Source organism: Lolium perenne, chromosome 3, assembly GCF_019359855.2.
Source record: "Lolium perenne isolate Kyuss_39 chromosome 3, Kyuss_2.0, whole genome shotgun sequence".
In the NCBI taxonomy this organism is placed as follows: domain Eukaryota; kingdom Viridiplantae; phylum Streptophyta; class Magnoliopsida; order Poales; family Poaceae; genus Lolium; species Lolium perenne.
The window spans coordinates 28,596,900-28,668,988 of NC_067246.2; positions in this window are offsets into that span (position 1 = coordinate 28,596,900).

The following is a 72,089-nucleotide window of genomic DNA, read 5'->3' on the forward strand; positions in this document are numbered from 1 at the left end:
ACTTGAATGGCAACCTTGGCTGCCAATTTGTGAAGTGTGAGAGCAAGCCAGAGCGGTGGAAGGTGAGATTTGAGTTCTTCTGGCTCCAATTTCGTGTTTTCGTTCAAAATGTGGGATTCGATTTGGGATTTGAGATTCGATTTGGGATTTTGTATCTGAGTTTGAATTGGGTTCTGTGCTCTCTGCCATATCAGATTCTGCCAAAATGTTGGCATTTCGAGTGGCATGATGAGTACATCGAGATGATTCAGCCTGATGTCGCCCCAATTCAGGAGCTCGATTTGCCGCAGCCGGTGGAGCCGCAGGGCAGGGCTGCTTCCGATGGAATTCATGGCCGGAATGTTCTATTGTTGTGTAATTGCTCTCGGATTTGTTTATCTCATGATAATTAGTCGTTAGACAACGCAATCAGTGTTGGTGTAACATTTGGCATGCTTTGTAATCGTACTGAAATGGATGTTGAGTAAAATGTAGCATGATTTTGGCCAAATTTTGTCAGTTTTGTGCAAAGTTCAGTGTTAACAAAAGAAAAAAAAAATTATGTTTCAAGACGAGTAGTAGAAAAAGCCAGGCCTAAATAGAAATGAGCCAGGCTACGTAGCCAGGCCCATTAAGATATACATACAAATCTGAAAAAAAAAAAGCTAGTAGGCAGGAAGCAATTGTAGGAAGACCCGTTAAAAAATACTTACAAATTCGAAAAAAATGCTAGTAGGCAGGCAACACTTGTAGCAAGGCCGAGTTTCACTCATTTTGAGCTTTTTGCACAATGCTTATTTAGGGTATCATTTTAAAATTTCCTAGTTCCATTTATAGTGCCTTATTCTCGTTGCTTTATGCACTTATGTAGTTTCACTGAGAATGTTTTCGAGCTTTTGCACTAGGCCGCTTTCGGAATTGTGGCACATCCCTTTTCTTGTGGGCATACCCATGGTTTTGGGTACCGTAGAAAATAGAATGGGTCAACCTAAAATTGTGCTTTAAATTTCTTGGTCATTGCACCTATAATTACCTTTGTTTTCTTATGCACAAAATTGATAAAGGGTCATTGCGGCTTGAATTTTTGATAGAATCTGACACGTATTATAATAAGAAGATGAATTCGGCGCGTATTATTTTAGGGAAAATTAAAAGGAAACTTATGGAACGTGCACAAAATATAGACTTAGATTTTTGCACGAACTAAAACCACATAGATTAATAAGATACGATATTAGCAACCTTACATGTCTCGATAACACACATAGATAAAATACCATAGGAACCCAGTCCACTGACACGACACAAAACGATAAACACGACACCATTACATAGATAAAAACTAGATAAACATAAAGACAACGCCGTCTTGACTCTGGGCGCCCCTTGACTCCGGCCGGCCGCTCCTTGGCCCAACCCTCCTTGGCTCCTCACTCGTCGTCCTCCGGCAGCTGGTAGGGGAGGGAGTGCATGTCGTTGGCGCGGGGGAAGATGTAGTGGAAGTTCGTGAACACGTTGTAGGTCGTGAATGTGATGAACCCGCATCCACACCAGAACACTTGGCTGAGGAGAAAGGCCGCATCTCTGGGGTTTCTGAAAGTGACAACGAGGCCGGTGGGTGAGTTGGTGGTGTCGTTGTAGTGGTGGTCGAGGTGGAACATGCGCGGCCTGGTGATGCGTGTAGTTGACACGTCCGTTGGGAATCCCAAGAGGAAGGTGTGATGCGCACAGTAGCAAGTTTCCCTCAGTAAGAAACCAAGGTTTAATCGAACCAGTAGGAGTCAATAAGCACGTTGAAGGTTGATGGCGGAGGAGTGTAGTGCGGTGATACGTCCCCGACGTATCCATAATTTCTGTAATTCCATGCTTGTTTTATGACAATACTTACATGTTTTGCTTGCACTTTATGATGATTTCATGCGTTTTCTGGAACTAACCTATTAACAAGATGCCACAGTGCCAGTTCCTGTTTTCTGCTGTTTTTGGTTCCAGAAAGGATGTTCGGGCAATATTCTCGGAATTGGACGAAATCAACGCCAAACCTCCTATTTTTCCCGGAAGGCTCCAGAACACCGAAGAAGAGTCGGAGAGGGGCCAGAGGGCCACCACACCCTAAGGCGACGCGGCCAAGCCTGGGCCCGCGCTAGCCTAGGGTGAGGCGCCCCCAGGTGCCCCCCTGCGCCGCCTCTTCGCCTATAAAACCCCTTTCGACCTAAAAACACCGTACCAATTGACGAAACTCCAGAAAGACTCCAGGGGCGCCGCCACCGTCGCGAAACTCCAATTCGGGGGACAGAACTCTCTGTTCCGGCACCCTGCCGGGACGGGGAAGTGCCCCCGGAAGCCAACTCCATCGACGTCACCGCCTCCATCATGCTCCGTGAGTAGTTCCCCCATGGACTACGGGTTCTAGCTGTAGCTAGTTGGTATCATCTCTCCCATGTACTTCAATACAATGATCTCATGAGCTGCCTTACATGATTGAGATTCATCTGATGTAATCGGTGTTGTGTTTGTTGGGATCCGATGGATTGTTACGTTATGATTGTCTATCTACAAAGTTTATGAAGTTATTGTTGCTGCAATCTTGTTATGCTTAATGCTTGTCACTAGAGCCCGAGTGGCATGATCTTAGATTTGAGCTCTATACTTATTGCTTAGATTGTATCTACAAGTTGTATGCACATGTCACTGTCCGGAACCAAAGGCCCCGAAGTGACAGAAATCGGGACAACCGGAGGGGATGGCTGTGATGTGAGGGACACATGTTTTCACGGAGTGTTAATGCTTTGCTCCGGTGCTCTATTAAAAGGAGTACCTTAATATCCAGTAGTTTCCCTTGAGGCTCGGCTGCCACCGGCTGGTAGGACAAAAGATGTTGTGCAAGTTTCTCATTGCGAGCACGTACGACTATAATTGGAAAACATACCTACATAATTAATAATCTTGATATTCTTTCTTAATGCTTTGATTCCTATCAATTGCCCAACTGTAATTTGTTCACCCAACACTTGTCACTTGTTATTGGAGAGTTACCACTAGTGTAGATAGCTGGGAACCCCGGTCCATCTCTCATCATCATATACTTGTTCTACATGACATTGGAAGTAGTATCAACTATTTTCTGGTGCCATTGCTCTCATATTACTGCTACTGCTGCTATGTTACTGTTACTACTGCTCTCATATTACTGTTGCTTTCACATCACCCCTGTTACTAGTGCTTTTCCAGGTGCAGCTGAATTGACAACTCAGTTGTTAAGGCTTATAAGTATTCTTTACCTCCCCTTGTGTCGAATCAATAAATTTGGGTTTTACTTCCCTCGAAGACTGTTGCGATCCCCTATACTTGTGGGTTATCAAGACTATTTTCTGGCGCCGTTGCCGGGGAGGCATAGCTCTACTCATAAGTTCACCTGGGGAGTACACTCTACCTCTCTCTCTGTTTTATTTTATTTTGTTTTGCTTAGTTTACTTTTGTCTAGTTTATTTGTGCTTAGTTTATTTCTGTCTAGTGTTACTTTGCTTAGTTTATTTTTGTCTTGTTTTATTTGTCTCATATACCCAAAAATCCATAAAAATTTGATAAACCGAAAAATTAAAAACTGCTGTTATGGGAGAACCTACAACCTATTTGGAGCTCATAGAATGTTATAATAATTATAGAGAATCAAGAACTGGTAAAATAATGAGTGCTATGATAGAAAAATTGAATACAATGGCTAGAATCTTGCTTAGACGCCATGATATAAACTGTTGCTCTCAACAGGATAAGCATTTTAAATTTCAATGTGGCTCTAGTGAGGAATTTTTAATTAAGAGCTATAATCGGAATTGCTATATTCATTATGGGTTCGAAGAGGTAGAACAATTTGTCTTATTTATGGGAGCCTCCGAGATAGAATCCTTCATGGTTGAGAATTATGAAACTTGTGCTATTTGTAAGGACCTTAAAGATTATGTCTCTACTATCCTTAATTCTTGCATAGAATGCTACAGTAGGAATCCTTATATCCTTGATTATAAAGAGAGACACATTAATGCACAAGAATGCACTCACAATTTGCAGGAACCGGTGGAAGAAGAAATTGATGAACCTGAAAGCTCATTGGATGAAAAAGAGGAGGAAATTGATGAACCTGAAAGCTCATTGGATGAAAAAGAAGAGGAGAGTGACGAACAAAAGGAGGAAGAATGGATTAGCTACCCATGCCAACCTTCTAATGAGAGTAACTCTTTATCTCTTACACTATTTGATTGTCCTCCATGCTTACCGAAAGAGGTTGAATGTTATGTTCCTGTGGATTCTCTTGAAATATTCCCTATGAGTAAAACTTGTGAGAATAATTATGCTACTGTTATTTATGATAATCCGTGCTACTTTGATAAATCTTATGATAATGCTTTGTTTGAGCCTGATGTTGAAATGCATGGTACAAAAGAATTTTGCTTGGCAAATGTTTATGATAAAGCTCTAGATGATGGTCCTATGTTACTTGATAATATTAATTGTGCTACTAATGAAAATGGGATTGGAGAGTTCTTGACTTATTCTATGAGTCCCATATCTCTTGAGATTGATCAACTACCTTGTTATATTATTAATAAAAGTAAGTTTGAAAGTTTTAATTCCACTATTCTCGAACTTGATAAAAATTATGTGTTTGGAAATCATGAAAAGTATGCTGCATGTGATAGCTATATTGTTGAGTTTACTGAAAATTATTATGAGAGAGGAAAATATGGTAGTAGAAATTTGCATGGCACTAAAACACATCTCTATATGCTTAAAATTTTGAAGCTACACTTGTTTTATCTTTCTATGCTTGTTACATTATGCTTCTTGAATTTGTTTATTTACAAGATTCCTATGCATAGGAAGCATGTTAGGCTTAAATTTGTTTTGGATTTGCCTCTTGATGCTCTCTTTTGCTTCAAATACTATTTCTTGCGAGTGCATCATTAAAACTGCTGAGCCCATCTTAATGGCTATAAAGAAAGCAACTTCTTGGGAGATAACCCATGTGTTATTTTGCTACAGTACTTTGTTTTATATTTGTGTCTTGGAAGTTGTTTACTACTGTAACAACCTCTCCTTATCTTAGTTTTGTGTATTGTTGTGCCAAGTGAAGCCTCTAATCGAAGGTTGATACTAGATTTGGATTTCTGCGCAGAAACAGATTTCTATCTGTCACGAATCTGGGCTGTTTTCTCTGTAGGTAACTCAGAAAAATATGCCAATTTACGTGCGTGTTCCTCAGATATGTACGCAACTTTCATTAGTTTTGAGTTTTCTGATTTGAGCAACGGAAGTATTTCTTTAAAATTCGTCTTTACTGGCTGTTCTGTTTTGGCAGATTCTGTCTCTGTTTTTTGCATTGTCTCTTGTGGACTTTAAGCGAGGTTTTCTAGACGTGGAGAGCTGTAGCTAATGTTTTATTGAGTTCTTGCAATGTGCCACTACAGGGCCAAGGTGGATTCAAATTTTTTGAGTACTAACCCCTCTAATGAAGTTTATGAGAAGTTTGGTGTGAAGGAAGTTTTCAAGGGTCAAGAGAGGAGGATGATATATGATCAAGAAGAGTGAAAAGTCTAAGCTTGGGGATGCCCCCGTGGTTCATCCCTGCATATTTCAAGAAGACTCAAGCGTCTAAGCTTGGGGATGCCCAAGGCATCCCCTTCTTCATCAACTTATTAGGTTTCTTCTATTGAAACTATATTTTTATTCGGTCACATCTTATGTGTTTTACTTGGAGCGTCTGTGTGCTTTTATTTTCGTTTGTTTGTGTTTGAATAAATTCGGATCCTAGCAATCCTTGTGTGGGAGAGATACACGCTCCGCTTTTTCATATGAACACTTGTTCTTCGTTTTACTTTTAATGTTCAATGATAAAAGTTGGAAGCTACAATAATTATTTTTATTTGGTTGGAAACAGAAAATGCCTCATAATGTTGTGGATAATTTGACACTTGGCAATTGTTTTGAGCTCTCAAGTAGATCATGATTAAGTTTTTTTTTTCATGTAGTTTAAACCTATTAGTGGAAAACTACTGTAGAGCTTGTTAAAATTGGTTTGCATGATTGGTCTCTCTTAAGGTCTAGATATTTTCTGGTAAAAGTGTTTGAGCAACAAGGAAGACAGTGTAGAGTATTATAATGCTTGCAATATGTTCTTATGTAAGTTTTGCTGTACCGGTTCATACTTGTGTTTGCTTCAAATAACCTTGCTAGCCTAAGCCTTGTACTGAGAGGGAATGCTTCTCGTGCATCCAAAACCTTGAGCCAAAACCTATGCCATGTGTGTCCACCATACCTACCTACTATGTGGTATTTCCTGCCATTCCAAAGTAAATTGCTTGAGTGCTACCTTTAAACAATTCAAAATGCTTCTCAATTTGTGTCAATGTTTTATAGCTCATGAGGAAGTATGTGGTGTTTATCTTTCAATCTTGTTGGGCAACTTTCACCAATGGACTAGTGGCTTCATCCGCTTATCCAATAATTTTGCAAAAAGAGCTGGCAATGGGATTCCCAGTCCCAAATTAATTAACCAAAATAGACACTCCTCCATGGTATGTGATTGTTGGATGGCACCCGAAGGATTCGGTTAGCCATGGCTTGTGTAAGCAAAGGTTGGGAGGAGTGTCATCATAATAAAACTAAAATAAAAAGGCACTCCTTCATGGTATGAGATTGTTGGCAGGCACCCGAGGATTCGGTTAGCCATGGTTTGTGAAAGAAAGGTTGGAAGGAGTGCCACCCAAAAATAAAATAAAATGGGAGCCGCTCTTTGAAGGTTTGTCTGGCAAGGGGGTTAGAGTGCCCACTACCATTCGTTGACAACAACAAACACCTCTCAAAACTTTACTTTTATGCTCTCTTTATGTTTTCAAAACCAAAGCTCTAGCACAAATATAGCAATCGATGCTTTCCTCTTTGAAGGACCATTCTTTTACTTTATGTTGAGTTAGTTTACCTACTTCCTTCCATCTTAGAAGCAAACACTTGTGTTAACTGTGCATTGATTCTTACATACTTGCTTATTTGCATTCATCATATTACTTTATGCTGACAATTATCCATGAGATATACATGTTGAAAGTTGAAAGCAACTGCTGAAACTTATATCTTCCTTTGTGTTGCTTCGATGCCTTTACTTTGAATTTATTGCTTTATGAGTTAACTCTTGTGCAAGACTTTTGATGCTTGCCTTGAAAGTTCTCTTCATGAAAAGTTTTGCTATATGTTATCTATTTGTTAGCAACTATAGATCATTGCCTTGAGTCACTTCATTCATTTCATATGCTTTGTAACAGTATGATCAAGGTTATGTAAGTAGCATGTCACTACAGAAATTATTCTTTTTATCGTTTACCTGCTCGGGACGAGCAGGAACTAAGCTTGGGGATACTGATACGTCCCCGACGTATCCATAATTTCTGTCATTCCATGCTTGTTTTATGACAATACTTTCATGTTTTGCTTGCACTTTATGATGATTTCATGCGTTTTCCGGAACTAACCTATTAACAAGATGCCACAGTGCCAGTTCCTGTTTTCTGCTGTTTTTGGTTCCAGAAAGGCTGTTCGGTCAATATTCTCGGAATTGGACGAAATCAACGCCAAACCTCCTATTTTTCCCGGAAGGCTCCAGAACACCGAAGAAGAGTCGGAGAGGGGCCAGAGGGCCACCACACCCTAAGGCGGCGCGGCCAAGCCTGGGCCCGCGCCAGCCTAGGGTGAGGCGCCCCCAGGTGCCCCCCTGCGCCGCCTCTTCGCCTATAAAACCCCTTTCGACCTAAAAACACCGTACCAATTGACGAAACTCCAGAAAGACTCCAGGGGCGCCGCCACCGTCGCGAAACTCCAATTCGGGGGACAGAACTCTCTGTTCCGGCACCCTGCCGGGACGGGTAAGTGCCCCCGGAAGTCATCTCCATCGACGCCACCGCCTCCATCATGCTCCGTGAGTAGTTCCCCCATGGACTACGGGTTCTAGCTGTAGCTAGTTGGTATCATCTCTCCCATGTACTTCAATACAATGATCTCATGAGCTGCCTTTCATGATTGAGATCCATCTGATGTAATCGGTGTTGTGTTTGTTGGGATCCGATGGATTGTTACGTTATGATTGTCTATCTACAAAGTTTATGAAGTTATTGTTGCTGCAATCTTGTTATGCTTAATGCTTGTCACTAGGGCCCGAGTGGCATGATCTTAGATTTGAGCTCTATACTTATTGCTTAGATTGTATCTACAAGTTGTATGCACATGTCACTGTCCGGAACCAAAGGCCCCGAAGTGACAGAAATCGGGACAACCGGAGGGGATGGCGGTGATGTGAGGGACACATGTTTTCACGGAGTGTTAATGCTTTGCTCCGGTGCTCTATTAAAAGGAGTACCTTAATATCCAGTAGTTTCCCTTGAGGCCCGGCTGCCACCGGCTGGTAGGACAAAAGATGTTGTGCAAGTTTCTCATTGCGAGCACGTACGACTATAATTGGAAAACATGCCTACATAATTAATAATCTTGATATTCTTTCTTAATGCTTTGATTCCTATCAATTGCCCAACAGTAATTTGTTCACCCAACACTTGTCACTTGTTATTGGAGAGTTACCACTAGTGTAGATAGCTGGGAACCCCGGTCCATCTCTCATCATCATATACTTGTTCTACATGACATTGGAAGTAGTATCAACTATTTTCTGGTGCCATTGCTCTCATATTACTGCTACTGCTACTATGTTACTGTTACTACTGCTCTCATATTACTGTTGCTTTCACATCACCCCTGTTACTAGTGCTTTTCCAGGTGCAGCTGAATTGACAACTCAGTTGTTAAGGCTTATAAGTATTCTTTACCTCCCCTTGTGTCGAATCAATAAATTTGGGTTTTACTTCCCTCGAAGACTGTTGCGATCCCCTATACTTGTGGGTTATCATGCGGTGCAACACCAGAGATTCCGGCGCCAACGTGGAACCTGCACAACACAACCAAAGTACTTTGCCCCAACGTAACAGTGAGGTTGTCAATCTCACCGGCTTGCTGTGAACAAAGGATTAACCGTATTGTGTGGAAGATGATTGTTTGTGAAGAACAGTAAAGAACAAGTATTGCAGTAGATTGTATTTCAGATGTAAAGAATAGGACCAGGGTCCACAGTTCACTAGTGGCATCTCTCCCATAAGATAACAGATGTTGGGTGAACAAATTACAGTTGGGCAATTGACAAATAAAGAAGGCATAACAATGCACATACAAATATCATGATGAGTACTATGAGATTTAATCAGGGCATTACGACAAAGTACATAGACCGCCATCCAGCATGCATCTATGCCAAAAAAGTCCACCTTCAGGTTGTCATCCGAACCCCTTCCGGTATTAAGTTGTAAACAACAGACAATTGCATTAAGTATGGTGCGTAATGTAATCAACACAAATATCCTTAGACAAAGCATCGATGTTTTACTCTAGTGGCAACAGCACATCCACAACCTTAGAACTTTCTGTCACTGTCCCAGATTTAATGGAGGCATGAACCCACTATCGAGCATAAATACTCCCTCTTGGAGTCACAAGTATCAACTTGGCCAGAGCCTCTACTAGCAACGGAGAGCATGCAAGAACATAAACAACATATATGATAGATTGATAATCAACTTAACATAGTATTCAATATTCATCGGATCCCAACAAACACAACATGTAGGATTACAAATAGATGATCTTGATCATGATAGGCAGCTCCCAAGATCTAACATGATAGCACAATGAGGAGAAGACAACCTTCTAGCTACTGCTATGGACCCATGGTCCAGGGGTGGACTACTCACACATCGATCCGGAGGCGATCATGGCGATGAAGAGACCTCCGGGAGATGATTCCCCTCTCCGGCAGGGTGTCAGAGGCGATCTCCTGAATCCCCCGAGATGGGATTGGTGGCGGCTGCGTCTCTGGAAGGTTTTCCGTATCGTGGCTCTCGGTACTGGGGGTTTCGCGACAGAGGCTTTAAGTAGGCGGAAGGGCAGGTCAGGGGGCCACACGAGGGCCCCACACGCCAGGCCGGCGCGGCCAGCACCTGGGCCGCGCCGCCCTGTTGTGGCGGCGCCTCGTGGCCCCACTTCGTCTCTCCCTCGGACTTCTGGAAGCTTCGTGCAAAATAGGCCCCTGGGCGTTGATTTCGTCCAATTCCGAGAATATTTCCTTACTAGGATTTCTGAAACCAAAAATAGCAGAAAACATCAACTGGCTCTTCAGCATCTCGTCAATAGGTTAGTGCCGGAAAATGCATAATAATGACATATAATGTGTATAAAACATGTGAGTATCATCATAAAAGTAGCATGGAACATAAGAAATTATAGATACGTTTGGGACGTATCAAGCATCCCCAAGCTTAGTTCCTACTCGCCCTCGAGTAGGTAAACGATAACAAAGATAATTTCTGAAGTGATATGCTATCATAATCTTGATCAATACTATTGTAAAGCACATGAGATGAATGCAGCGATTCGAAGCAATGATGAAGATAATGAGTAAACAAATGAATCATATAGCAAAGACTTTTCATGAATAATACTTTCAAGACAAGCATCAATAAGACTTGCATAACAGTTAACTCATAAGCAATAAGTTCTTAGTAGAAAGCTTTGAAACAACACAAAGGAAGATATAAGTTTCAGCAGTTGCTTTCAACTTCAACATGTATATCTCATGGATAATTGTCAACACAAAGTAATATAACAAGTGCAATAGGTAAACATGTAAGAATCAATACACACAGTTGATACAAGTGTTTGCTTCTAAGATAGAAAGAATAGGTAAACTGACTCAACAATAAAGTAGAAGATAGGCCCTTCGCAGAGGGAAGCATTGATTACTATATTTGTGCTAGAGCTTTCATTTTGAAAACAAGAAACAATTTTATCAACGGTAGTAATAAATCATATGAGTTATGTATAAGATATCTTATAAGTTGCAAGCCTCATGCATAGTATACTAATAGTGCCCGCACCTTGTCCTAATTAGCTTGGGTTAACACGGATTATCATTGCATAACATATGTTTCAACCAAGTGTCACAAAGGGGTACCTCTATGCCGCCTGTACAAGGGTCTAAGGAGAAGGTTCGCATTGGATTTCTTGCTTTTGATCATTCTCAACTTAGACACCCATACCGGGACAACATAGACAACAGATAATGGACTCCTCTTTTAATGCTTAAGCATTCAACAACAGGTAATATTTCTCATAAGAGATTGAGGTTTTATGTCCAAACTGAAACTTCCACCATGATTCATGGCTTTAGTTAGCGGCCCAATGTTCTTCTCTAACAATATGCATACTCAAACCATTTGATCATGAAAATCTCCCTTACTTCAGATAAGACGAACATGCATAGCAACTCACATGATATTCAACAAAGGTAAAAGTTGATGGCGTCCCCAGAAAATGTGGTTACCGCTCAACAAGCAACTTACTAAGAAATAAGACACATAAGTACATACTCTTCACCACGATAGTTTTTAAGCTATTTTGTCCCATGAGCTATATATTGTAAAGGTAAAGAATAGAAATTTTAAAGGTAGCACTCAAGTAATGTACTTTGGAATGGCGGGGAAATACCATGTGGTAGGTAGGTATGGTGGACACACATGGCATGGTTATTGGCTCAAAGATTTGGATGCACGAGAAGAATCCCTCTCAATACAAGGCTAGGCTAGCAAGGTTGTTTGAAGCAAACTCAAGTATGAAATGGTGCAGCAAGACTCACATATAAACATATTGTAAGCATTATAAGACTTTACATCGTCTCCTTGTTGTTCAAACACCTCAACCAGAAAATATCTAGACTTAGAGAGAACAATCATGCAAACCAAATTTTAACATGCTCTATGTAGTTATTCATTAATGGGTACAAGGTACATGATGCAAGAGCTTAAACAAGATCTATATGAGCACAACAATTGCCAAGTATCACATTATTCAAGACATTATACCATTTACCACATGCGGCATTTTCCGTTTCCAACCATATATCAATGAATGAGGTAGTTCAACTTTCGCAATGAACATTAAAGATAAAACTAAGAACACATGTGTTCATACGAAACAGCGGAGCTTAATATCTCCAATATAAAGAATGCTAGGATCCGACTTTATTCAAACAAAACAAAAACTAAAGCAAACAGACGCTCCAAGCAAAGCACATAAGATGTGACTGAATAAAAATATAGTTTCATTAGAGGAACATGATAATGTTGTCGATGAAGAAGGGGATGCCTTGGGCATCCCCAAGCTTAGATGCTTGAGTCTTCTTCAAATATGCAGGGATGAACCACGGGGGCATCCCCAAGCTTAGACTTTTCACTCTTCTTGATCATATTGTATCATCCTCCTCTCTTGATCCTTGAAAACTCCCTCCACACCAAACTCGAAACAAACTCATTAGAGGGTCAGTGCATAATTCATATATTCAGAGGTGACATAATCATTCTTAATACTTCTGGACATTGCTGAAAGCTACTGAAAGTTAATGGAACAAACAAATCCATCAAACATAGCAAAACATGCAATGCGAAATAAAAGGCAGAATCTATCAAAACAGAACAGTCCGTAAAGACGAATTTTAAAATGGCACCAGACTTTCTCAGATGAAAATGCCCAAATTGAATGAAAGTTGCGTACATATCTGAGGATCACGCACGTAAATTAGCAGGTTTTTCTGAGTTACCTACAGAGAATTCTGCCCATATTCGTGACAGCAAGAAATCTGTTCCTGCGCAGTAATCCAAATCTAGTATTGGCTTTACTATCAAAGACTTTACTTGCCACAACAATGCAATAAAATAAAGATAAGGAGAGGTTGCTACAGTAGTAACAACTTCCAAGACTCAAATATAAAATAAAGTACTGTAGTAAAAACATGGGTTGTCTCCCATAAGCGCTTTTCTTTAACGCCTTTCAGCTAGGCGCAGAAAGTGTGAATCAAGTGTTATCAAGAGATGAAGCATCAACATCATTACCAGGGGTGTTGGGAGTTGCCTCAACAATGCATGTTATCTTATCTATGTAAGTTTCAGAGGCTCCTTTTTCATTTCTCTTAGGCTTGCTATTCTCATCAAACAAATTTTCAGGAACAATCCAATCATAATTCTTTTCTAGTGCCTCGAACATTTCTGCGAGCTTGCAAGGTATTGATGTCTTAATATCCCCTACATCATTAACATCATTAGTGTACTTTATCCTATCAATGTCCATATTTTTAAGGGTACTAGCAAAGTTGGTGTAAGAACCAAGCATATTGTATTTAATAAAGACCTTTCTGGCCTCTCTTGCTACACCACCAAATTCTTTAAGAAGGGTTTCTAAGACAAAATCTTTCTTTTCTCCTTCCTCCATATCAGAGAGTGTAAGAAACATATGTTGTATTATGGGGTTGAGATTAACAAATTTAGTTTCCAACATGTGCACTAAAGAAGCAGCAGCAATTTCATAAGTAGGAGCAAGTTCTACCAAGTGTCTATCTACAAAATCTTCAGCGGTACTAACATGAGTGAAAAAATCTTCTATATTATCTCTTCCAATTATAGACCCTTGGCCTACCGGTATGTCTTTTAGAGTGTACTTAGGAGGAAACATGATGAAATAAACAAGAGGTAAATAAAGTAAATGCAAGTAACTAATTTTTTTGTGTTTTTGATATGGAGAACAAGACAGTAAATAAAGTAAAGCTAGCAACTAATTTTTTTGTGTTTTGTTTTAGTGCAGCAAACAAAGTAGTAAATAAAATAAAGCAAGACAAAAATAAAGTAAAGAGATTGGAAGTGGAGATTCCCCTTGCAGCGTGTCTTGATCTCCCTGGCAACGGCGCCAGAAATTTAGCTGCTGGCGTGCAGTTGACGTGGGAGATAGAAATCTTTGTGGTGTAACTTTTCTTCAGGTCCCCGGCAACGGCGCAAGAAATTTGCTTGATGCGTGTAGTTGACACGTCCGTTGGGAACCCCAAGAGGAAGGTGTGATGCGCACAGTAGCAAGTTTCCCTCAGTAAGAAACCAAGGTTTAATCGAACCAGTAGGAGTCAAGAAGCACGTTGAAGGTTGATGGTGGCGGAATGTAGTGCGGCGCAACACCAGGGATTCCGGCGCCAACGTGGAACCTGCACAACACAACCAAAGTACTTTGCCCCAACGTAACAGCGAGGTTGTCAATCTCACCGGCTTGCTGTGAACAAAGGATTAACCGTATTGTGTGGAAGATGATTGTTTGCGAAGAACAGTAAAGAACAAGTATTGCAGTAGATTGTATTTCAGATGTAAAGAATAGACCGGGGTCCACAGTTTACTAGCGGTGTCTCTCCCATAAGATAAATAGCATGTTGGGTGAACGAATTACAGTTGGGCAATTGACAAATAAAGAAGGCATAACAATGCACATACATATATCATGATGAGTACTATGAGATTTAATCAGGGCATTACGACAAAGTACATAGACCGCCATCCAGCATGCATCTATGCCTAAAAAGTCCACTTTCAGGTTATCATCCGAACCCCTTCCGGTATTAAGTTGCAAGCAACAGACAATTGCATTAAGTATGGTGCGTAATGTAATCAACACAAATATCCTTAGACAAAGCATCGATGTTTTATCCCTAGTGGCAACAGCACATCCACAACCTTAGAACTTTCTGTCACTGTCCCAGATTTAATGGAGGCATGAACCCACTATCGAGCATAAATACTCCCTCTTGGAGTCACAAGTATCAACTTGGCCAGAGCCTCTACTAGCAACGGAGAGCATGCAAGAACATAAACAACTCATATATGATAGATTGATAATCAACTTGACATAGTATTCAATATCCATCGGATCCCAACAAACACAACATGTAGGATTACAAAGAAACGATCTTGATCATGATAGGCAGCTCACAAGATCGAGCATGATAGCACAATTAGGAGAAGACGACCATCTAGCTACTGCTATGGACCCATGGTCCAGGGGTGAACTACTCACACATCAATCCGGAGGCGATCATGGCGATGAAGAGTCCTCCGGGAGATGATTCCCCTCTCCGGCAGGGTGCCGGAGGCGATCTCCTGAATCCCCCGAGATGGGATTGGCGGCGGTGGCATCTCTGTAAGGTTTTCCGTATCGTGGCTCTCGGTACTGGGGGTTTCGCGATGGAGGCTTTAAGTAGGCGGAAGGGCAGGTCAGGGGGCCACACGAGGGCCCCACACAACAGGCCGGCGCGGCCAAGGCCCAGGCCGCGCCGCCCTAGCGTGTGGCCGCCTCGTGGCCCCACTTCGTATCCTCTTCGGTCTTCTGGAAGCTTCATGTGAAAATAGGACCCTGGGCGTTGATTTCGTCCAATTCCGAGAATATTTCCTTACTAGGATTTCTGAAACCAAAAACAGCAGAAAACAACAACTGGCTCTTCGGCATCTCGTCAATAGGTTAGTGCCGAAAAATGCGTAATAACGACATATAATGTGTATAAAACATGTGAGTATCATCATAAAAGTAGCATGGAACATAAGAAATTATAGATACGTTTGGGACGTATCACCGTATCAAAGATATAGTTTGGAATATTGTTTTCTACAAACTAATACATAGTTTGAACCATGGTTGACACAAATATAAAACATTGCAAAAAAATAAACCTAACTAGGCCGGTCATCGCAGGTTTCGTGTGTTCGCTGCCAAAAAAGAACACTCGAGGGCACACTCAGTCACCCAAATTAGAAAATCCAGCTGGCGAGGGTGCCCCTGTTGGTTCTTTCGAGGAAGAACATCCAAAAACATGCGTGCCGATATTCGCTGCGAAGAAATAACACTCAGTCGTCGTCCTCCTCGGCACTGTCGCCGTGGTAGTGGCAGCGGCAGCGCGTCTCGTTGAACATCTTGATGCTCATGTCCCTCTCACCAAAGTAGGAGAACATGAGCACGAAGCCGTCTTCGAGGCGGTGGTAGCGCGCGAACTTCTCCCAGCCGATGTGGAGGTACATCTTGCCGCGCGCATCGTAGATCACGTCGACGATCCACCGACAGCAGCCATAGGCAGCCTCCCGCAGATGCAGCGAGCCCGAGCGCCCGTCGCCAGCGACAAAGTCGGCGAAGGTGTCTGGCAGCCTCTGGATGGCGTGTGCGTCGCCCTTGAGGACGACGACGAACTCGAACAACATGGTCCTCTCCTCGTCCTGCATGTCCGATGATGAAGACGACAGCGTCGCAGGTGACGGCGAGCGTGCAGCTCTGCCGCGGCCACGACCACGACCTCGGCCTCGACCAGACATGGCGTCGTCTCTTCAGATGGTGGCGGCTAGGGTTGGGGAGAGAGGCGCTAGGGTTTGTGTGTGAGAGGGACAATGAGAGGCGGCCCTTTTTATAGGCCGGAGAGAGGCGGGGGAGCGGTGGCGCTCATTAACGCCGGCACAAAGAGCAAGGCACGATGGGATGGTTCGTTGCGCGTCTGGGGAAACTGCACCGCCACTACGCCCCAATAACTCCCATCGCGAGGTAGGCGATGGTTAGGTTAAAATTGAATGAGTCGCTGATGCGTCGGCCCCGCCACTCCCCACTGGCGTCGACTTTTGGGATGTGTGGCTGACAGGCGGCTCCCACGCCCAAAATTTTAAGCCTCGCGAGGCGCCGGCGCGCCCGATTCGCGCCCTTGGCGAAGGTGCCGGCACGGGGTTGCCGGCGATTCTATTGGGCTCGAAAACTAGCCAGCGTCGATTGGGGCGCGCCAGTGCGAGCCTATTTTCCCTCCCGGTCCCCAAATCGCTATCGAGGCCGCTATGGGTGGCGCCGGTGGAGATGCTCTTAGGCCTGCTGCGTAGAAGACCTCGAAGTAGCGAGTCCGGTATACCGGCTCCTCGAATGGCAGGAGTGGAGGTTGATTGATCTTCCTTTTCACCAACGGCAGCCGATTCCCGGACGCGGGGTGAATAGCTCCTGGGATAAGCGGGACTCACAACGCATCCACCTCAGCACGTGGACCGTTGTCTTGTGTGCGCGGGATCCACCTCTTTTCCACCTCATGTCTTGGGTCCTACTCTGTTGTAGAAAAGATCCACCGTATAGATCCCACGCCCGAGACCTCCCGCGATGCCGCCGCCATCCCCACCCTTTTCTTCTTCTCCTTCTCCAGCGACGAAGCGCGACAACGCCGACCATCGATGTCGAGCTCGGCAACATCATCCCGCCGGAATGGCCTAAGTATGGGCCGGTGCCCATGACCAGGTGCCCTGATTGCCCGCGTACCGCGCCCATGCTGAAGCGGCTGGTCACAGCGACCGACTTGAATGGCAACCTTGGCCGCCAATTTGTGAAGTGTGAGAGCAAGCCCGAGCGGTGGAAGGTGAGATTTGAGTTCTTCTGGCTCCAATTTCGTGTTTTCGTTCAAAATGTGGGATTCGATTTGGGATTTGAGATTCGATTTGGGATTTTGTATCTGAGTTTGAATTGGGTTCTGTGCTCTCTGCCATATCAGATTCTGCCAAAATGTTGGCATTTCGAGTGGCATGATGAGTACATCGAGATGATTCAGCCTGATGTCGCCCCAATTCAGGAGCTCGATTTGCCGCAGCCGGTGGAGCCGCAGGGCTGCTTCCGATGGAATTCATGGCCGGAATGTTCTATTGTTGTGTAATTTCTCTCAGATTTGTTTATCTCATGATAATTAGTCGTTAGACAACGCAATCAGTGTTGGTGTAACATTTGGCATGCTTTGTAATCGTACTGAAATACTCCCTCTTGGAGTCACAAGTATCAACTTGGCCAGAGCCTCTACTAGCAACGGAGAGCATGCAAGAACATAAACAACATATATGATAGATTGATAATCAACTTGACATAGTATTCAATATTCATCGGATCCCAACAAACACAATATGTAGGATTACAAATTGATGATCTTGATCATGATAGGCAGCTCACAAGATCTAACATGATAGCACAATGAGGAGAAGACAACCATCTAGCTACTGCTATGGACCCATGGTCCAGGGGTCGACTACTCACACATCAATCCGGAGGCGATCATGGCGATGAAGAGACCTCCGGGAGATGATTCCCCTCTCCGGTAGGGTGCCGGAGGCGATCTCCTGAATCCCCAGAGATGGAATTGTCGGCGGCTGCATCTCTGGAAGGTTTTCCGTATCGTGGCTCTCGGTACTGTGGGTTTCGCGATGGAGGCTTTAAGTAGGCGGAAGGGCAGGTCAGGGGGCCACACGAGGGCCCCACACGCCAGGCCGGCGCGGCCAGCACCTGGGCCGCGCCGCCCTGTTGTGGCGGCGCCTCGTGGCCCCACTTCGTCTCTCCCTCGGACTTTTGGAAGCTTCGTGCAAAAATAGGCCCCTGGGCGTTGATTTCGTCCAATTCCGAGAATATTTCCTTACTAGGATTTCTGAAACCAAAAACAGCAGAAGACAGCAACTGGCTCTTCGGCATCTCGTCAATAGGTTAGTGCCGGAAAATGCATAATAATGACATATAATGTGTATAAAACATGTGAGTATCATCATAAAAGTAGCATGGAACATAAGAAATTATAGATACGTTTGGGACGTATCACCTGGCCCGAGGGAGGTTGAGGTGGCGGTAGCCGCAGTGAAGGAAGAAGCGAGCTAGCTCCTCCGCGCCCCTCCACCTCGAGATAGCCCACACCTGGAGCTAGTTGTCGACGATGATGCTCGCCGAGAACTTCCTCTCGGGCACGGTGGGAGGGCGCATGAAAGTGACACCGGGGTACTGTGAGAATGGCAGAGGTCTAGGTGCCCCTTAAATAGCCTCGATGCAGCCGTAGTGGATGAGTGGATGAAGTGGGCGTGGCGGTTTCTCTTCTTTTGAAGTTGTTCCACGCGTGACCGACACATCCACGCACGAAGGCTGCACAAACCCAGTAGCTGCATCTGTTGAAATATTGTGTCCACTTTTAGTGGCCCACATTAGATTTCAGATTTCCCTATAAATCTCAAAGCCCACCTTGTGGTAGCCCATGTGAGTTTGAGCCCAAGTTGGTGGCAGCTCACTAGGGAGTGGCAAGAGGTGTGAAGTTTAGTCCCACATTGAAAGTTGAGAGGAAGTTAGATCACCTTATAAGGTGGGTTGTTCCACCACTACTAAGTGAGTGAGAACAGGAGTTGTACACGCGCGCTCCTCCTCCTCGCTCGCTCACCGATGACAACCAGGGTACTTCTTGCCCTGAGAGTGAAATCGCGGGTTCTCGAAAATCCGCGGCATCCTCTGAAAAGGAAGTTGAAACCGAGGCTACCACATCGACACACTCTCCTCCCCCAGCTGCTTCTCCAAAGAACAAGAGAAAAAGGGACGAAGTTGTCGATTCCGGCACCTCCAAAGCCGGCGCTTCGTGTGCCGAAGAAGTTGTTCCTGATGCTGGAAGGAAAACTTTCAATCCTTATGAAGATGCTCTTGTCAGCTCGTAAGTTCTTGCTGCTCTATATTGTTTGTTCTCGATACTTTGTCTATATTGTTTCTTATCTTGTCGCTTTATTTGCTGTAGTGGCGACGAGGATGAAAATACACCTATTGACGCGACTGCTCGAACGAGCACGTCTCGTACTTTAGTTGTCTCTGAAGCTCAACCTGATGGGGACGAAACTTCGCCTCCTCATCAAGACACAGAGCATCCAACTCCAGCTGCGAGCCCCCGAGCCTCTTCACCAAAGAGAGCTAGGGTAGAACCAGCCAAGGAGCCTCTCCTGTTGGCTGGTAGTTCCACGACTCCTTCATTGGATGATGTAAGTTTTTCACTCTTCTTTTTCCGAGCATTTCAGTACTTTCAACTCCCCTTTGTTTCTTGCTAGGTGTTGTCGAACTTTCTCTTCCTATATTGACTTCTCTTTTTCTTTTGGTCTTCTCTTCAGCCTTTGATGAAGGAGTTTATTCGCCTCGGTACCCAATTCGTCGGGTACCGTGACCATGCCAAGAAGCTTGAATGTACTTTTTTATCTGCCTCCTTTGCTAAATATACTCCACTATTTTGTCATAACTTTTTACTGTCGTTGATTATGCCAGAAAATCTTGCGGAATCCAACAAACGTGCTGACGCTCTTGCTATCAAGTTAGAGCAAAGCGAAAAAGCTCGCCAGAAAGCTGAAGCAGATGCTGCCGCTGTCGAAGGTCTTCGAAAAAGACTTCACGATGCGGAAACTTCTTTGAGCGAAAATATAGCTCAGCAATCTGCTCGTGAGATAGAAATTGTTGCTCGCTTGGAGTCGCAGAGTCGACGTTTTGTTAGTAAGTACTCATATCTCTTCTACTTTTTCAGATCATCAAATTCTTCTTGTCTCGCTTCTGACAAACTTTTTTGTGACTCACTTAGGGAGGACGCAGCAAGATTATGAACTGGAAAACCCTGAAGGTGATTGCCTTCTCGACGCTCTTTCCCTCCTGGAAATCCACGGAGATGAGGCGCCTGAAGGTCTTGCCGATGCCAGAGCAGGTCTGTCACAGCTATTTCCTTACTTCTTCCCGAAGAAGGAAGAACCCACGCCTTTTCCTGCTCTCGCCAAATGCTTCAAGTCCCAAGAAGATCTTGGGCTCAAACTTCGCCAGGAAGGCTTGAAAGTTGGCGTTGAAGGCACTATCGCCTTGATCGCCGACAGCCAGCAAGATGTCGACTGGGCAAGAGTTGGCGACGTAAAGGAGATGGAGACGAAGAGGTGGCAGTCGCTGATTAAGGCTGCCAAGCCAAATTCAAAGAAAATCCTTGCCTACCTCGGATGCAAACCAACTCCTGCTCCAAGCTCTTCCAAGCCAGAGGTCAAGTAGACCGTCTTGCCTGCCTTTTCTTTCTTTTCTCTTTTGACGTCTGTCGCCATAGATGTAGTTTGCGACAACGCACTGTTGGTTTACTAGGATCCCAACTCTTGCGAGAGCTATGTAAATACTTTGAAGATCAATGGAAATCTATTTTGCTTGATGATTGATGTCGCACTTTTATTTCCAGTTGGTATTTGATAACTACACTTCAACTCCTCGTCCTTCCGATGCTTTTCCTTCTTCGTCCCGTTTGAAGAAAACACCTGTTGCTGATGAAATTAATGAGGATTCCTCGAGTAAGGGTTCGGCACAAGATTTGGAAGAACTTCGCCAACAACTCCAGTCGATGAAGAAGCAAGTGCTTATGACAATGGAGCAGTCTCGAAAATCGCTGGAGAGGGAAAAAATTGCGCTTCAACAAGCTCAGGATGCTCTAGCTGTAAAAGAGGCCGCGATTAAGAAGGCTGCCGAAGCTTCTTCTCGAGAGAATTACATGCTCCAACTGATGAATGATTCCAGCTTGGATATGACAGGTATACTCCATTCACTCGACCGTGTTTGATGTTGTTCTTGTTGTTCTTCCTTCCTTATTGATGTTTCTACTGAAACAGGTTCATTTTTGGATACCGCTGCCGAGGATCAACGTGATGAAGCCCGATCCAATGTGCTTCTCAAACTTGCCGAAGAACATGGCTCCAATTTTTGGGTTACGCCTGAACGTACCCGCCAAATCGTCGGATTTCAAGATCGTGCGGGTCAGGTCCGTGATTTCCTCGACTTCTGTACAAGGACATTGTCCTTAGTTTACAGCACCATGTTCCCGCGCAATAAGATGCCGGAAACCCTTCCTGATCTGATGGATAAATTTCGGGATGCACCTCGAATCCATGGATTTGTGCGGGCCCAACTATCTGCCGGCGCCAGATTTGCTATGATGATGATACAAATCTGCTATCCCAAGTTAGACATGAGTCGAATTGTTGCCAAGTGTCTGGCCAAGATGGTGAAAAGGAAGAGGAACATTGGCAAAATTGATGACATTGTGACCCCTGTCGCAGAAGAGATGATGGATGAACTTCTTCGGATGGACGCTGAGTTCTTCGTGAAGGGCAGACTGCAAATAATGAATGGATGACCATAGATGATATACTAGGCAGCAATTGAGATTCTCTTTTTTTAACTTGTCGACTTTTCTCATGAGTTTCATATTGTATGTTGTAAACATAATCTATATTGTAAAGCCACGAAATATTTTTATTTTTCCTCATCAAGCCCCCGAGCGTTTTTGGTGGCGGTTTTCTCTATTGTATATGCGAGGTTGAACCAAGGCAAGATAAATTATATTGAGTGTACTATTTTTGCGGGTATTAGCCCCCGAGCTTTTTTGTTGATCACTATTTTGTACCGTCTTTTTATTTGGCGAGGTGCTTTGCACCAAGGCGAAATATTTTTTGCATGTTGTATTTCGTCGGCATTGTATATATATATTGTGACTTCTGGGCGCAAGCCCCCGAGCATGTCGAAGGAAAAGATGTATATCTCCACTATATTTATTATATTGTAGCACCGCGAGTCCGCCTCATTAAAAACCTTTTCCAGCCCCACTCGGTGCCCTGAAAAAGGAAAAGAGTGCGTCGAAAAACTCGCGGGCGTTTCAGTACATTGTAGTTTTACAAGGAGGACTATATTTCGACTCTAGGCGTAGAAACGCCTGAGGTGTGCCACGTTCCAAGGATTTGGCTCGACAGCTCCTGACTTCTTGTCCTTTATCCTGTATGCTCCTCCCTCGATTACTTCTGTGACGATGTAAGGTCCAAGCCACGGCGACTCGAGTTTTTCATGGCTTTTTTGATTGAGCCGCAGAACTAAGTCTCCAACCTGAAAAGATCTTGGTCGCAAACGTCGACTGTGGTAGTTTTTCATATCTTGCTGGTACTTAGCGACCCGTGATAACACTTCGTCTCGAGCCTCATCAAGTGCGTCGACATCGTCTTCCAATGCTTTTCTGGGAGCTTCTTCACCGTATTCCGTGACTCTTGGAGAATCATGCTCTATTTCTATCGGCAGTACTGCCTCAGCTCCATGGACCAGAAAAAACAGAGTCTCCTGTGTCGCTGTATTTGGTGTTGTTCGGATGCTCCATAACACACTTGGCAACTCCTCTGGCCAGGTATGTCGAGCTTTTTCCAATGGTCCTAACAAGCGCTTCTTAATGCCATTGCAGATGATACCATTGGCTTTCCCGACTTGGTCGTTGGTCTGCGGGTGCGGAACTGACGCGAAGTGCAATTTGATGCCCACCTCTGCACAGTATGCCTTGAATTCCTGGGATGTGAAATTACTGCCATTGTCCGTGACGATGCTATGAGGTACTCCAAATCGAAAGACAATGCTTTTCACGAAGATTTTGACCCGCTTTTCGGCGCTCGCCGTTTCAAGGTGAAGATCCTCGTAAATTGATTCCAACAGGGTTTCGTGCAGCTTACGATTTCGACAGGATCTCAGAACAGATTGAATTCTTTTCCTTAAGAAAGAAATGGAGGGTATTCCAGGTTGCGCCCCATTTATGGTCGGCTCTGACCGAAACCCATCTTTGCCATCGGCGTCTTGACGTCTAACTTTTTTTTTCGAGGATCCTCATCTCCTGGCGTAGCGGAAGCACTCGACGAGGCCTCTACGACAGAAGAGATTCTTCCCCGTTTTTGCCCGGAGGACGATTCCATCAAATAAATCAAAATCAAAGTGAAGCATAACAAGAAGAAAAAGAGATCGTGGTGTAAGTCAATGATTCCTTGTATCATAGGGTATACGGTTTTTTCGGACCGCTATTTCCTGCACAGAGCCTGTGCCTTTTGTGGTTTTCCGCCTCCGTCTGGTGAATTTATCGGCTTTGCTTCTATCCACTTGGTGAATTTGTCGACATCGACGAGCATATACTCGTATCCTCCTGGCGAGGCCTTGTGTAGTTTTCTCACCATATCGAGACCCCATTGAGCGAAGGGCCAAGACAGCGGTATTGGCATCAACTCTGCTGCCGGAGAAAGAGGCCTTGCGGCAAATCTCTGGCACGCGTCGCAAGTTCGTACTATCTCCTTCGCATCCTCGATTGCTGTCAACCAATAAAATCCTGCTCTGAAAACCTTGGCCGCGATAGCTCGACTGCTTGCATGATGACCACATATTCCCTCGTGGACGTCCTTCAGAATTATCCTTCCTTCTTCGGGTGTCACGCACCTTTGTAGCACACCCGAAATACTTCGCTTGTACAACTCCCCTTTGACTACAGTGAAAGCTTTGGATCGTCTAATAACTCGCCTTGCTTCAACTGGATCGTCGGGTATTGTTTTTCTTAAGATGTATGATATGTACGCCTGCATCCATGGAATTTGCACCATCATTACTACATCATGTTCCTCTTCTTCTGCTAGTGCTTCTTTCGTAGCCCCCGATGGTTTCTCGTCCTTCTCCTTCTTCTTTGGGTTTTTCGGCTTTGTAGATCTCTCTGTTATCTCCTCCCAGAACACGCCTGGTGGAATCGTGAGACACTGCGACCAAATGTTTGCAAGAACATCGGCTTCATCATTACTTAGCCTGCTGATGTGGTTTACCTCGCATCCATCAAATAGTTTCTCCAGCTCGTTATACACTTCCTTGTATGCTATCATACTTTCGTTGACTGCATCACACTGATTCATGACCTGCTGGGCCACCAATTGTGAGTCGCCAAAGATTTTTAGTCGGGTTGCACCACAAGCCTTCGCCATCTTCATCCCGTGTATGAGAGCTTCGTATTCTGCCTCATTGTTAGATGCGTTTGGGAACGTCATCCGTAAGACATACTTTAATTTGTCGCCTTCAGGTGATATCAGTATCACGCCTGCTCCAGCTCCCTCTAATCTCTTGGACCCGTCGAAGTTCATAGTCCAGGTTCTCGATAGATCTGGTGGTCCCGTATTTTGTAGCTCCATCCACTCTGCGATGAAGTCTGGTAGAATTTGCAAATTTATTGCTTTTGTTTTTTCGTACGTGATATCCCGAGGGGAAAGCTCTATTCCCCAAAGGGAGACACGACCCGTAGCTCTGGATTGTTTAATATATTGGATAAAGGCGCCTCATTGACCACTATTATCGGATGTGCCGAAAAATAGTGTCGCAACTTTCTTGCTATTGTAAACACTCCATATGCTAGCTTCTGGTACTGCGGGTACCGCTGTTTTGAAGGCGATAGTACTTCACTGATGAAATATACTGGCCTCTGTACTCCATGGAGTTTTCCTTCTTCCTCACTTTCAACTACGAGAGCTGTGCTGACCACCTGAGGTGTGGCTGCAATGTACAGCAAGAGGGGTTCCTTCTCTTTGGGCGCCACCAAGATTGGTGGTGTCGAGATTGTGCGCTTGAGATCCTTGAAAGCCTTGTCCGCTTCTTCGTTCCATTGAAACTTCTCTCCTTGTTTGATTAACGCGTAGAACGGTAATGCCTTCTCTCCTAGCCTGGCGACGAATCTACTTAAAGCTGCGACTCGCCCAGTCAACTGTTGTATTTCTTTCAACTTTGTTGGCTTTCTCATCGTTACGATGGCTTGGATTTTCTCTGGATTGGCCTCGATCCCTCTTGATGATACTAGGAACCCGAGAAGTTCTCCTGCAGGGACACCGAAAGAGCACTTTGTCGGGTTGAGTTTGAGGCAAAACTTGTCAAGGTTGTCGAAAGTTTCCTTTAAATCCTTGATCAATGTTGTCCCCTTTTTTGATGTTATGACGACATCGTCAATATACACTTGTACGTTTTTCCCAATCTGTGTTGCCAAGCATTTCTGCATCATCCGCTGATATGTTGCTCCTGCGTTTTTCAGACCAAAAGGCACTGTTCTGTAGCAGAACACGCCATAAGGTGTTATGAACGCTGTCTTGACTTCGTCGTCTTCTTTTAATCTGATCTGGTTATAACCAGAGTATGCGTCCAGGAAGGAAAGACGTTCACATCCTGCCGTGGAGTCGATGATTTGATCGATCCTTGGGAGGGGAAAGTGATCCTTTGGACAGTGTTTATTGAGACACGTAAAGTCGACACACATGCAAAGGACTTTCGTGTTTTTCTTCGGGACCAGCACTAGGTTAGCTACCCACGTGGCCTCTGTATGTACCTCTTTGATAAAACCAGCTTCTCTGAGTCAATCAATCTCTGACAGCATGGCTTTGCGGTTTGGTTCCAAAAAACACCGCAAACGTTGTTTGATTGGTCTCGCTATTGGATCCAAGTTTAGGTGGTGCTCGGCAAGTTCCCTGGGTACTCCTGGCATGTCAGCTGGACACCATGCGAAGATTTTCCAGTGCTCACGGAGGAACTCGACGAGCGCGCTTTCCTATGCGAGGTCCATGTTTGTTGCAATGGACGTCGTTTTCTTTGGATCTGTCGGGTGAATCTGCACCTCCTTGGAGTCCTTAGTAGTGTTGAAGGTTGGCTCCCTTAGTGGCCTTCCTGCATCTGGCAACACATCATAGTCAGTTGTGAGCCTTGACGCTATATATTCTGCTTGCATCCCGAAAGTTTCTGACAGTCGATGAAAATCCTTGTCGCATTTATCAGCTAACGCGAAACTTCCTTTGACTGTGATTGGTCCCTTAGGTCCAGGTAACCTCCACAACAGATACGTGTAGTGTGGTACCGCCATAAACCTGGCATATGCTGGTTGTCCCAACAAAGCGTGATATTGCGACGGGTGACAGGGGATTAACTTGTCAATGCCTACGGATTGTAGACTAGGGTTTCGTTAGACGTAGAGGGCAAGTAGATCTCCAAGGTTTCAGCCGAAAAGTGCTCAACAATGTAAAAACTAGGGTTATGTTGACAGCAGATTCAATCCCCTCTTTGTCCCTCGACTCCCCCTTATATAGGAGGCGGAGCCGAGGGATTCGTGATACACAAGTTTACAGAGTCCGGGAGGGTTTCCAACCCATCCCGCAAGATTACAAATAACAACTCCTATTACAACTCTAGCTTTCCTTAGTAACAACTTGGGCTTCCGATTCTCCTTATACTTCGGGTCGTGGGCCTTCAGTAAACCCGGGTACCATATTCGGCAGGCCCATTGGGTATGCCTATGTCCGTAGCCCCCGAGATTTTGTTTGAATCGCAGAATCAGGGAAAATCTCCACTGTTTATATTTACTCGACAACTTTAACCTTTTCTACATTTTCTCGTATGAACTTCTATATTGTACAGGGATAATGGTAGTTGGGGCTAGTTCATCTGACGGATCAGGTACTAGTTAACTGCTTGTTGTCGTCAGAAACCCACCGGCGGGCAGCGACGGGCAACACCGTAGAGCCGGGAACAACCTAGGGCTGCGGCTAGCCGAGGTCCCTCCGAGCGACGGCCCGCAAAGCCTTCTGGTCACACGTCCGATGCTGATTGCAAGGGCGTGCCACCTGACCTATACCTGGTCAGGAAGGTGATGGAGATGCCTCGCTTAGTTTCCTGCATGGCATACACGTAAACGTTAAATACGAGCCTTGATCGGCTCTCAGGTTATCCTGTGAATCGGCTCAAGGAGCCGATCCACCCATGATTCGTACGGGGTGCACGAATATATGGTGGTCCTGCTTGATCAAGATAAAGCTAATTAGATCTACGACGATTTAGGGTTTTCACCGCATAATCGGAACATCCTACTCAGGATTGGGCCTCGCGGCCACGCACGGTGATCATAAGTCGATCCTAGACAAGGCCTAAAAACCAACACGAGGTTGATCCCCGGAACATCCTGTCTAGGACTAACGAACGACACCCTACGTGCCGCTGGATCCTCCAGCCCCTTGTAAGGCCTAACTATTGCAGATATTAAACTAATCCTTGATGAACAAGGAGCAATCGTAACGGATCAGATCCACTAAATAACGATCAAGCGGGGTGCCGCCCCCACACCTGAGATAGGTGTGAGGGCGGCTAGATATGCAAGGGCTGCACTACGATAGCATGTCTACGCGAAGAACTATGCTAACCCTAACACATCTATGATAACTACGTTGCTCGCCATCAACAAGGCTTCAGTACGAGCAACGCATGAACAACGTGGAGCTTGTGCTGCCTAGATCGCGAGATGCGATCTAGGCAGCATGTTGCTTACCGATAGAAACCCTCGAGATGAAGGAGTTGGCGATGCGCCGAGATTGATTTGGTTGGTTGAACGTTGGTTGTTGTTTATTCCATAAACCCTAGATACATATTTATAGTCCAGGGGACTTTCTAATTCAGGCGTGCACCTAACCGTGCACGGGTAAAACTCTATCTTTCAATCTAAGATACAATCTACCATAATTAAGGATACACGGGCAATCAAGCCTAAACTCTTCGCGCAAGGCCGCTTCAGAGATCTTCCACGTGTGATCTTCCAAGCCCATCTCTCTTACGGCCCACTTCCTGATTTGTCCAAAATCTGGTGATAACACATGCCCCCCTGGTTTTGGCAATGATAATTTCAAAACCACTCTGTTTTTCCTCCGAAGGGTCATGTCGTGGCAGAGCAGACCTGTCGCAGTATTCTCCATCATGATGGCCTGTCTTCTCACCTTCTCTGTATGATTTGACAATTTCTGGCCTCACCCCCTCGGAAACTGCAACGGCATTGAATCTCTACTAGGCTCCTCTTTATTTAACCGTGCCGATTGATTAGCCCTCTTCATCCTTTCTCTGTTCCAGCCATTGGCACCCAAAAAACCCTCTTGCGCTACTATGTTTTCTTCCTCCTCTTCCTCTTCCGGTCTTTCCTATGGGTCTTCCTCCTCCCGCGAGACACCTCCGGATGTACGCGCACCAGAAGAATGGGACCAGGAGGACCATGCCTCCTCCGTCTGGTCCGAGGACGACAAGTCCCTGACCAGCGGGGATGAAGATCTCCAGTTCCTAGCCGATGGGGAACTGGAATCGGAAAGCGAGGATGACTTGCTCCCCTGGGACGGCTGTCCCTCTTCCGAAGAAGAGAAGGAGGAAGACGAAGACGACTCCCTCGAGGGCTACCCACCGGCGAAGCGTCTCCGCATGTGGTGGGACGACGACGACAGCGATGATGACGAGGAGGATGAAGCTCCCATAGAGGGCTATGGAAGCAGCAACGAAGAGCCCATCGGCAGCAGTGCCGATGAGAGCTCCGAGGACGACGACGAGGGAAGCGACGGTCCGTAGATAGGATCCACTAGTGTAGGTCTAGTAGTAGCAGTTTGGTCAGCAGACCCTTCTTTTTGTACCTCTCCCTTTGAGCAATCGACTCATTCTTTGTAAGGAATCTTGTTTATCAATGGAGAATTCCTTTTATGCTAATTCAGCCGATTGTCAATTCGGTCAATGGCTAATGAGCCGATTGCCACGCACCAGTTCTTCAAAATTTCTGCGCAGTCAGTTGCCCCCCGAGCCTTCATTAAGGCGAGAACAGCAGTGAGCCAACCAAACGTGCCACCATCTGCTTTCCGAGTCATGATGCAGAGCCAGCCGATTTCAACGAAATCGGCTCCCCAGAGCGGAAAACTTTCAGGGCGAGCTGCCCCCCGAGCCTCAATCACGGCGAGAATAGGCTCTGACCTTAGGTAATCTGGTAATCCGAGATAACCACCATGAAGAATCAGCCAGACTTGCCCCCATCGATCAGTTTCCTTCCACTGGGCGCCGATGTTCCACTGGTCTTGTGTAACTGTACTAGAGTCGATGGCTGCGCATCGGCTGCTTCTCAATTCTAAAGTCGATGCCCTTGCATCGGCTGTCTGTTATGAAATTTTTTTTTACTGGCCGATTTTTCCCATCGGCCCCCAATGTTTCATTGTACACATGTTTACTGCACATGTCCATCTGACTATATGCCCCCCGAGCCGAATCTGCCAGGTGACTGCAGATATCGGCTTTCATGGTTAGCTAGGGCCCTGCACTTGCACGTCGGCTCCGCAAGGATTCGTGCTGACTTTCATCTGCCGACGTGGCCGCTGCCCAGTAGATTGACGTTGCATACAGGCAGAGTATGTGATTAGGGTAATTTTGGCCGATTGCTGGAATCGGCCTCCATATTGATTGGAGCGCTGACTAAAGGTTCCGTAATGCTCCTTCATAATTTTTGGGGCCGATCACAAGGATCAGCCTCGCCATGTCTGCTCATCTCTTTGCTTCAGCTACATGGTCAGGCCAGTGGATAAAACCAGCTTGACCCTCCCCTTCATCATGTCGATGCGCTCGCAGTCGTCCAAATTGATACCTGAGAGGGGTTCTTGGCCTGCTGCTTCCCATGCATTCATGCCAGCCGTCGAAATTTCGGCTGAGTCGTCGGCCTGGACGACCTCCACCTCATCTCCATCCCACTGTATTATGCATTGGTGCATCGTGGAGGGAATGCAGCAGTTGGCATGGATCCAATCCCTTCCCAGCAGAACAGCGTAAGTGCTCGCGCTATTGACGATGAAGAACGTTGTAGGGATAGTTTTCCTTCCTACGGTCAGATCCACGTTCAGAACACCTTGTGCGTCAGATGCTTGACCGTTGAAATCGCTCAATGTCACGTTGGTCTTGATCAGATCTGAGCTAGAGCGTCCCAGCCGACGTAGCATAGAGTATGGCATGATGTTGACTGCCGCTCCAGTGTCCACCAGCATCTTATTTACAGGCCTCCCATCGATGTAACCTCGCAAGTACAGGGCCTTCAGATGTCTGTAGCTTCTTTCTCGTGGCTTTTCAAAGATAACCGGCCGTGGGCCGCAGTCAAGTTGTGCCACAGGTGCCTCGTCTAATCCTGGAGCACTGAACTCCGAAGGGAGGATGAACACCATGTTTGTGCCAGCCGATGTTTCATCATCGGCTTTCCTTTGCTTGGGGCGCCACTCCATTTTCCGTGGACGACCCTCTTCGTCCAGGGTTCGAAGAACTTTCGCAGCCAGATCAGGTCGTGCCTTCCTTAACGTATGCAAGTATACCCTTTCGGCTTCCTCCAGACCGCGCAAACGCTGAACCCTGCGCTTTTGTGAACGGCTGAGTCCATCAGGGCACCACCTAGGACGGTGGTACCTGTCTTCTTCTTCTTGTCCCTCGTCTTCTGAATCCTCGAGATCTGCCCACCGAGGGGACTCAGCGCGTTTGCTTGGTGGCGGGAGAGGCCCTAAGCGCCTGAACACGGACACGTTGGCTGCCTCCTTCTTCTTGTGGTTGCATTCTGGGCAATTGCCGATTGTGGACAATCGGCTCATTCCTGAATCCCAGCAGTGTCTGAAGAAAGGGCAGTCCCAGTGCCTGTCGTTGTCATCTTGCTCCCTTGATTCTTCTTTGGCACGGCGCTCGTGCTCCTCCTCATCGTGATCGTGCCGACGATGTCTTCTGGCTTCTCTAGCCAGACGATCTCTTTCATCATCATCGCTGGATCGTCGGCGTTGGTCATACTGACTCACATATTTGTTGAGGAGGTGATCAGAGAGGGGTCGCTGATATCTGATGTTCTTCACTTCTCCCTCTGTGACGTAGCGCTTGCCATCATGACGGAGCCGATCGCGTGGAGCGGCTTCCTCTGTGTCCTTGCTACGAGAGCAGCTGCCCTCGTTTCCATCTTTGCCAGAGTGGTGCCCAGGTCCTACCATGTTGATGCTGAACGAGGATCCTGGCTGGCAACCTTCAGGGTAAGTGCATTCTACCATGTTGACGGCGGGGAAGGGCTGGGTGTCGACCTTCATGGCGTACTGGTTGAAAATCAGTCGTCCCTCCTCTATCGCCGCTTGGATGTGCTGATGCCACACCCTGCAGTCATTGGTGGCATGGGAGAGCGAGTTATGCCATTTGCAGTATGGCTTTCCGTTCAGCTCTTGCGCCGTGGGGAATTTGAGACCTTCAGGAATCGTCAACTGCTTCTCCTTGAGCAGGAGGTCGAAGATTTGCTCAGTCTTGGTCACGTCAAAATCAAATCCCCTGGGCGGGCCTGGTGGCTTTACCCATTTGCAGGACACGGGGGTTCCTCCCCGAGCCCATTCAGCCACTGCTACCTCTTGGTCTCCCGCAGGAACTTCGTCTTCCTCTGTATTGACCAGGACTACTGCACGCTTGAATTTGTCTTGGTACAGGTCCGGGTGGCGCTGTTCATATGCCGACAGTTTCTGAACCATGTGCGCCAGTGAGGGATAGTCTGCTTGGGAGGCCATGTCCTTGAGCGGTGTTGCGAGGCCTGCTACTGCCAAGTCGACTGCTTCCTTTTCAGTTAAACGAACCGAATAACATCGGTTCCTAAGATTCCTGAAGCGCTGGATGTATTCTGTCACCATTTCCCCGCGCTTCTGACGCAATTGTGCTAGATCGGCAATGCCGGACTCGGAAGCCTCTGAATGGTACTGCGTATGGAACTGCTCTTCCAACTGCTTCCAAGTCCGGATGGAGTCTGGTGGCAACGAGGTGTACCATCCGAAAGCCGATCCCGTGAGGGACTGTGAAAAGAGCCTCACACGTAGTTGATCCGACACTGAGGCCGGTCCTAGTTGTGCCAAATATCGGCCCACATGCTCGATGGAGCTGGCACCATCCGATCCACTGAATTTGGAGAAATCAGGGAGCCGATATTTGGGTGGTAGCGGGATCATCTCGTAGTCGTCGGGATACGGCTTGGAATAGCAGATTGCCCTCCTTTTCGGCACCATGCCGAACTGGTCTCTCAGTATGGTACTGATCTGATCCGCTGTGCTGGCTGCAGGAGTTGAACTCTGAAGATTCGCCGGGGTGGCGTACTTAGCCAACCATGCTTGCTTTTCCAGCTCTGAGCCAACTGCAGGAGCTGAGCTCTGGAGGTTCGTCGGGGTGGCGTACCTAGTTAGCCACGTCTGCTTCTCAAGCTCTGTCGCTGACGTACCTCCTGTCTTCCCAAGAGTCCCTGATGCTGTGGCCTGGTTTGTGAGTGCCCAGTTACCACCATCTGGCACATACGTGCACGTGTACCCGTGAGGGATCTCCTTCGGCGCCTCAGGCAAGAACTGGTAGTCACCAGGGTCACCACCGATCTTGTAGACGACGAACGCCGGTGAAGCCGGCGCTTCTGGTGCTGCCAACGCATATGGCAGCGGTGGACGGGACTGGAGTGGCAACTCTCCTTGATGCGTCCCGAGAGCTGGTCCTGACGGCGAGTACTGGTGCCTCATGATCTCCTGGATCACGCGAAGAGCGACACGCTCCAACGTGTTGACCAGGTTCTCAGAGTGGCGGTGTAGCGAGTGGGCCACCAGGTAGTTGATCTCCTGCCGCAGGGACCTGGTGCGTTCTTCCGATGGGGCAGAGAGGTCTACCCCATCTAGTGCACCATTAGGCGAGAACCCCTTCCACCTGATGCCATGGGAACGGGTTCTGTGGAAAGAGCCGATGAGGTCGGCCTCGAGGATGACCTTAATCTCGTCATACTTCTTCTTGAGCTCATCGGTCAGGTCCTCGTACGTGACTGGTGTGCCGTCCGCCATCTCAGATGTAGATGGCGATGTGGTCGATGTAGAAGCTTGTCCCACCGGGCGTGCCAGAATGTGTTGTCGTCAGAAACCCACCAGCGGGCAGCGACGGGCAACACCGTAGAGCCGGGAACAACCTAGGGCTGCGGCTGGCCGAGGTCCCTCCGAGCGACGGCCCGCAAAGCCTTCTGGTCACACGTCCGATGCTGATTGCAAGGGCGTGCCACCTGACCTATACCTGGTCAGGAAGGTGATGGAGATGCCTCGCTTAGTTTCCTGCATGGCATACACGTAAACGTTAAATACGAGCCTCGATCGACTCTCAGGTTATCCTGTGAATCGGCTCAAGGAGCCGATCCACCCATGATTCGTACGGGGTGCACGAATATATGGTGGTCCTGCTTGATCAAGATAAAGCTAATTAGATCTACGACGATTTAGGGTTTTCACCGCATAATCGGAACATCCTACTCAGGATTGGGCCTCGCGGCCACGCACGGTGATCATAAGTCGATCCTAGACAAGGCCTAAAAACCAACACGAGGTTGATCCCCGGAACATCCTGTCTAGGACTAACGAACGACACCCTACGTGCCACTGGATCCTCCAGCCCCTTGTAAGGCCTAACTATTGCAGATATTAAACTAATCCTTGATGAACAAGGAGCAATCGTAACGGATCAGATCCACTAAATAACGATCAAGCGGGGTGCCGCCCCCACACCTGAGATAGGTGTGAGGGCGGCTAGATATGCAAGGGCTGCACTACGATAGCATGTCTACGCGAAGAACTATGCTAACCCTAACACATCTATGATAACTACGTTGCTCGCCATCAACAAGGCTTCAGTACGAGCAACGCATGAACAACGTGGAGCTTGTGCTGCCTAGATCGCGAGATGCGATCTAGGCAGCATGTTGCTTACCGATAGAAACCCTCGAGATGAAGGAGTTGGCGATGCGCCGAGATTGATTTGGTTGGTTGAACGTTGGTTGTTGTTTATTCCATAAACCCTAGATACATATTTATAGTCCAGGGGACTTTCTAATTCAGGCGTGCACCTAACCGTGCACGGGTAAAACTCTATCTTTCAATCTAAGATACAATCTACCATAATTAAGGATACACGGGCAATCAAGCCCAAACTCTTCGCGCAAGGCCGCTTCAGAGATCTTCCACGTGTGATCTTCCAAGCCCATCTCTCTTACGGCCCACTTCCTGATTTGGCCAAAATCTGGTGATAACACTGCTCTAGTGGCAATCCGCAAAAACCTACTTCAAGATCACGTCCCCGGACATGATCTCGGGATACTGGTGTAAACTTCGACAGGTGCCGCTTAAGGTCTTACCATTCTGTCGAGTCCCATTCATATTTTATCGGGTACCTAACGCGTCCGTTAGGATTTTTCTTCGTATCTGTTGATACGGAAAAAAGTAGCAAACCGACGTCAGAGACGGCGCCACGCCGCACAGAACGGATCTGGGGTCTTACCTTCGCAAATTTCGCGGCATTCAGAGATTTATTCGCAACTTTGGCGCTCTGAGAATATATTGTTGAGTGCTTATTCGGCTGCTGGAATAGCACATTTTATTGAGTCAACGGATGACTTATATTGCTTTCCCGATAGGAGTATATGTAGAGTTATTTGTATAACTCGAAGTATACTCACTTCCTTTTTCTTTTTCTTTCTTTCCCTTCTCTTTTTTTTTATAATTTCATCGGGCACGCGAACAGCGTTCCCGATGGGAGTAGCCCCCAAGGCTACAGTCAAGAACTTGTGCTTGAGTGTAGGCTCCACGCCTTATGTCGCTATATTTTTCTCTTGTCGCATAATAATTTTTTAAATCTATCGGGTGCGCGAACAGCGCTCCCGATGGGAGTAGCCCCCGAGGCTATGAACAAATACTTGTATTTGATCATAGACTCTCGCCATTTCTTATTTTGACTTTCTCAACCTTTTCATTTTTTCCAAAGAAGCCCCCGAGCATTAGGGCAAAAACTTGTACTTGTTCAAAAGCTCTCGAAACAATCTTATGCTGTCGCCATTTTTCCCAAGCTTCATAGCCGAGATTTTCTTTTATCAAGGTGACATCACTGCTGATGACAGCCACGACCAATGTATCTTGAAATCGCGAGATGTTCTCTCTCACTGCCTTGCGGGCCCAAACTCCGCATCATATTGACACGTCGTGCAAGTGGGGGACACACGTCCTCCGCTTTTCCTGGCGCAAGTACTGTAGTTGCTGCACTTTCTCATCTATATGAAATTACCGTTTACCCCTTGTCCACGTGTACACCATCTGTGGCGTAATTTGTCAATCCAACGGCGTGACGGTTCACCGCACCTCTATATAAGGGCGTCGTCTTCCTCCTCCAGTCCTTTCGCTCGCGCCGCTCCTCCGTTCTCCTCTGTCAAAAAATCCTCCCTTGCACCGCCAAACTCTTGAGCTCAACCATACTCGCACCTTGCTCCGACGCCATTGTTGATGCCTCCGCGTAAACTCACCAGGCATAGCACACCTGAATCGAAGATGGTGACTGAAGATCTGGCAAACACAGAGTGGGAGAGATCCAAAATCTCCTCACAAGACATCAACCTGCTGAAGAAACTGGGGATCAGCAAGAGACAGGATGCGATTCGATTCCCCAGTGAAGAAAGTTATCCAACTCCTCCAATGGAGTATCGGGTTAGTTTCGTCGATCATCTCATCCGCGGCCTCTCTGCCCCCATCCACCCTTTTCTTCGGGGGTTGCTTTTCGTTTATGGACTGCAACTTCATCACCTCACACCCAATTCTATCCTCCATGTTTCCATTTTCATCACTCTTTGTGAATCCTTCCTCGGCGTCCAACCAAACTGGGCGTTGTGGAAGCGTATCTTTTTCTGCCGCCGTAATGGCTCTCCCAATATCGCCTATAATATAGGCGGCGTTGTTATCTCCGTTTGCTCAGATATCGATTACTTCGATGTCAAATTCCCTGACTCAGTTCAAGGATGGCGCAAGAAGTGGCTGTACATCCATGAGGAGAACCATGGATGTGCTGAAGACAATATTCCTCCTTTTGACGGTGCCGACAAAATCCACCGCCGCCATTCCTGGGATGCAGATGCTACCGAAGAAGAAAAAACGGCGACGGAAGCACTGATGACCCGCATCCGCGAGCTGCAAAACACCCGTGGCCAAGAACTATCGGGTATTCAAATCACAGCCTATTTCCTTAGAATCAGAGTGCAGCCTCTGCAGGCTCGCAAAAATCCTCTCTGGAAGTATACTGGCGATAAGGATGTGGATCGCCTGTCGGTGGATTTATCGGTCAAGGATTTAGAAAAGCTTGTCCGAAAAATTTCCTCCCTCAGCAAAAAAGATCCTGTTCCGTCCTCTTGTTGGGTAAAACCATATAGCGCCGCCAATGCGCTCCCCAAGGTAACTTTTTATCGACTCTCTATGTTTGTTTGACATCTTCTGCATAACTGCTTTATTGACATCCCTTTTTTCTTTATACAGAACCATCCAAATATTGTCTCTCTTCCTCCCCTTCCTGAAGGTGGGGAAGTCGACGAACGAGCCGTTATCAATGATGATAACCAAGATGCTCCTGGCGCTGATAGTGAACCCGCAGGTTCTCGAAAATCTGCGGGATCTTCTGAAAAGGAAGCTGAATCCGAGGATACTACCTCGGCACACTCTCCTCCTCCCGCTGTATCTCCAAAGAACAAAAGGAAGAGGACTGATGTCAAAGATTCCGGCACTTCCAAAGCCGAAGAAGCTGCTCCTTCACGTCGGAAGGCAGCTTTCGATCCATACCTGGATGCTCTCGTCAGTTCGTAAGTCATTTTCTGTTTCTTATTGTTTTTCTATTTGAAGACCTTTGTCTATCTTGTTTCTTATCTTGTCGTCATTTCATCGTAGTGATGACGAGGAAGAAATGCCAGCTCTTGATGCGACTGCTCGAACGAGTACGTCGCATACTCTAGTTGTTTCTGAGGTGCACGTTGAAGGAGAGGAATCTTCGCCTCCTCAACAAAACACCGACGCACCTACTCCTCCTGCAAGCCCTCTTGTCCCTTCACCAAAAAGGGCGAGAGTTGAATCAATTACACAGCCTACCCTACAATTGGGTGGCTCCTCGACTCCTCTTCTGGATGATGTAAGTTCTTGAATATTTTCTGATGCTGCCGATGTTTTTTCTGTGTACTTTATTTTGTGCTATCACCCTTTATTCTGTACCGACGCTTTCTTTCTCTCTCTTTCTTTTAGCAGCCTTTGATTAAGGAATTCATCCGTTTTGGTGCCCAATTTGTTGGGTACCGTGACTATGCCAGTAAAGCTGAAGGTAATGCCTTGCTGCTTCTTTTTGCCCTTGCCTTCTTACTCCTTTGTTGTCGATGTTTTTTAACTATATTTAACTTTCTTGGCAGAAAAACTGGCGGAGGTCAACGAGCGTGCCAATACACTTGCTCAAAAATTAGAGCAAAGTGAAGAGGCTCGTAAAAAGGCCGAATTAGATGCTATTCAAGCTAGAGCAGAGGCTGACAAGGCCAGGGCCGATGCTGCTGGTGTCGAAGATCTTAAGAAGAAACTTCACGATGCCGAAACTTCGCTGAGCGAGCATATAGCCGCACAATCTGCTCGCGAGGAAGCGATTATTAAGCGCCTAAGGTCGCAAAACCGTCGCTTTGTCAGTAAGTATCTGAACCACTTCGCATCCTTTGGATTTTCTTTCCTTCACTCGTTTGGTGATCGATAAGTTTTTATCTTGACAGATAAAACATCTCAAGAATTTGAACTTGAAGATCCCGACAATGATCCTCTCCTTGATGCCCTTTCGTTCCTTGAGTTTCATGGAACAGAAGCACGCGAGGGCATTGATCAAGCTAAAGCAGGGTTGTCGCGACTCTTCCCCTACTTCTTCCCAAAGAAAGAGGAACCCGCAACTTTCCTTGCTCTTGCCAAGTGCTTTAATCCACCAGAAGATCTTGGGCTGAAGGTGCGCCAGGAAAATATGAAGGTCGCTGTTGAAAGCACTGTCGCCCTTGTTGCCGACAGCCAGCAAAACATCAACTGGACCAAGGTTGGCGACACACAGGAGATGGAGACTACGAAGTGGCGATCACTGATCAGGGCTGCGAAGCCCAACACAAAGAAGGTCCTCGCCTATCTTGGATTCGCGCCTACTCCTGCGCCTAGCTCGTCCAAGCCGGAGGTCTAGTAGACCACCCTGTCTTCTCTTTTAGTTTTTTCTATCTTTTGGTGCTGTCGCCCTAGTTAGTTTTAGCGACATCTGCTTCAATAGTCCCGTAGGGACCCTTATTTTGTAATAGCAATGTACATACTTTGAGAATCAACGGAGATCTATCTTTGCTTGATGATTGATATCGCGCCTTTTCTTTCAGTTGATTTTTGACAACTATTCTGCAACTCCTCGTCCTTCTGATGCGTTACCTGCGTCGTCCCACTCGAAGAAAATTCCTTTGGCTGTCGAACGTTTTGAAAATTCTTCGAGTACAAATTCAGCAGAGGATTTGGAAGAACTTCGCCAGCAACTCCAGTCTTTGAAGAAACAATCACTTATGATAATGGAGCGATCTCGAAAATCATCCGAGAGAGAGAAGATTGCACTTCAACAGGCTCAAGATGCCATAGCTGCTAAGGAAACCGCTGTTTCTGAAGCTGAAAAAGCGACCAGCCGAGAAAATTGTATGCTTGATTTGATGAATGAAGCCAGTGCGGATATGTCAGGTATAATATTGCACATCAAGACTCCTTCTGTTTCCTTGTTATTTCTGTGTTGCGATTCTTATGCTGTCGCCAAATAGGATCCTTTCTCGACGCTGCTGCTGAAGACGAGACGGTCAACATAAGGACTAATCTCCTTGTTAACCTTTCTCTTGAACATGGTTCTCTTTTCTGGGCCACTCCAGAACGTACCCGACAGATTGTCAGGTTTCAAGATCGCGCCTGTCAGGTTCACGATTTCCTTGATTTCTGCACTAAGACCTTGTCCTTGGTTTACAAGACCATGTTTCCTCGGAACGAGGCACCCGACACTCTTCTTGGTTTAATGGAAAAATTTCGGGATGCTCCTCGTATCCATAATTTTGTACGGGCTCAACTATCTGCCGGTGCCAGGTTTGCTATGATGATGATCAAAATCTGCTATCCCAAATTTGACATGAGCCAAATTGTACCAAGTGTTTAGCCAAGATGGCGAAAAGAAAGAGGGACGTCAGTAAAATTGATGATCATGTGACCCCTGTTGCAGAAGATATGATGGACGAACTTCTTCGGATGGACTCTGAATTCTTTGTAAAGGGCAGCTATGCTGAACATAGTACCCGTACTGCAAATGCTGGGCGGATGACCATAGATAATATACTGAGCCGGAATTGATTTTCTTTTTCTTTGGACTTGTCAATTTTTCTCTTAAAGTGGCATCCTGTATGGTTGTAAACATATACTGTATTGTAAAGTTTTAGGGAATATTTCTATTTTTCTTCCTCAAGCCCCCGAGTGTTTTGGTGGTAAATCTCTTTATTTTCTATGCGAGGTTGTAAACCAAGGCATCTGAATTATTATTGAGTATACTATATTTGCGGGTATAAGCCCCCGAGTGTTTTTGCTCTATTTTCATTGCTATTTTGTGTCTTCTTTTTATCTGGCGAGGTATTCGGTACCAAGGCGAGATAATTTTGTCGGTTAAGTTTATCTATATTGCAGCTTCGAGGCGTAAGCCCCTGATCGTGTCGAAGAAGAGATATATATTTCCACTATCTTTATTTTATTGCAGCCCCGCGAGCCCGCCTCATTAAAAACCTTTCCCGGCCCCACTTGGTGCCCCGAAAAAGGAAAAGAGTGCGTCTGAAAGCTCGCGGGTGTTTCAGTACATTGTATTTTTACAAGGAGGACTATATTTCGACACTAAGCATAAAAACGCCTTAGCTGTGCCACGTTCCAGGGGTTCTTCTCGAGATTCCCTGTCTTCTTGTCCTTGATCCTGTACGCTCCTCCTTCGATGACTTCTGTGACGATGTAAGGGCCAAGCCATGGTGACTCAAGTTTTTCAGTACGCTCTTGATTGAGTCGCAGAACTAGGTCTCCAACCTGAAAGGACCTTGGTCGCAATCGTCGACTGTGGTAATTTTTAAGGTCTTGTTGATATTTAGTGACCCTTGACAGTACTTCGTCTCGAGCTTCGTCGAGTGCGTGAACGTCGTCTTCCAATGCTCTTCTGGAAGTTTCTTCATTGTATTCCGTGACTCTCGGAGAGTCGTGCTCTATTTCTATCGGCAGCACTGCCTCTGCCCCATGGACCAGAAAAAACGGAGTCTCCTGTGTCGCTGTATTTGGCGTTGTTCGGATGCTCCATAACACGCTCGGCAGCTCTTCTGGCCAAGTGTGTCGAGCTTTTTCCAGTGGCCCTAACAAACGCTTCTTGTTGCCATTGCAGATGATGCCGTTGGCTTTCTCGACTTGACTATTGGTTTGAGGATGTGCAACTGACGCAAAGTGCAATTTAATGCCTACCTCTGCACAGTACGCTTTGAATTCCTTGGATGTGAAGTTACTGCCGTTGTCCGTGACGATGCTATGAGGTACTCCAAACCGAAAAACGATGCCCTTCACGAATTTTATTGCTGACGCTGCATCTGGTGAATTTATCGGCTTTGCTTCTATCCACTTGGTAAATTTGTCCACCGCGACGAGCATATACTCATATCCTCCTGGCGAGGCTTTGTGCAATTTTCCCACTATGTCGAGACCCCACTGAGCAAAGGGCCAGGATAAAGGTATGGGCATCAATTCCGCCGCCGGAGAGTGGGGTTTTGCGGCAAATCTCTGGCACGCGTCACAAGTTCGCACTATCTCTTTTGCGTCCTCGATTGCTGTTAACCAGTAAAATCAAGCTCGAAAAACCTTGGCCGCGATAGCTGGACTGCTTGCGTGATGGCCGCATACTCCTTCGTGTACTTACTTTAAGATTATCCTTCCTTCTTCGGGTGTGACGCACCTTTGTAACACACCCGAAATACTTCATTTGTACAACTCCCCTTTAATCACTGTGAAAGCTTTGGAGCGCCTAATAACTCGCCTTGCTTCAACTGGATCGTCGGGTATTGTTTTTCTTAGGATATACGATATGTACACCTGCATCCATGGGATTTGCACCATCAGTACTAGTTTCTCGTTCTTCTCCTTCTTTGGTGATTTCCTCGGCTTTGTGGATCTTTCTGTTATCTCTTCCCAGAACACACCTGGAGGAATTGCGAGACACTGCGACCCGATGTTTGCAAGAACGTCGGCTTCATCATTGCTTAGCCTACTGATATGGTTTACTTCGCATCCGTCAAACAACTTCTCCAGCTCATTATACATCTCTTTGTACGCCACCATGCTATCATTGACCGCATCACATTGGTTCATGACTTGCTGAGCTACCAATTGTGAGTCGCCAAATATTTTTAGTCGAGTTGCGCCGCAGGCTTTTGCCATCTTCATCCCATGTATGAGGGCTTCATATTCTGCCTCATTATTAGATGCGTTTGGGAATGTCATCCGCAGGACGTATTTTAATTTGTCGCCTCCAGGTGATATGAGTATCACCCCTGCTCCAGCTCCTTCTAGCCTTTTGGACCCGTCGAAGTTCATAGTCCAGGTTCTTGATAAATCCGGAGGTCCTATGTTTTGCAATTCCATCCACTCTGCGATGAAGTCTGGTAGAATTTGTGACTTTATTGCCTTTATTTTTTCATACATGATGTCCCGAGGGGAAAGTTCTATTCCCCAAAGGGAGACATGGCATGTAGCTTCTGGATTATTGATTATGTTGGATAAAGGCGCCTCATTGACCACTATTATCGGATGCGCCGAAAAATAGTGGCGCAATTTTCTTGCGGTTGTGAATACTCCATATGCTAGCTTTTGGTACTGCGGGTACCTCTGTTTTGAAGGCGATAATACTTCGCTGATGAAATATACTGGCCTCTGCACTCCATGGAGTTTTCCTTCTTCTTCTCTTTCGACAACTAGCGCCGTGCTGACCACCTGAGGTGTAGCCGCAATATATAATAGGAGCGGTTCTTTCTCTTTTGGCGCCACTAGAATTGGTGGTGTCGAAATTTTCCGTTTGAGGTCCTCGAAGGCCCTATCTGCATCTTCGTTCCACTGGAACTTCTCTCCTTGTTTGATTAGGGCGTAGAATGGTAGCGCCCTTTCTCCCAGCCTGGCGATGAATCTGCTTAAAGCTGCAACTCGCCCAGTTAACTGCTGTATTTCCTTCAACTTTGTTGGTTTCCTCATTGTTACGATAGCTTGGATTTTTTCGGGATTTGCTTCAATCCCTCTTGCTGAAACTAGGAACCCGAGAAGTTCTCCTGCAGGGACGCCGAAAGAACATTTCGTCGGATTCAACTTGAGACAAAATTTGTCGAGGTTGTCGAATGTTTCCTTCAAGTCCTCGATTAATGTTGCCCCCTTTTTTGATGTGATGACAACATCGTCGATGTATACTTGTACATTTTTCCCAATCTGTGTTGCTAAGCACTTTTGCATCATCCGTTGATATGTTGCTCCCGCGTTTTTCAACCCGAAAGGCATTGTTTTGTAACAAAATACGCCATACGGTGTGATGAACGCTGTTTTGGCTTCGTCGTCTTCTTTTAATCTGATCTGGTTATAACCAGAATGTGCGTCCAAGAAGGAAAGACGTTCACATCCTGCCGTGGAGTCGATAATCTGATCGATCCTTGGGAGGGGAAAGTGATCCTTTGGACAATGTTTATTGAGGCACGTAAAGTCGACACACATGCGAAGGACTTTCGTGTTTTTCTTCGGCACCATCACTGGGTTAGCTACCCAAGTGGCCTCGGTAGATATCTCTTTAATGAAACCAGCTTCTCTAAGTCGATCAATTTCCGACAACATGGCTTTGCGGTTTGGTTCCGAAAAACGCCGCAACGGTTGTTTGATTGGTCTTGCTATTGGATCCAAGTTTAGGTGGTGCTCGGCAAGTTCCCTGGGTACTCCTGGCATGTCGGCTGGACACCATGCAAAGATTTTCCAGTGCTCACGGAGGAACTCGACGAGCGCGCTTTCCTATGCGAGGTCCATGTTTGTTGCGATGGATGTCGTTTTCTTTGGATCGGTTGGGTGGATCTGCACTTCCTTAGAATCTTTAGCGGTGTTGAAAGTTGATTCCTTGTTGGGCCTCCATACGTCTGGCAGCACATCATAATCAGTCATGAGCCTTGACGCTGCGTACTCTGCCTGCATCCCGAAGGTTTCTGATAGTCGATGAAAATCTTTGTCGCATTTATCGGCCAGCGCAAAGCTTCCTTTGACTATGATTGGTCCCTTGGGTCCAGGTAACCTCCAAAGTAAGTACGTGTAATGTGGGACCGCCATAAACCTGGCGTATGCTGGTCGCCCCAACAAAGCGTGATACTGCGACGGGAAATCCACAACTTCGAATTCCAACCTTTCTATCCTGTAGTTTTCTCGGGTCCCAAACTGAACGTCGAGATTGACCTTCCCCAGTGGGTAACTTGGCTTTTCTGGTGTGATGCCGTGGAAACGTGTGTCGGTTGGTTTCAAATTTGCGAGGGAAATATTCATCTTCCTTAGCGTATCTGCGTACATAAGGTTTAAACTGCTGCCGCCATCTATGAATACTCGGGATACATCGAATCCCGCAATTACTGCTGGTAAGATCAGTGCTGACTGCCCTGGTCGAGGAACTTGCTGTGGATGATCAGCTATCGTGAAGCCAATATCTTGCCCTGACCAGTTAAGGTACTCGACTGTTGGTGGTGGCATCTTCTCTGCCATAAACACTTGTCGCGAGATTACTTTCTGAGCTCTATTGGATGGCCTGCCTTTCTGAATCATCGAGACCGCTCCGTTAGAGTTAGGATCAACATAGGGCGGTGGAGCAGGTGCTGCCGCTATTCTGAGCTGATGTCAATTTTCATCTGTAATCGCGGGAGGAGGTGGCAAGTGAATCTCACTCCTAGGTCCTTGAGGATTCTGTGCGCTGCCTGAGCATTTCCATGTCCTGCCCATCTTAACATTGCCTGGAAATTTCGGCAATCCTTTTGCAAGTGTCCTGACTGTCTTTTTCCATTGCTGTCGAGGAAGAAATGCATCTGACACGGCCCGTTCATCATCTCTTCGGGGGACACAAAAGGCCTTTGAAACCTTGACCCGCTATTTTGCCTGTTATCTCTATTGTCGCCTTGCTGTGCGTTGCTTCTCTGGTAGTCATCTCTACTGTTTCCTCCATTGTTTCCCTGAAATCCAGCCGATATTTGGCCAGGTGCATCGTAACTTGAAAATTGACGGGGAAATCGGCGTCTATTTTGGAAATTTCGACTGCGATCTTCCTCTGGGGACCTATGTCGTTTGTTATGTACCGCATCTTCACCATCTGCCCATCTGTTTGCTATTTCCATTAATGCTGATACTGTTCTTGGGTTTGTCCTCCCCAAGTCCTCCACGAAATCTCCTCGTCGAACTCCTGCAACAAATGCATCTATCGCTCTTTCGAGTTTTTGATGATGTTCCACCTTTGGATGTACTTCCTCATTGATTCATCATGCTTTTGTCGACATGACCTCAATTCCTCTAGTGTCGCAGGTTTCTTGCAGGTTGACCGGAAATTCTTGATAAACACGTCCTCAAAAATTCCCAGCTGTCGATGGAACCTGGGGGAAGCTTCTTTATCCATGATCTGGCGGCTCCGCTCAGATGTATCTGGATGCTCTGCATGGCTGTCGCTCTGGTCCCGCCTATCAATTTTACTGTCTCGAGGTAATCGACTAGCCAATCCTCGGGGTCTTGCAGGCCATCGAATTTCTTGAAACTATCGGGTAGCTTGAATCCTGATGGAACCCGAGTTTTTCGGACCCGTCGTGTGAAACATGGAAGTCCACACATGTCTTCTTCAGCGAGTTCTGGTGAATGCCGACGTTCCCTTCTTTCTTGTCGCGCTCTATCAACTCTGGCCTGAGTTGTTGTGTCTCTGGCTCCACTCGCTCTTGGTGGATCTTGCACTGATGTGGTAGGTCTCGGACTATTTTGCCTTGCAGTTCCTTCGGGAGGTGTAGTTGTGAACGCTACTCCCATGGCTCCACATCCTGCCATGGCCATGTTGTACAACGCTTCTCTTGGGTCTCCGGGAGGTGGCCTGGACGCTAAGATGAAAGCTTGTGTCGCCATGTACCCTGCTTCCGGTGTTTTTGGGATAATATTCCCCCTCGTGTCGATTGACATAAAGGACATGTCGAGGTTTTGGATTAGAGTCTCTCTTTCGGCTTCCGGTATATTTTGCAGCCGAGATCTTGCTCTCCTCCGAGCTTCTCTATGACTATCTCCCAAAGTTTCTGATTGTCGACTTAATTCCCTTCGTCGCCTACTTGATGCGGAAGCTGCTTCCTTTCTTCTGTTCAAAGCAGCTGTCTGTTTTCCAATTCTCTTCCAGCTCGGGCGAGTCTATATTGATAAACTTGCAGTTCTTCGACCGTAGCAGTTGTCTCCATTGGTTCGGAGCCATCCAAAGCTTTCGCAGCTCTATCCCATGCTGCTTGTGGAAGTTGAACTCTGGCACGTGGTGTGGGCCCGACATATTTAGTGCCCAAACCTCTCCTTAGATCTGAGGGATCGACATAGGGATTTCCCAAATCGTCGAAAGCCTCTGATGTATCCTCTTGATCACGACTTGCTTCTCCAACGGCATAAACTTGGTGATATTTTGGAGTTTTCACTTTGCTTGGTTTGGTGACACCATCATAGAGATTGGTGAAGACCTTCCCAATAGAGATGGATTTGTCGATGAAGTCGAAGCTGTCGGTGTCGCTCGAATCATCGCTTATATAGGAGTCCGCAGATGACTCGAAGGACATGTCGCTGAAGATTTTGGCGAGTTTTTCGCTTGCTCTGCTGCCGATGAAGCGTGGCGACGAAATCTCCTTGTCGCTTGACTCGATGGATGATACTGAGTTTGAGAATTCTGGACCAACCACCAATAATCCCGACGAAATCGGAACTTCGATACGATACGCTCCTTCTTTCTCGACGCGGAAGTGGAACTTTCCAAACGTCATCTTCATGGGCTCCTCCAGATACGCATATGCATCCAAATGGGAGGGCGGGTGAGGAATAAAATCAACGAGACCAGTTTCGATCTGTTTACCTCTGTCCATGATGTTGCTTGCTACTGATGAAGTCGACGATTTTGAACGTGCCATCGAGATCAGCTCATTGTCGCCTCTAGATCCCACGGTCGGCGCCAATTGATAGGGGATTAACTTGTCAATGCCTACGGATTGTAGACTAGGGTTTCATTAGACGTAGAGGGCAAGTAGATCTCGAAGGTTTCAGCCGAAAAGTGCTCAACAATGTAAAAACTAGGGTTATGTTGACAGCAGATTCGATCCCCTCTTTGTCCCTCGACTCCCCCTTATATAGGAGGCGGAGCCGAGGGATTTGTGATACACAAGTTTACAGAGTCCGGGAGGGTTTCCAACCCATCCCGCAAGATTACAAATAACAACTCCTATTACAACTCTAGCTTTCCTTAGTAACAACTTGGGCTTCCGATTCTCCTTATACTTCGGGTCGTGGGCCTTCAGTAAACCCCGGGTACCATATTCGGCAGGCCCATTGGGTATGCCTATGTCAACGGGAAATCCACAACTTCGAACTCCAGCCTTTCTATCCTATAATTTTCTCGGGTCCCAAACTGAACGTCGAGATTGATCCTCCACAACGGATAACTCGGCTTCTCTGGTGTGATTCCATGGAAACGTGTGTCAGTTGGTTTTAGATTTGCCAGGGATATGTCCATCTTCCTTAGTGTATCCGCATACATAAGGTCTAAACTGCTGCCTCCATCTATGAATACTCGAGATACGTCGAATCCTGCGATCACTGCTGGTAAGATAAGTGCTGACTGCCCTGGTCGAGGAACTTGCTGCGGGTGATCCGCGATTGTGAAGCCAATGTCCTGTCCCGACCAATTTAAGTACTCAATCGTTGGTGGAGGCATCTTCTCTGCCATGAACACTTGTCGCGAGATTACTTTCTGAGCCCTATTAGATGGCCTAGCTTTCTGAATCATCGAGACCGCGCCGTTGGAGTTAGGATCAACATATGGGGGTGGGTGTGGTGCTGCCGCTATTCTGAGCTGATGCCGATTTTCGTCCGTTATTGCGGGAGGAGGTGGCAGGTGGATTTCACTCCTGGGCCCTTGGGGGTTCTATTTATTGCCTGAGCATTGGCTAGCCCTGCAACCCTCAACATTGCTTGAAAGTTGCGACAGTCCTTCTGCAGGTGTCCTGACTGCCTCTTCCCATTATTGTCGAGATAGAAATGCATCTGACATGGTCCGTTCATCATATCCTCGGGAGTTACAAAAGGTCACTGAAATCTTGACCCACTATTTTGCCTGCTATTCCGAGAGTCATCTCTATTGTCGCCTCGCTGCTCGTTGCTCCTTTGGTATTCATCTCTATTGTTTCCTCCTCTGTTTCCCCGAAACCCAGCCGATATTTGGCCGGGAGCATCGTAACTCGAGAATTGTCGAGGAAATCTTCGTCTATTTTGAAAATTTCGACTACGGTCTTCCTCTGGTGACCTATGTCGTTTATTGTGAACAGCATCTTCTCCATCTGCCCATCTGTTTGCTATCTCCATCAACGCTGATACTGTCCTTGGGTTGGTTCTCCCCAAGTCTTCGACAAAATCTCCTCGTCGAATTCCTGCTACAAACGCATCTATTGCTCTCTCGTCAGATATATTCTCTGCCGAGTTTTTAATGATGTTCCACCTTTGGATGTATTTTCTCATTGATTCGTCATGCTATTGTCGACACGATCTCAACTCCTCTAGAGATGCAGGTTTTTTGCAGGTTGATCGGAAGTTCTTGACGAACACATCCTCAAAACTATCCCAGCTGTCGATGGAACCTGGGGGAAGCTTTTTTATCCAAGATCTTGCGGATCCACTCAGGTGTATTTGAATGCTCTGCATGGCTGTTGCTCTAGTGCCACCTATCAGTTTCACCGTCTCAAGGTAATCGACTAGCCAATCCTCGGGATCTTGCAGGCCATCGAATTTCTTGAAACTATCGGGTAACTTAAATCCTGACGGGACTCGAGTTTTTCGAACTCGTCTCGTAAAACACGGGAGTCCACACATATCTTCTTCAGCAACTTCTGGAGAATGCCGATGTTCCCTTCTATCCTGTCGCGCTCTATCCACTCTGGCCTGAGTCGCTGTGTCTCTGACTCCACTTGCTCTCGGTGGATCTTGCACTGCTGCGGTAGGTCTCGGACTATTTTGCCTTGCAGTTCCTTCGGGAGGTGTGGCTGCGAAAGCCACTCCCATGGCTCCACACCCTGCCATGGCCATGTTATACAACGCTTCTCTTGGATCTCCGGGAGGTGGCCTGGATGCTAGGATGAAAGCTTGCGTTGCCATGTATCCCGCTTCCGGTGTTTTGGGAATAATATTCCCCCTTGTATCGATTGACATAAAAGAGATATCAAGGTTTTGAATTAAAGTCTCTCTTTCTGCTTCAGGTATATTTTGCAGTCGAGATCTTGCTTTCCTTCGAGCTTCTCTATGGCTATCTCCCGAATTTCCTGACTGTCGACTTAAATCTACCCTTCGCCTGCTTGACGCGGAAGCTGCCTCCCTTCTTTTATTTAATTCAGCTGTCTGTTTTTCTAACTCTCTGCCAACACGAGCGAGTTTATATTGGTAAGCTTGCAATTCTTCTGCCGTAGCAGTTGTGGTCATTGGTTCCGTACCATCCATGGATCTTGCGGCTCTGTCCCATGCTTCTTGCGGGAGTTTAACCCTTAAACGCGGTGTAGGCCCGACATATTTGGTGCCTAAACCTCGCCTGAGATCAGCGGGATCGACATATGGGTTTCCCGCATCGTCGAAAGCCTCTGACGTCTCCGGCTCTGCTCGGTTTGTTTCTTCAATTGCATAAATCTGATGATATTTTGAATTTTGATTTTTGTCAGGATTGGTGACACCATCGTACAGATTGGTGAAGACCTTTCCAACAGCAATAGATCTGTCGATGAAATTGAAGCTGTCCATGCTGTCTGAATCGCTGCTTATACCAGAGTCCGCAGATGACTCGAAGGACATGTCGCCGAAGGTCTTGGAGAGCTTTACGCTTGCCATAGTGTTGATGAAGCGTGGCGATGAAATCTCCTCTTTGTCTGACGAAAAGTCAGAATCGACCACTGATACTCCCGACGAGATCGGAACTTCGAGACGATACGATCCTTCTTTCTCGACACAGAATCGGAACTTTCCGAACGTCATCTCCATGGGCTCCTCCAGATACGCATATGCATCCAAACGGGAGGGCGGGTGAGGAACAAAATCAACTAGATCAGTTTCGACCTGTTTACCTCGATCCAATGCGTTGGTTGCTACCGACGAAGTCGACGATCTTGAACGTGCCATCGAGATCAGCTCCTTGTCTCCTCTAATCCCCACGGTCGGCGCCAATTGACAAGGTATTAACTTATCAATGCCTACGTATTGTAGACTAGGGTTTCGTTGGAAGTAGAGGGCAAGTAGATCTCGAAGGTTTCAACCGAAAAGTACTCGACGATTAAGAAACTAGGGTTGTGTTGACAATTGATTTGATCCTCTCTTTGTCCCTCGACTCCCCCTTATATAGGAGGCGGAGCCGAGGGATTCGTAATACACAAGTTACAGAGTCCGGGAGGGTTTCCAACCCGTCCCGCAATATTACAAGTAGTACTTCCTAATACAACTCTAGCTTTCCTTAATAATAACTTGGGCTTCCGATTCTTCTTATTCTTCGAGTCGTGGGCCTTCAGTAAACCCCGGGTACCATCTTCGGCAGGCCCATTGGGGATGCCTATGTCACATAGTAGATGGTAAAGAGCTCTGGGATGCACTGAATGCTAAATTCGGTGCAACCGATGCAGACAGTGAACTGTACATCATGGAGAGCTTCCATGACATCAGGATGGTGAACAATTGTTCTGTAGTCGAACAAGCTCATGAGATACAGTGCATTATGAAAGATCTTGAAATCCTTAAGTGCGCCTTACCTGAAAAGTTTGTGGCTGGATGCATTATTGCTAAGTTGCCTCCTTCATGGAGGAACTTTGCAAAACTCTCAAACACAAGAGACAGGAGATATCAGTTGAAAATCTGATAGTGTCTCTCGATGTTGAGCAGAAAGCTCGGGCTAAAGATACTACTGACAAAGGAGAGGTTCAGTCTAGCGCCAACATGGTGCAGAAGAAACCCTATAGCAAGAACAAAGGGAATAACAAGCCCTCCTTCAATAAGCCTATGAAGACTACAACCTTCAAGAAGAAGAAGATTATAAACAAAGCAGATCTGAGCTGCTTTACCTGTGGAGAGGCTGGCCACTTTTCTAAGGACTATCCAGAGATGGCATACCGCAATAAAAAAGCAAAGCAAGTCAACACGGTGACCGCTAGCAATGCTGATGGGTACGGTAATGTCTTTACTGTTCTTTCGGTATTTCAATCTCCATGTTGGTGGATTGATACAGGGGCTAATGTTCATGTGTATGCTGACATATCCATGTTCACTTCTTACCAAGTCGCCCAGGATTCTTCCGTCTTGATGGGGAATGGGTTACATGCTTCTGTTCGTGGTGTTAGCACGGTAGATCTGAAGTTCACTTCGGGGAAGATCGTGCAGCTGAGGAACGTGCAACATGTCCCTACTATGAACAAGAATCTCGTTAGCGGCTCCCATCTATGCAGAGATGGGTTTAAGGTTGTTTTAGAGTCGAGTAGAGTAGTTGTATCCAAGTTTGGACAATTTATTGGTAAAGGCTATGAGTGCGGAGGCTTGTTCCGCTTTTTGCTTTCTGATTTCAGTAATAAGTCTATGAACCATATTTGTGGCAATGTTAGTGATGATACCAGTGTTTGGTATTTTCGTTTATGTCACATTAATTTTGGTTTAATGTCTCGGCTATCCATTTTGAGTTTAATTCCGAATTTGACCATTGCCAAAGGTTCTAAGTGCCATAGTTGTGTGCAATCAAAGCAACCTCGGAAGCTTCACAAGGCGACCGAGGAAAGAAACTTGGCACCTCTAGAACTCATACATTCTGATCTTTGCGAGATGAATGGTGTGTTGACAAAAGGTGGAAAGAGATATTTCATGATACTGATTGATGATGCGACTAGATTTTTGCTATGTTTATTTGTTGCTAACTAAAGATGAAGCTTTAGACTAGTTTAAAATTTATAAGGCCGAAGTTGAAAATCAACTACAGAGAAAGATCAAGCATCTTAGGTCGGATCGTGGTGGTGAATATTTTCCTAAAATCTTTGATGAATTCTATGAGGAACATGGTATTATTCATGAGAGGACGCCTCCCTATTCGCCCCAATCACTGGTTTATCAAAGGCATGGTGGGGGAGGCTTTGTTGACTTCATGCATGTCCTGAATAGAGTTCCTAACAAGAATAAAGATAAAACCCCTTACGAGGAGTGGGTTGGGAGAAAACCATCACTTTCGTATTTGCGCACATGGGGATGTTTGGCGAAAGTCAATATTCCAATTACTAAGAAGCGCAAACTCGTACCAAAGACAGTGGATTGTATCTTTCTAGGTTATGCTCCACGGAGTGTAGGCTATAGATTTTTAGTAGTTAAATCTGAGGTACCTGATATGCATGTTGATACTATTATGGTGATGCAACATTTTTTGAGAATAAATTTCCTATGAAAGATATGTATAGCATTGCTAGAATTTCTACTGAGATAATTCCTGAATCTAGTACATCTAATGGGTATTTTGATCATTCACATGAGAATGTTATTGAGAAGGATAACAATGAAGCTCCTATACGGCAAGAGACGGAGGATTGCAAAATCCTTTGGTGATGATTTTATCGTGTACCTTGTGGATGATACTCCCACGTCCATTGCAGAGGCATATGCATCTCCAGATGCAGATGACAGGAAAGAAGTTGTCCATAATAAGATGGACTTGATTCTTTCTAATGGAACTTGGGAGCTCTCAGAACGACCCCATGGATGCAAGCCAGTGGGCTGCAAATGGGTGTTCAATAAGAAGCTAAGACCTGATGGTACTATTGAGAAGTACAAGGCGTGGCTTGTAGCGAAAGGCTACACACAGAGGGAATACGAATATTACTTCGACACCTATTCACCTGTCGCTAGACTTACCACCATTCGAGTACTACTATCCATGGCTGCCTCCTATGGTCTTATCGTTCATCAAATGTACGTAAAGACAGCTTTTCTTAATGGAGAGCTGGAAGAGGAAATCTATATGGATCAGCCTGAGGGGTTTTTAGTAAAAGGTGAAGAAAGAAATGTGTGTAAGTTGCTGAAATCTTTATATGGTCTGAAACAAGCACCTAAGCAATGGCATGAGAAGTTTGACAGAACTTTAACTTCTGTAGACTTTATTGTTAATGAGGCTGATAAGTGTGTCTACTATCGCCATGGTGGGGGCGAAGGTGTTATACTATGTTTGTATGTGAATGATATTCTGATCTTTGGTATGAACATGAAAATAATACACGAGGTCAAGTCTTTCTTGTCAAAGAGCTTTGATATGAAAGATCTGGGAGAAGCTAATGTGATTATGAACATCAAGCTGATTAAGAACGAGAGTGGGATTACTCTAACGCAATCCCATTATGTTGAGAAGATCTTGAGCCAGTTCGGCTATATTGATAGCAAGTCTTCTCCAACACCTTATGATCCCAGTGTGACACTACGCAAGAACCGGAGGATTGCCATAGATCAATTGAGAAATTCTCAGATCATTGGCTCACTCATATACTTAGCGAGCACGACTAGACCCGACATCTCTTTTGCTGTTAGCAAGTTGAGTAGGTTCATCTCAAACCCGGGTACTGATCATTGGCATGCACTTTATAGGGTCATGCGCTACCTATGTGGTACAATGAGTTATGGGATTCACTATTCAGGGCACCCAGCTGTGCTTGAAGGATATAGTGATTCGAATTGGATCTTAGATGTAGTTGATCTATACGCCACAAGTGGGTATGTATTTACCTTTGGGGGTGGCGCAGTGTCATGGAGATCTTGCAAACAAACCATATTGACGAGGTCAACTATGGAAGCAGAACTAAGTGCTTTAGATACAACCACTGTTGAATCAGAATGGTTGCGTGAGCTCTTGATGGACTTGCCTGTGGTTGAAAAACCTGTTCCGGCAATCCTTTTGAATTGTGACAATCAAACTATAATTTTCAAAGTGAACAATTCTAAGGATAACGCGAAGTCATCAAGACACGTAAAGAGACGTTTGAAGTCTGTCAGGAAATTGCGAAACTATTGAGTAATAAATGTTACATATATTCAAACAGACAAAAACTTGGCAGATCCCTTTACAAAGGGACTATCACGTAATGTGATAGAAAGTGCATCGACGGAGATGGGTTTGAGACCCGTTGATGTTACACCATAGTGGTAACCCAACCTTTGTGATCGGAGATCCCGTGAATTAGGATCTGGGAAGAACAAACTAGTGGTTTAATTGAGGAGAGTATTATGTAATCATCTCTATGTGAAAATGCACAACTCTCAATTGCTGTAAGGCAGGTTGGCAACAAGCCTTAATGTGTTTATGCTGGCTATTTTAGCAAAGATGTTATCCTATAGAGCATTCTTAAATAACACACCTATATGAGTCTGATTGTTAAACGTCGCAATCATGAGATTTGGATTATCTCTAGTAAACTCATGAAGAGATCACGAAGTATGACTGTTGTGGGTATACTTTATGGGTATATCAACGGCATGACCTAGATCCGGCAAGCCCGGGTGGCCCACAGATGGTGGTGGGCATGTGGCCCATTGGGCGGCCCAGTTGCTGTAGATCATGAAGGATGAAGTCCAGCCCAGGAGCAGGGAGCCGGATCCCAACCGACCTACGAAGGAGGCCGGATCCGTAGAGGCCCATAAGGTATCTGGATCCCACACGACATAGATGGAAGGCGGATCCTTGACGTACATGGCAAGACATTGTACCGTAGTTAGGCAACTTGTATTCCGGCTAGGACTCTCCATGTAAACCCTAGATCCGTGCGCCTTTATAAGCCGGATCTCGGGAGCCCTAGAGGCACAACCACAACTCATTGTAACAACGCGAAAGCACCCATATAATTCCAGACAAGCAGCAGTATGCCATGTCATCGAGCAGGTGTTCCGAAGCTGGGTAAATCGCGTACCACCGTCCCGAGGACTCTCCGCCCTATGGCCCCTATTTCTTCTCCCCCTCGAGAGGATCCCTCCTCCGAGGTACCGTCGAATAGGCAACGACAGTTGGCGCCCACCGTGGGGCAAGCGATGTCTGGAGGCCGGAATCGGGAGGGTTCTACCTTTAGAGGCATCGGCGACACCATCGCCGTGGGGCGCGTCATGTACGTCGGGAACCTTCCGATCGTCCCTGAGGACGAGTGCTGGATTCCGGCTAAGACAAACCCCGTCAAGCTCTCCATCATCCCGATCGGCGGGATACACATCTTCATCGGCGAGACCGTCGACTTCGACGGAAACGCACTGGTAAGTAACGCTGACGCGACCGCCGCTGAGCAAGACGCAGTCGCGAAGATCCAATCTGAGATGCAGGAACTTCCTAAGGAAGATTCCGGCTTAGATCTGGAAATTTCAAAACCACCCAATCCGCTCCTGAGCAGGAAACAATGGTGGAAGACCACTGCAGATCCGCCTGGGTCTCCCAGGTGTTAGAGAAGCAAAGGTGCCACTTCGTGCACTTCCTCGCACATACCGCTGGAACCGCTCTTCCTCACGAAGAAGCTGGACCCATGCAGGATGAGGCTGCCGGAGCCGGCGTTGCCCCGGAACAGCAAGAGGCTGTCGGAGAGAGCAACGCACCGGATCAGCAAGAGGATGCCGAAGACAAAAAAGAATCGATCACAGGAAACCTAAGCCCAATCTTCGGCGACGCCTCCACTATGGACACGGAAGAATACAACCGCGCCATGAAGGAGTTGGAGGATGAAGAACAAGCCGAGGCGGAATCCGCTCCGCCCAAGGAGGTCTTCGCAACCATTGTTGGGCTACAGCAAGGAATCGACGAAGAAGCAAATCCCTCCGATCCCATGGAGGCAGGACCTTCTGAATCCGGGAGCCAGGAATACCTGACCTCGGACGAGCTCGTGGAGCAAGTAGGCATAGGAGCCTTAATTCACACAGAAGTCCTCAACAAGCCTATAACTCTGGAGGAAGCCGCAGATCCGGTAGCTCTAGAAGCTGCAAGGAAAGAAATGCTGGCTACCGCCAAGAGAATTTCCACCACCGCAGCGGCGATGTTGGAAGAAAGGCACGAGGCTCGAGAAGTAATGGACAAATTCCTCAAAAGAGAGCGCGAGGCTGTAGACTCCCTGGAGAAGGCCAAAAAGCTCCGGGTACAATGGGAATCCATGATGAAGGACGCTCACAAGGCAGCAGATAAGATCCGACGGGATGCCATTGGCCCCCGCAAGATCACCTTTGCGACTTCCTCTGATCAGCCGCTCACAACTCCAAAGGAAAACATGCAGAAGGCTGCGGAGATTTCGACCCGGAATAATGAAGAAATTGACATCAACCACCTCCGAACGCTCGTCGCTTCAGCAGTGCAGCAGCAGAGCAAGGCAGACACTTCACGCAAGTTGGAATCTAACCCAGAGTTATGCATGTCCACTGCGCAGAAGGACGCCTTCGGAAGCAAACACCGCGACGACGAATCGCGCACCGGATCCACGGATCGCAGAAGGAGAACCAGAGAACACCCAGATCCGATCCCTGTACCATCAAAGATGCCTCCGTCTGACCCGAAGAAGGGAAAGGATGCGATGCACTCTGGCAGGGACAAGTACCGGAACCCGTCACCTCCGCCCAACGGGTACCCACGTCCTCCACCTCCTCGTCGCCGTAGTCCAGTCGGAAACACTAGGCCCCATGGGCCTAGTGGAATCAACATCCGCGACAACGTGGTCCCACAGAGGAACAGGAACACGGAGCGCACGTCAGAACCCCGTCGGAGCTGGAACGAGGAGCGTGAGCCGGAGCCTTGCAGAAGCCGGAACGATGGAGGCGACCGTCACCATGGTGAAGGCAGCCACCGAAGCCGGAGTCAGCAGCGTGAGGGACGCAGAGAATCTGAAGACGGAAGCAAGAGATCACATCGGCCCCCTCGCAGATCTCCCTCCCCACCACCTAGTGGTGGAGGCGGAGGTGGAGGCGGAGGCGGTGGCCGAAGATCCCGCTCACGCTCAAAATCCCCCCGCAATGGCTCGCGAGATGCACGGGAACGTCTCAACGAATACAAAACTGACTACATTGGCCCAAAGTGCTTTGGCAGAATGATCCGAGAGGAACCAAAGCGAAGGATGAACCTCAAGCTACCCAGAAACCTGAAGCATTAAGATGGCAGCGAAAGGAGAGGATTACTACAATGCAGTAACCTTCGCCGGAGGAACCCCTAACATAGCCTGCCGCATGCTCCAGTTGTACCTTGTAGGTCCAGCCCGGATCTGGCTCAGCGACCTCGAGAAAAACTCCATCTTTTGCTGGTTTGACCTGAAGAACGCCTTCGAGAAACACTTTAGGGGCACCTACAAAAGGCCTTCCACAACAAGTGACTTACATGCATGTATCCAGAAAAAGGGTGAAACGTCAAGGAACTTCCTCACCCGATGGTTGCAAACCAGGAACGAGTGCGAGAATGCCGATAATCGCACGGCTATGCACGCATCCATAGGCGGACTGCAGAGGGGAATCCTTCTCCAGCATAAGCTTACCTGCTTGGTCAACGAGAATAAGCTGATATTGGATGACATGATCAACATCGCTAGCAATCACACCACCGCCGATGACGACGCAAGCGGAGACCTTGCAGCCACAGCTATACCCCTGCATCAGCAAAAGAAGAACCGTGACAACGGCGGCAGCAGCAGCAACAAGCGGAAAAACCCCTCTGAGGACCAGAAAAACGAAGGATCCGACATGGTCGCCATGGCGTTCCAACGCGGAGGTCAAGGAGGCGGAAGAGGCCGCGGTCGCGGCGGCGGAGCCGGCAGGGGCCAGTAACGCGCCGACAAGGTCACCGTTGCCGGAACCCGCGTCCCCAAAACCTACGAGGAATACAGGGATATGCCATGTTTAGGTCACATAGATCCGGCTACTGGCAAATCCTCTCACACAAACCGCAACTGCAAATGGGTCAATGATCTCAAGACTGACCTAGAAGCTGGATACAAGCAAGCCCGGAAGCACCGCCCACGCGGCAAGGGAGGCAAGGGCTTTCCTAGAAGTTATAATAGAGTATCATAGTAGGAGCCTCTCCTACTGCTGTTTTATCAAAAAAAAAGGGAGGCAAGGGCAAGAACAAGGACAAAGAGGAGGACAGTTCTGAGGCCATGGATGAGGATGACGCTTCGCCGGATCCCAAAGAGGGTTCCGCAGCTAAAAATCCAACCCCTTTGGAAGAAGGAGTGTCGGAGCTTACCACACCTTCCTCGGAACCCCAATGGTCCGGGCCAAAAAATCGGCCCTCCGGATCCTCAATGCGAAGGTTCCGGCCGTACCTCAGTATGTCAAATGGTCAGAAAAACCCTGCACATTTGACAGGGCGGATCACCCGGCCATCATCCCTAAAGAGTGCTACGCCCTGGTTGTAAGTCCCAGCATAGATGGGTACGTATGACTTCTCCAAGTGCCTTATGGATGGCAGAGCTAGCCTAAACATCGTGTACCTAGAGACTCTGGAGAGGATGAACCTTACCAAGGAACATCTCAAGCACAATACCACTGAGTTCACGGTGTGGTTCTGGGTAAAAAGGCCAACACCCTCGGCAGCATCAAACTTCCCGTGGCCTTCGGCGATGTTAATAATTTCCACGAAGAGATGATGACGTTCAAAGTTGTGCCTTTCAAAAGCTCCTACCATGTAATCTTCGGCAGGCCCACCTACCACAAGTTCCACGCAAGGGCATGCTACATCTACAACAAGCTCAAGATTCCGGGTCCTAACGGCATGATTACCGTATCCGGAGACTACAAGAAAGCGCAAGACTGCGAGGAGGGCGAAGCCGCCTTTGCAGAATCCGTCATATCTGGAGAGGAGCTGCGAGGCTACAGAGCCGCGGTGGATCCGAAAGAGATGCATACCACCAAGAAGCAGATCTCCGAACAGAAGAACTCGTTCAAGGCCGCGATAGAAATCAAGCAGGTCGACCTCAAGGTAGGCGACAGCTCCAAGCAGGTTTCAGTCGGAGCCGATATGGACCCCAAATAGGAAAGCGCGCTCGTCGAGTTCCTCCGTGCTAACATGGATATCTTTGCATGGCAACCTTCCGACATGTCCGGAGTACCAAGGGAACTCGCCGAGCACTACCTCAACATAAATCCGGGAGCAAAACCGGTGAAGCAAGCTATGCGACGCTTTGGAGATAAGAAGCGACGCGCCATAGGGATGGAATTAGCAAAGTTACTAGAGGCAGGTTTTGTAGTAGAAGTTATCCATACTGATTGGGTCGCAAACCCCGTCCTTGTACCCAAAAAGAATTCTGAAATACTAAGAATGTGCATCGATTACTCCGGCTTGAATAAGCATTATCCGAAGGATCCGTTCCCCTTGCCGCGCATTGACCAAGTCATTGATTCGACGGCAGGGGTGGAACTTCTGTGTTTTCTTGACGCATATTCCGGGTATCACCAGATCCGGATGAAGAAGTCCGACCAAAAGGCGACCTCGTTCATCACACCCTTTGGCACTTACTGCTATGTCACCATGCCTTTTGGTTTGAAAAATGCAGGTGCCACCTACCAACGTACGATGCAGTGATGCATGAAGGACCAAATTGTCGCGGTCATGACCCGGAAAGGATCTGACTTGATCAGCGACCTCACGGAAACCTTTGATAATCTCCGACGGTACAAGATGATGTTGAATCCGCTGAAGTGCGTCTTTGGCGTACCAGCCGGAAAACTCCTTGGCTTCATTGTGTCTCACAGAGGCATTGAAGTTAACCCGAAAAGATCAAGGCAATTCTGTGCATCAAAAGGCCAACTTGTCTCAAAGATGTGCAAAGATTAACTGGTTGCGTCGCTGCAATCAGCAGATTTGTTAGCCGTCTTGGCGTGAAGGCACTACCTTTATACAAGATGCTGAAGAAATCAGACAAGTTTGTCTGGGATGACGCACCAGAAGCAGCACTTCAGGGGTTGAAAGAAATACTCACTTCCCCACCTATCTTGGTGGCACCAGCTGAGTCAGAACCTATGTTCCTCTACTTAGCAGCCACCAACAAGGTCGTGAGCCTAGTTATCGTGTTGGATCGAAAGGAAGAAGGCTACGAGTACGGAGTCCAGAGGCCAGTTTACTACATAAGAGAGGTCCTAACGGAATCCAAGCAACGCTACCCTCACTTTCAGAAGCTAGTCTATGGAGTTTTCCTAGGCAACCGGAAGCTGAGGCACTACTTCCAGGAGCATCCCATGACAGTGGTGAGCAAGGCTCCCCTATCAACCATCATCAACAATTCCGATGCGACAGGGCGTATAGCAAAATGGGGCATTGAATTATCTGCCTTCGATATCAATTACCAAGCCAGAACCGCGATCAAATCCCAAGTTTTGGCAGATTTTATTGCCGATTGGACCGAAACGCCGGAGGGCGAGCCTGACCCGGAACCAGAACCATGGATCATGCATTTTGACGGATCCAAGCAGTACCAAGGCTCGGGGGGCTGCAGTTACCCTGAAGTCACCTACCGGAGAAGAACTGCAGTACGTCCTGCAGATTCACTTCGAAGCTACAAAGAACATTGCGGAATATGAGGCCCTACTACACGGATTGCGCATCGCTAAGGAAATCGGGATCAAGCACATCATATGCTGCGGAGATTCCGACCTGGTGGCACAACAAGTAGCCGGAACCTGGAACGCCAGAAACTCCGTCATGGCGGCTTACAGAGACGAAGTTGACGAGATCGCCAAATGCTTCCTCGGATACGAAGTCAAGTACGTCAGGAGAGATGATAACGCAGCGGCGGACATGCTGTCCAAGCTTGGATCCGGTCGGAAACCAATCCCACCCGGAATTTTTCTGGAGCACCTACGGATACCCTCAGTCAAGGGCGCTAACCCGGAAAACCCAGATATGGCAGTATCTCCGGCTAAGGAAGTGATGGCTATCATTCCGGCCTAGACACAGCCGTTGCTGAATTACCTCATCGATCGAAAGTTGCCGGCTCAGGAGCTGAAGACCATCCCCATCACTTGGCCGTTCGCGGTCTGGGGGCTGGATATGGTCGGAAAATTGAAAAAATCTTCTCCTGGCGGTTTTGAGTACCTCCTGGTCGCTATTGACAAGTTCAGTAAGTGGATCGAGGCAAAGCCAGTGAGAAAAGCCGATGGTGCTACAACACTAAAATTTGTTTGTAGCCTTGTGACGAGATTCGGCATCCCACACAGCATAATCACAGATAATGGCACAGACTTCGCACAAGGGGAATTGAAGGATTATTGCAAAGATGTAGGGATCCGACTTGACCTTGCATCTGTGGCTCATCCACAATCTAATGGTCAGGTCAAACGAGCCAACGGTCTCATACTAGCCGGAATTAAACCTCGCCTTGAAGAACCGCTGCGACGCGCAGCAGGAGCTTGGGCTGAGGAGCTGGACTCTGTTCTGTGGAGTTTATGAACTACCCCTAACAGATCAACTGGATTCACTCCTTTCTTCCTAGTATATGGATCCGAAGCAGTGCTCCCCTCCGACATCATCCATGATTCACCGCGAATCTCCGCCTACAATGAAGAAACTGCTGACGAGGCTCGACAGTTATCCGTGGACCTGGTCGAAGAAGCTCGGAATTTAGCCGATCAATGCTCCGCCATTTACCAGCAGAAACTCCGACGCTACCATAGTCGTCGAGTTCGGAATCGCTCGTTCATGATAGGAGATTTGGTCCTCCTCCTTTGCCAGGTTAAAGACCATAAGTTGCAATCTCCATGGGAAGGACCTTTCGTCATCAGCAAAGTGCTTCACAACGGATCTTACTACCTCATAGATTTCCGGGAGCTAAAGGATAGACCTACCAATTGGTACCGGAAACGCAAACGAGAGGATCCGGATGACATATACGATGAAACAGATCGTACCTGGAATATAGCACAGCTAGGACCTTTCCACACTTAGCAAATTCTGCATTACATACATTGTAATATCTATGATACATGATCAATGAAATAAAGCATATGGTTCACTCTTAGAGTCTTTTACCTCCTTTAGTTTTTCATTTTTGGATCGTGTATGTTTTCCGACTAAAACCGCAGAGCTGGAAGTTTCCGCCTTAGCGTGTATGAAAGTTGTTATTTAAAAAATTGTCCCTTAGGACGTAAGCTTAAGTTTTCTGGTGGATGAGTTTTTTGTTGCGAACTCATGGATTCCTGGTAGCGACTTCCAGCACCTTAACTGGGGGCTTGTTTCCACGGTTATTGACGGACTGCCATTGGGCTTCGTCGCCGCAGGCGAGCGTTTCCGACTAAAGGCCTTCCGGCTTGTGGAAGGTCAAATGAGCTAGCCGAAAACTTAAAAACTAGCACTTGCTTTTCGAACGAACGAAACATGCAAATAATTATATAACGGATAGCAGGATAAGTTTTTTCCGCCCATGCAGATTGTTTCGTCCCTAGCTACTTAAGAATTTAAGTTATATATTACAAACCCTCGATGGGGCCAAAATGATGCATTGTTTTCTTCCCGCAAGAATAAGTTTTCTACTCCCCCCTAGCCGGAGAAGAACAACCCTTGTTATCAGCCTTTGGTTCGCTTTTCTCTTCATCTTGGGCCGGAGATGAGACGTCATCATCATCACTCTCTTCATCCTCCTCGCTTGGAGACGCTGCGCTGTCTTTGGATTTGTCCTTCTGGGCTTCCTTGGAGCTAGTCCAGGTATATTGGCTTCCGGATTAAGCAGGTCGAGCCTCCGCCTCTTGCTCCTTCTGAAGTTCTGCTTCAAGAGGCTCGTCGGCGGAAAGCACCACCTTGTCATAAAACTCATTGTGGCGGATCCTCCGGGCAATGTGAGTGTCGTAGCCGCTAACTGCATCCAGCAGCGCATTGACATCCGAATCCACGGGGACTCTGGAAGTGACCCCGTCAATATCGAGTTCCGAGTTATGAGCCAGGCACATAGCCAAGGACATCGCAGCAGCGCCTCGGGTTGATGAAGCTTGGAGATCCCCAACCAGCTCCGAAAGAAGGTCCATCCTTTGAATAGGCTTGCGAACTTCGCAAGTGTGGCTCTTTTTTAATCGCCAAATTATGGCAAATCTTCTGGCAGGCTGAGATAAGGTCTTTACAATCATCTCCGGCGAGCTGGAGAAGATCATCGCGGGGAAACTGGTTCCGACGCTCTTCATTATATCCGAGAGGCTCTGCATGAGATGGTCGGAGATAAGCATAAAGATTGAGTTCAACGCATAAGTTATTAAATGACCTCCGAATTCATACCCATGACGTCTTCGTTGAGTAAGTCCAAGTGCTTCTCCGCCGTCTCCATGTATTTCCGGAGCCCATTGATCTCTTTCTGCTGCTTCTGGAGAGTCTCGCTGTCAACCTTTCTTTTCATTTCAAACTCACCCTCTTTCTGGATTGTTCTTCTCCGCCAGCTGCTTTTCCTCTCGCTCTCTTTTCCGCCTCCGCGAGCTTCGTCTCCAGATCTTTGTAAGAGGAGCGCATGTTCTTGAGCTCGGTTGAAGCAGTGGCGAGAGAAGATGATGCACCTATTCAAAGATAAGCCAAAACCAATTTGATAATCGGAACATGGATTAATGGCAAGATAGGATGGAAACCAACGTTGGGCTTCCGCCAGCAGTTTCTTCAGTTCTGCATTCTCCAGCTTAACAGCCTGAATTTGCTCCGCCTGACCCAAGGTTACGCGGCGTTGCAGGGCAATATTCTTATGAAGCTCATAGTGCAACGCCTGCTGTTCCTGTAAATAGAAACAGAGCAGGGCTAAATTCCGGTTACACTATGCAACAGTGGATCCTTTCGAAGCATTAGTGCCGGAAAATTTCCGCCATAATGCTTGGGGGCTACTAAGACATTTTAAAATCTTCTTCAGTTTGAGTTTTTTCTAAGTATTTAGGTGCTAACTATTGACTAGTTTCCGCCTACATACTTGGGGGCTACTGGGAAGTACCTTGTGCTTGCAGAGGAGCTGGTCGCAGAACTGGCCGACCTCCCTTTTGAAGTCCTGAATCTCCGATGATTTAGCATCAGGCTTTCCCCAGACATTGCTCATCATGCCGTTAAGCAGATCTTGTTCTAGATCCCACTTTTCCGCCTCAGTAAGCTTGTTGAAAAACTTGGTTGCGTAAGCCTTGGGAGTGGAGGTAAGGTCGGCTTGATCGCCGAAGTTCTTCGGAAAAACGACGACATCACTAGCCGCAGCTTCAGCCTTTCCTGAGTCAACTTCCGCCTCTTCATGGCCCTGTACTTGAGCTTCTTCAGGAGCGGGACGCTTTGTTCCGGAGCTTTCTCCGCCCACCTTTTCGCTACTCACTGGAATTATTTCCACTGGAGTTTCAGTAGCAGGAGGGGGAGAAGGATCAGCTTGGGGCAGAGACGGTTGGGGAGTAGGGTGTGAAGTGCTTGGCGGAGCTGGCATGGGAGGACCAACAGCCGGAGACATTTTCATGTATTTGGTGATGGATTTCAGGACGTTGGTCCGCGTGGCGGTGGTAGTCAGGTTCCTACAAGCAAGTGCAGGAAATGAATAAGTAACAAGTTCTACAAAGTCAACAAAGAAGCATCGTACTCGGAAACTTACGTGGTGCCGGGAAGGATCGGGCGCGACCTTTTTCCTGCTGTTGTCAGCAGTTTAATGCGATCACGCTCCACCTTCCTGGAATCTAGCGGAGGTGGCTTTATAATCTTGGCCTTCTTGGCGGAGGCCTCACCGCTGGCTCCGGCTTCGGAGCCGGAAGCTTTGGCGTGGGGACACTTGGTGGGACGAGGAGCGGCCTTCTTAGGTGCTTGCTCCTCTTTCTCCTCGTCCTCCGGATCCTCCTCCACCGCTTCACCGCTGACGGGACTCGGAGTATGTTGCGGAAGTTCTCCTCCGCCAAAGTATTGAGCTGAAGAGGAAAAGCAAGGAAGAGTTAGAACACTTTACAAAATGGGAAGTTGAAAATAGCAAAGTACAGATGCGTACCAGAGGACACTGGTTGTTGATGTTGATGTCTTTCACTAGTTCCGGGACCGGCTGGCCCCGGCCAATCTTCACAAGAGTTTTGATCCTCCTCTTGAGAGAATCTGCTAGCAGGTCATGGCGGGTTACCCGGAGTGGATCATCCACCCCGGTATACTCGCAGATCAAGCGTGAGTTGTACCTCAGTGGTTGGATCCGGCGAGAAAACCAGCTAAGAGTGAGATCAGTTCCGGTTAGCCCATCGTGGACTAACCAAGAAATCCTTCGCGCAACTTTCACCAAGATTGGGAAATGAGCGAGGGTGTGGACGAAGCTCTAGCTGTCGAGTTCTTCCGGAGGCCCGTTGACGAACTTGGGCAGCCCGTCGTGGACGTCCGGAACTTTGGCGTTCTTCACATAGAACCATCCGGCGTTCCAATACTGGACAGACTCGTGGGAGGAGTGTGGCGGATACATCCAGCCAGGGCGGAGCATGAAAGTCATGCTACCGCAGTTCACCATGACCTTCTCCTTTGTTTCCTTCTTTACTCGGAAGAAAAACTGCCATAGGCGGACGTCAGGGTGAATTTCGAGATGCCCCTCGCAGAGCGTCATGAAATTCGAGAGGAGAAGATATGAGTTGGGACAGATGTTGTGGGGTTGAAGGCCGTAGGTGGAAAGAATGGACAGGAAGAACTCCGAGCAGGGGAGCGACGGACCGCGCTCGACCCAAGCTTTAGTTAGGACGCATTCGTCTTTATCCGGCTTGGGGGAGATGGAGTTCGCCATGAAACTCCAGTTCAGAGATATCATGCCCTCACTCTGGAGGTCTCTGAGATCCGAGTCCTTGATTTCACAAGGCCACCACTACCCCTTCTCGCCCTCTCGGATCCGGGCCTTGGAAGCTTTCTTCATCTCTGCCTCCTGCACCTTATCTGCCATCCTGGCTTGGCCTTCGAGTTCCTCTTGGATCTCTTGGAGAGTTGGGATCCGGCCTAACGCGTTGCTGGAAGATGCGGATAATGGTTGAGCTAACTTGGTGTCGGAAATATATGGTGGCAGGAATGTTATAGGTTCCGGACAGCTTGGTTCTACTGAACTGGCGGGTTCGGGACTATTCGGAGAACTACCAGTACATTTTGGTAGCTAGGTGACATGCTTCTGGCTGCACCCATGTGGTAAGCTAAGTAAGTCGGAGCTAGCCTTAACCTAAACTACTTCTTCTTCTACAAGTCCGGCGAACATACCGTTAATGGCACGGCGGGCCTTCGTCGTGCCGGCGATGGAGAGGTTGTCGGACGGAGCGTGTTGGACTCCGCTTGGCCAGAAATCGGCGGCGGATCGGATTTCCTGATCAACCGTGATGATCTTGGCTCGAGGGTGACCTTGGAACGGCGGCGGTCGAAGCTTCCCGCGAGCAAGCTCGTCGGAGTTGAGATCCGAGCGGTGGCGCTGCTGGAGGAAGGAGATGGAGTGACTGGTGCGGTGAAACGAATGGAGGACTTACCGTCGTGGCAGGTATTTATAGGCCACGCGTGAAGATTCGTGAGCCGCATCCAACGGCGGAAATGGAACGGTCACACCGTTGGATGGCCGCCACGTGTCTTAGGTTAAAACGGTGAAATCGAGGCAGCGGTAACTAGAACTGGGCAGTCCAAAATTTCCGGCTGAAGATTTGCATCTGCGAAAATTTAGCGCGGGAAAAAAGGAAGTTCAGTACAACGTGCGCGAAGAATTTGCTGAAGATACCGTTGAAGAAAAGCGAATGATTTCTGGTTGATTGAAGTCGGAAACAAGAAAGTTTTGGAAGCTCTTCAAGATTCTCTTCGGATCCGAGTTGAATGAAGCCGGAAGAATGATGAATCTCGGAGAATTTCGGGGGCTACTGTTGTGGGTATACTTTATGGGTATATCAATGGCATGGCCTAGATCCGGCAAGCCCGGGTGGCCCACAGATGGTGGTGTGGCATATGGCCCATCGGGCGGCCCAATTGATGTAGATCATGAAGGATGAAGTCCAGCCCAGGAGCAAGGAGCCGGATCCCAACCGATCTACGAAGGAGGCCGGATCCGTAGAGGCCCATAAGATATCCGGATCCCGCACGACATAGATGGAAGGCGGATCCTTGACGTACACGACAAGACATTGTACCTTAGTTAGGCAACTTGTATTCCGGCTAGGACTCTCCATGTAAACCCTAGATCCGTGCGCCTTTATAAGCCGGATCTCGTGAGCCCTAGAGGCACAACCACAACTCATTGTAACAACGCGAAAGCACCCATATAATTCCAGACAAGCAGCAGTAGGCCCTGTCGTCGAGCAAGTGTTCCGAAGCTGGGTAAATCGCGTACCACCGTCCCGAGGACTCTCCGCCCTATGGCCCCTACTTCTTCTCCCCCTCGTGAGGATCCCTCCTCCGAGGTACCGTCGAATAGGCAACGACAATGACGCATATGCTTCACCCGCGGGGTAGGCTACTGGCAGCTGATGTCTACGGGAGCTTCTATTCTTGTAGACAGTGTTGGGCCTCCAAGAGCAGAGGTTTGTAGAACAGCAGCAAGTTTCCCTTAAGTGGATCACCCAAGGTTTATCGAACTCAGGGAGGAAGAGGTCAAAGATATCCCTCTCATGCAACCCTGCAACCACAAAGCAAGAAGTCTCTTGTGTCCCCAACACACCTAATAGGTGCACTAGTTCGGCGAAGAGATAGTGAAATACAAGTGGTATGAATGAATATGAGCAGTAGTACGGCGCCAAAAAAGTGCTTGCTGGCGTGCAGTTGATGGTAGTAATATTGCGGGAAGTAAACATGCAGTAAAACAGTAAACAAGCAGCGATAGCAGTATTTAGGAACAAGGCCTAGGGATCATACTTTCACTAGTGGACACTCTCAACATTGATCACATAACAGAATAAATAGATAGATGCTAGACTCTACACCCTCTTGTTGGATGATGAACACCACTAACTGTGTAGGATTACACGAACCCTCAATGCCGGAGTTAACAAGCTCCACAATATTCAATGTTCATATTTAAATAACCTTAGAGTGCATGACAGATCAACATAACCAAACCAAGTACTAACATAGCATGCACACAGTCACCTTCACACTACGAAAGGAGGAATAGATCACATCAATACTATCATAGCAATAGTTAACTTCATAATCTACAAGAGATCACAATCATAGCCTACGCCAAGTACTACACGATGCACACACTGTCACCATTACACCGTGCAGGAGGAATAAACTACTTTAATAACATCACTAGAGTAGCACACCGATAAATTGTGATACAAAACACATTGCAATCATAAAGAGATATAAATAAGCACTTCACTATGCTACTCATAACAGCGAATAAGTATTCTGTGAAATATAGCATAAGAGACCCACACGGTGCACACACTGTCACCTTTACACACGTGGGACAAGGAGTCTCCAGAGATCACATAAGTAAAACCCACTTGACTAGCATAATGACATCTAGATTACAAGCATCATCATATGAATCTCAATCATGTAAGGCAGCTCATGAGATTATTGTATTGAAGTACATAGGAGAGAGATGAACCACATAGCTACCGGTACAGCCCCGAGCCTCGATGGAGAACTACTCCCTCCTCATGGGAGACAGCAGCGTTGATGAAGATGGCGGTGGTGTCGATGGAGAAGCCTTCCGGGGGCACTTCCCCGTCCCGGCGGCGTGCCGGAACAGAGACTCCTGTACCCCAGATCTTGGCTTCGCGATGGCGGCGGCTCTGGAAGGTTTTCTCTGGTTTCGTCGAACGTCGTAGGGTTTTCGCGACGGAGGCTTTAAATAGGCAGAAGGGCAGAGTCGGAGGGGGCCTGGGGCCACCACACCATAGGGTGGCACGCCTGGTTTCTTGGCCGCGCCGCCACCATGTGTGGGCCCCCTGTGGGTCCGCTCTGGCGACTCTCGGGTGTTCTGGATGCTTCCGGAGATTCTAAGATGCTGGGCGTTGATTTCGTCCGATTCCGAGAATATTTCCTTACTAGGATTTCTGAAACCAAAAACAGCAGAAAACAGCAACTGGCCCTTCGGCATCTCGTCAATAGGTTAGTTCCGGAAAACGCATAAATATGACATAAAGTATGCATAAAACATGTAGATATCATCAATAATGTGGCATGGAACATAAGAAATTATCGATACGTCAGAGACGTATCAGCATCCCCAAGCTTAGTTCCTGCTCGTCCCGAGCAGGTAAACGATAACAAAGATAATTTCTGGAGTGACATGCCATCATAACCTTGATCATAATATTGTAAGCATATGTAATGAATGCAGCGATCAAAACAATGGTAATGACATGAGTAAACAACTGAATCATAAAGCAAAGACTTTTCATGAATAGTATTTTCAAGACAAGCATCAATAAGTCTTGCATAAGAGTTAACTCATAAAGCAATAATTCATAGTAGAGGTATTGAAGCAACACAAAGGAAGATGAAGTTTCAGCGGTTGCTTTCAACTTATAACATGTATATCTCATGGATAGTTGTCAATGCAAAGTAATATAACAAGTTCAATAAGCAAGTATGTAAGAATCAATGCACAGTTCACACAAGTGTTTGCTTCTTAAGGTGGAGAGAGATAGGTGAACTGACTCAACAATAAAAGTAAAAGAATGGCCCTTCGCAGAGGGAAGCAGGGATTAAATCATGTGCTAGAGCTTTTCAAGTTTTAAAATCATATAGAGAGCATAAAAGTAAAATTTTGAGAGGTGTTTGTTGTTGTCAACGAATGGTAATGGGTACTCTAACTACCTCGCCAACCAGACTTTCAAGAGCGGCTCCCATGAAGGACGTTATCTCTACCAGCAAGGTAGATCATCCCTCTTCTCTTTTGTTTACACATGTACTTTAGTTTTTATTATGGGTGACACTCCTCCCAACCTTTGCTTACACAAGCCATGGCTAACCGAATCCTCGGGTGCCTACCATCAATCTCATACCATGGAGGAGTGTCTATTTGCAAAATTAAGTTGCTTACTGATGAATCAGAGCAAAACATGTGAAGAGAATTATTAATGCAAGTTGTAATTAATTGGAGCTGGGAACCCCATTGCCAGCTCTTTTTGCAAAATTATTGGATAAGCGGATGTGCCACTAGTCCATTATGAAAGTCTGTCAAGAGTAAATGACAAGGTTGAAAGATAAACACCACATACTTCCTCATGAGCTATAAAACATTAACACAAATTGAGAAGCATTTTGAAGGTTTAAAGGTAGCACATGAAGTATTTACTTGGAATGGCAGAAAATACCATGTAGTAGGTAGGTATGGTGGACACAAATGGCATAGTGGTTGGCTCAAGGATTTTGGATGCATGAGAAGTATTCCCTCTCGATACAAGGTTTAGGCTAGCAAGGTTATTTGAAACAAACACAAGGATGAACCGGTACAGCAAAACTCACATAAAAGACATATTGTAAACATTATAAGACTTTACACCGTCTTCCTTGTTGTTCAAACTCAATACTAGAAATTATCTAGACCTTAGAGAGACCAATTATGCAAACCAAATTTTAGCAAGCTCTATGTATTTCTTCATTAATAGGTGCAAAGTATATGATGCAAGAGCTTAAACATGAGCACAACAATTGCCAAGTATCACATTATCCAAGACATTTTAGCAATTACTACATGTATCATTTTCCGTTTCCAACCATATAACAATTAACGAAGCAGTTTCAACCTTCGCAATGAAAATTAAAAGCTAAGAACACATGTGTTCATATGAACCAGCGGAGCGTGTCTCTCTCCCACACTAGCATGATGTAATCCAATTTATTCAAACACAAACAAAAATAAAAGCACACAGACGCTCCAAGTAAAACACATAAGATGTGACCGAATAAAAATATAGTTTCAAGAGAAGGAACCTGATAATTTTGTCGATGAAGAAGGGGATGCCTTGGGCATCCCCAAGCTTAGATGCTTGAGTCTTCTTGAAATATGCAGGGATGAACCACTGGGGCATCCCCAAGCTTAGACTTTTCACTCTTCTTGATCATAGTATATCATCCTCCTCTCTTGACCCTTGAAAACTTCCTTCACACCAAACTTCTCATAAACTTCATTAGAGGGGTTAGTACATAATCAAAAACTCACATGTTCAGAGGTGACACAATCATTGTTAACACTTCTGGACATTGCTCAAAGCTACTGGAAGGTAATGGAACAAAGAAATCCACCCAACACAGCGAAAGAAGCAATGCGAAATAAAAGGCAGAATCTGTCAAAACAGAACAGCCCGTAAAGACGAATTTTAAAATGGCACCAGACTTGCTCAGATGAAAATGCTCAAATTGAATGAAAGTTGGGTACATATCTGAGGATCACTCACGTAAATTGGCATAATTTTCTGAGTGACCTACAGAGAGGCATATTGAAATTCGTGAAAGCAAGAAATCTGTTTCTGCGCAGTAATCCAAATCTAGTATCAACCCTACTATCAAAGACTTTACTTGGCACAACAATGCAACAAAATTAAGATAAGGAGAGGTTGCTACAGTAGTAAAAACTTCCAAGACTCAAATATAAAACAAAGGTACTGTAGTAAAAAAAACACATGGATTATCTCCCAAGAAGTTCTTTCTTTATAGCCATTAAGATGGGCTCAGCAGTTTTAATGATGCTCGCGCAAGAAATAAGAGTTGAAGCAAAAGAGAGCATCAAAAAGCAAATTCAAAACACATTTAAGTCTAACATGCTTCCTATGCATAGGAATCTTGTAAATAAACAAGTTCATGAAGAGCATAGTAACAAGCATAGGAAGATAAAACAAGTGTAGCTTCAAAAAATTCAGCATATAGAGAGGTGTTTTAGTAACATGAAAATTTCTACAACCATATTTTCCTCTCTCATAATAATTTTCAGAGGCATCATGAACAAACTCAACAATAAAAGTATCACATAAAGCATTGTTATTCACATGCATAAAAGTATCATTACTCTCCACATAAGCATAATCAATTTTATTAGTTGTAGTGGGAGCAAATTCAACAAAGTAGCTATCATTATTATTCTCATCATCAAATATAGGAGGCATATTGTAATCATAATTAAACTTATCCTCCATAGTAGGCGGCACCAGAAGACCACTATCATTATAATCATCATATATGGGAGGCATATCATAATCAACATAAACTTTCTCCTCAATACCCGGAGGACTAAAGAGATCATTTTCATCAAAACCGACCTCCCCAAGCTTAAATTCTTCCATAGCATTAGCAACAATGGTGTTCAAAGCATTCATACTAATAACATTCCCATTAGCATGCATAAGTTCCATGGGTTTTTTAATTTTCTCTTCAAACACATCATGTCCTAATTCAAGATAAAGTTCATAAAGATCTCTCATTTTGTTGTTGTCTTCAATTAAGCCTTACTAGTGTAAAACAAGAGACAAAAAGATGCAATTGCAGGATCTAAAGGAAATAGCTTCGAGCACACACACAACGGCAACAGAAAAGTACTTAACCTGGGACCGGAGTATGAGAGCCTTTTACCTTTCCTCCCCGGCAACGGCGCCAGAAAAGTGCTTGATGTCTACGGGAGCTTCTATTCTTGTAGACAG